Genomic DNA, 72,089 nt, shown 5'->3' with positions numbered 1-72,089 from the left:
CGTGGCTGTGATTACACTACGGCTTCTATCGTAATACGCAGTGCAGCGTATGTAGTCCGGAGACTCAGCTTTCGATTGATGCCTAGCTCGACTCTCCACACATGGCGTAACACTGTTCCCAAAAGCGTTTTTTGTAACACTGTCGTGAAAATTCATGTGGTATCTATAAAAAGATGTTCGTACCACTGCGCGAACCCTCGGAAGCCGTGGCCGAGCGGTAGAATTGCGCGCACCTTTAGTCACGCTTCGCGGCGGCCGCGGTTCGATTCTCGCTTCGGACTTTATTTTTAGCCGCATAGGACCTAGTTTTGTAGTTTCTCACTAGATGGCAGAAACACAAAACCCAGCATTTGCTTTCGGTTCTGGTTTTTCAGCGGCGCAGTTTTTTTTTATAGCCGCATAGGACTTAGTTTTATACTCTCCCACCAGATGGAAAAAACACAAAACTCATGATTTGCTTTCGGTTCTGGTTTTCCAGTCGTTCTCTTGAAATATTATCTTTTCTATTTTTCCTTCCTAAAACACAGCAATGCCGTGTTCATTTGTTAAGTCATCGCATTTATGAAGGTTTTATTCATTGGACATCATAACTAGAAGCTTGCGCAAAGCTTTGTGCTATGCAAAAAAAAAAAAAAAATCGTGCTTTGTAGCGTGGAATCTGGGAGAACAAAATGGCCATTCTTATTGCGTCCTTCTGGAAGGTGCGTTTTCTTCGACTTTCCCCTGTCCTTAATGGCACATACTCCGAGCGAATGAGGTCCACCTGGGCCACAATGCCACCCGGTGGCCAGTGCCATTCCTATGCTACATTCGTGCGGAACAAAGTGTCTGCTAAGCTGAGTCGCTGCCCGAACGTTAATTATTTCTAAAGATTCATCCAATTAAGAAATGCACCAAATAGGAGAAGATGTGCAGCGTGTGGATTAATAGCTACTGGTAATGTGTTCCCTTCAGCCAAGTGGTATGAATCCGTAGGTGTGGCCGTAAAAAAATAATTTGAATAAATGTCCCGTGCTGTGTCTGCCCCAGTCGCTCTACAGAGAAGCTAGCTTGGCTAGCCGTCAGTATTTAGGATCAACATATGGCGTCGCTCGTTCGGTGCAGTTGCTTTTAATGCGAAGCATTCTTTGGTGAGTGCCCCAGTGATCTGGTAGCAAAATCGTGCGAAATCGTGTCTGTAACGCCAAAAAACTTGACGCATTTCCCATATGAATACATAGGTCTTTATAAAAAAGGGGTGGGGTGGCCAACTTGAAATTGGAAGTGGCGTCACCATAAATTTGGCCATGATGCAGGGATTGGTCAAGTTGAATGTGGTAGTGATATGGGATTGGCCCAACATAAAGTTGGGGTGAAATGGTAGTGAGCCAAGCTGAATTTGAGGCTGATATGGGGGTGACTCAACCTAAATTTGAGGTGATATAGGGGTGGGTAAGCCTAAGTTTGGGGGAATATGGGGGGTGGGCGAACCTCGATTTGGGGATGATATGGGGGTGGGCCAACCTAAATTTGGGGCTGACATGGGGACAGGCTAACCTAACCATGGGGGTAATGCGCGGCTGGGCCAAGCTGAATTGGAGGGTGATATATGGGTGGACTAACCTTAGTTGGTGGGCGATTTGCGGTGGGCCATCCTAAATTTGAGGTGATCGAGGGGTGGGCCAGCGTTAGCTTGGGGCGGATATGGGGGTGGGCCAACCTCGAGTTGCAGGTGGTATTGGAGTGGGCCAACCTAAATTTGGTGGTGTTGTGGAGGCGGGCCAATCTGTATTTGGGGGTGATATGGGATTGGTCCTACCTAAATGTGGGAGCAATCTCGGGGTCGGCCAATCTGAATTTGGGGGCGATATGGGGGTGGGCCAACCTAAATTTTGGGGTGCGTCGGCTCGAAATTTGGAGGACGATTTATGGAAATTCGTCTGTGGACCAACTTGAAAATTAGGGGTGGCCCAATTGAAATTCGGGGTTGAGCCAACTTGAAGTTTAAGGCTGGGCAAAAAGAAAATCGGGCGTGGCCGACTTTAAACTTGAGGGTGGGCCAATTTAAATTTGAGGGTGTGCCAACTTGAAATTTGGGGATGGGCCTACTTAATGTTTGGGATGGGCCAATTGAAAGTTGGGGGCCTGTTTACGAATAGTTAGACAACACCAGTGGTGTTTCTGCATATTTTTCATCATCGCAAAGTACGTATATCAATAATTGTTACCTATATCCCTCAAGGTGAGCTACCACTCGAGCCTTCCCAGCCCACTGAGCTAATGATGTCACGGGAGTGCTCTCATCGTAACGACTGCGACGTTCAATGTGGAGATCCACAAAAACAAATCGCAGACCGAGCTAACCATTTTCACACCAATGACACCGCTAACACTACTCGCTCGTGCTAGACGCAACACAAGCTTACAACGATCATAATTCAACTTTCAATCACACCTAGTCGACACGTTCTCAGTGCAGAATTTCGTCAATCATCTGAATAGAAACCATGCTGGATGTCTTACTGTTATGTTGGGCCGTTTTTTCGAAAGCCTTCTCCCACAAAGACAATACATTTTTGAGATTGACGAGGCAAGCTAGTACATAACTCATACGAAGCAAACGTATAAAGGGTTGTAGTGATTTCTCAAAAAATATGTTAGGTAAATAAGATTTCCGATAGTATTATTTCGACCGGGCATGACAACGATTTCTTCCCGCCTGTCACAGCGCTTTCACCGAACACCTAATAATTTTGCTCAAACGTGTTGCCCCAATACTACATGTGCTGAATGTACAAAAGTGCGGTGCGTGGTCACAGCTTCAAAGCCAGTCTATTTTGTGTACTGTTGTTGTTATTGTAGTAATGTGGAGTTTTCCTCTTCATAAGAGCACAAAAAGAAAAAAAAAATATTACAGATAGTAGCTGAGCGCAAAGTACATCGGAAGATCTGAAACCAGCAATTATTTTTAATTTGCGGGTTGGTCTTCTCTGCTGGTAGATCGCTGTCCGATCACTTCAACAAATTTTGTTTGTGTGCAACAGCAGCAAAAACAAAGATACTACCATTTCATTGCTAGGACCTTTATGCCATTCACACGCACAGTAAGGACACAAGATAATTGACACTATCAGTTCATAAACTGATATTGTTTTGCTAATTTCAGTGTAGCGTGGTGTCTGCGAACGGAGTATTTTCTTAGTATCAGTCCAGTGTTAGCAGTGAGAAGCAGTTCGGTCTATCATCTCCGTGAGGCCATACTAGCCATTGTAGCGCTTTACTCTAGGCCAAGTGCTAAAAACTTGGTGTGCTTCGTCCTTACCGCAGGTCGTCCATCCATTCTGTTATGGTGGCCATCAACGTTGCGTCCGTCAGGCCTCACCATCGCGAGAGTGGGCAGAGAAAGGAAGCTTTCTTCGCAATCAGCCCCAGCGGGGTTCCACCACTCATAACTGCTGCAATTTGCATTAAGTGGCTGGGCATGCTAACTACATCCTTAGTTTCACAATGGCTAGCGCGCGCAGAAAAAGTAGAGCTGTGGTCGCTATCACTACCACGAACCCATGTCAATGCAGATGTAAGTACGTGGAGGGGCTGGGCATGCTAACTTCTGCGCTACGACCTGCCGCCGCCACCTCAGATTTTCTATGCATTCTGGTTTCTATCGCACACGCATGCAGGACAAACGCGGATAAGTAATTGGATTAGATTGGGAAAACGTTTATTGAGCCTGCAGTAAAGCGCGAAGGCGCGCTTCGGACGTGGCCTACGTCGTCATCGTGGCGGTGTTCGGAATGGCCGTACGGGGTGGCAACGTGCCAGCTTTCAGCCCGCAGCACGTGTTCCAATCCCACCAGACGGGGCGCACTTCAGAGAACTGCGGATGACCGGCAGCCACGTGGCGCGCGGTCAACTAAGGAATGTGGTACTCGGCTGCGCCACCCGAGACAAAGCAGAGTTCTACGAAGCCCTCTGACGTCGGCTCCGGACCCTTTTCCCCTGTGCATGTGTGCGGCACGTAATTGTGAGCCCTCCGCCAGAAGGGCTGGTCCACGGGGACATCGAACGGTGACGTCGAACGATGACGTCGAACTATGACGTCGAGCGGAGAGCTTATAAGCAGCGTTTACCGGCTGCTAGAGCGTGCTCGTCGTCGGGAGGTGAGTGCTCGTTGTCATGCTAGAAATGTACTAGTGAGCTGTGTGCTCGTAAGCTGTTTGCTGTATGATAGTCTTGCGGGCTCCATATGGGAGTCGCGCTAAACTGCCAATGTATCTTGCTTAAAATGGTAAATAAATCCTGCTCGCCTAGTCCTGTCGCCACAAGGTCCTCCCTACAGCTACGACTGCCAACTCTTACAGCGGGTGCTCTGCGAGGATCCCCGCTCGCCGTTGCCGGCTCGCCAGGCTCCTGCCTAGCCATCGCCTCGATGACCTGCTGGACGGCCTGTAGTTGTTTTTCTTGCTCTTCGCTCCACGTTGCTTCCTCAAGCTGCGGCGGTATATGTCCTGAGTTAGCTTGGCTTGGATGTTTGGAGCAATCCCATAGCATGCGCTCGAATGTGGCCTTCTCCCTGCAGCACGCTCTGCACTTGTCATGGGGGTGCGATTCTGGGTACATCCTATGCAATAGCGCCGGGCTTGGAAGTGTTCTCGTTTGTAGTTACCTGAACAGCACGGCCTGCGACCTGCTCAGCCCTTTGCAGGGCGGCGGGAGAAGTCTACGGGCCAGCCGAAAGCCTTGGTCAGTTCGTTATAGGTGGTCATCCGGTCTTTGGCGCTGAAACACAGCGGGCAGCCATTGCCTTGGGCGCGGTCGGTTAATCCTCGCGCTCGGGCGTGTGTCGTTTCGTTGCGATTGGCATGCTTCTCCGACGCTTGTCCTGCGTGCTCCGGGAACCACTTGATTCGAGTCCTCTTGTCGCGGTATGCCTGTCGGCGCAGGACGCGTGCCGACATGTGGGCAATTCATGTGGCATTCTCGGGCTACGATGGCCAGGGCGATGGCTATTTCTTCTGCTTCCTCCACTTGCTTGCTCGATGTGCTGGCAGTCGCCCGCACGGAGTCGACCACCACGATCGCGAAGCAGTTGCGGCCGGCATATTCGGCTGCATCCACGTATCTGGCACCGGTGTCTTCCGCGTGCAGGTCCGTCAGTGCCTTGGCTATAGCGCGTCTTCTGCCTTCGTTGAATTCCGGGTGCATGTTCTTCGGCAAGGGGTCAACCCGCACGTTTCATCGTACGTGGTCGGGGACGGGGCATTTTGGTCCCTGCTGTTCGTGATAACCGATGCCTAGACTGCACAGGATCTTTCTGTCGGCCTTTGTTGATGACAATCTTTCAAACTGAGCGGCTCTTTGCACTTCGACGATCTCGTCGAGCGTGTTGTGTATGCCCAGCTGGAGGAGACGTTTCGTGTTGGTAGTTTCAGGTAGACCGAGGGGTGTCTTGTAAGCCCTCCGGATTAGGATGTCTAGCTTGTTCTTTTCGCTTTTCACCCACTTGTGGAAGGCTGCCATGTACACTGGCAGACTACGAAGGAGTGTATAAACCTGATGAAGTTTTCCTCCTTCATGACTCCCTTCTTGGTGGTAACGCGCTTGAGCAGTCTGCTGGCATTGGACGCCTTACCCATGATGCGAGTGATGGTGTCTCCGTTCCTGAAGAGCGCTTCGATCGTCATGCCCAGGACTCGGATCTTGCTGACCGTCGGTATTGTGTTACCATCCCTGGTGCGGATCTTGATATTTTCGTGTTTCCTTTGCTTCTTGATTCTGTGCGTTTTGATCGGTTGGTAAAGCAGGAGCTCCAACTTACTTGGGGAGCAACGCAGTCCCGTACCTTCCAAGCTTTCTTCGACCGTGTCGACTGCCGTCTGTGGCGTCGATTTTGTGCGGGCATCACTGCCCCCGTCCACCCACAGTGTAATGTCGTCCGCGTATATCGTGTGCTTCAGTCCTTCAAGCTGGCATAGCCTTTTGGCAACTTCAATCATAACAAGATTAAATAGCATGGGTGAGATGACGGAGCCTTGGGAAATACCCTGGCTCCCTAATGTCTTCTCGTCCGTCTTCAGGTCGCCGGGTCTGAGCTCCGCCATCTGCCGGTGAGGAAGCCTTTGAAATATTCGTACGACCTATCGCCTAGGTTTAGATGCGATACCTGCGCGAGGATGGCAGAGTGTGTAACCTTGTCGAAGGCGCTTTCTAGGTGGAGCGCGAGGACGGCTTTGGTGTCCCTGGTTTCGCCGTCGATGACCTGATGTTTGTTAAGTAAAAAAGCTCAGTGCCCTCCCACTCTGTGAAGAAAGATGACCAGCAAAGCTGTGTATGTGGGCCCCTTAATGGCGAACTGCACCTCCGCCGTATGTCGGCACCGCGTTGCACTGTCTTCGGGATCGGCCCACGTATGGGGAGTGCTTAATGCCTGCTTCACCTCCACCGCTGGTCGGCCTGGCATGGCGTTACATTCGGGATCAGCCTACGTATGGGGAGAGCTGAACGCTTGCTGCACCTCTGCTGCGGGTGAGGCCGGTATTACGCTATCTTCGGGATTTTGCTCTATACGCGGACGCGATAGTGGGGAAAGTAGCCCTTAAGAGGAACCTTTAGCTCTGTTGGTCCTATATAAATACATGTAAAAGGAGAATTCGTTTTTCTCCACAACCACTGCATCAAATTTTAGAAGGTTTGTTGCACTTAGAAGAAATACTTAAAATCTAGTGACTGTTGGTTTAGAATGTTTTATTTAGGTCATCATTTGTTTATTCAAAATTGGCAAAAATCACAAATTTTCAGAAAATGAAACCAACTTTACAACTCTGTCTTTCGGCAATCAAAACTGATATCACAATTCTGTACATTGCATCTAACAGCACATCTAAAGCGGACAAAATCGATATATTACGCATGAATCTAAAAAAAATTAGTAATGTGGAAATACAGCTTTTCCACAACCCTTGTTCACAACGTAACGACTTCACGTAAGATATAAATCGGCATATTGGATTTGTCCGCTTTGAATTGTCTAAAGGATTCTGTTTACATAACCGCGATATCAGTTCTTGATGCGGAGTTATTAATTTGTAAACTTCGTGCTTCTGTATTTTTCGCACTTTCGAATTTTTGAAAATCTTTTACCAGAATTCAAGCCCTAAATAGAAATTCCGCTTCCAATAGTCACTAGAATTTACCTTTCTCTCCCGAATCCAGCAAAATTTATTAAAATCGGCCCAGGGGTTATCTCAGAAAATCGTTTCGGCGTTTTACATTTATGTGAATAGGCCACGTCGGAGTTGGGCCCGAGTTAAAGCATACTCTTAACGACTTCGTTGTAAAAAAAAAGCCGTCAATATCGCCGCCTCAGATTTTGTCATGATGGCACCGCCACCATCGGCACGGCTCCGTGAGCAGCTACCAAGCTGTTCACTTTCGTTATCTTCCTTCCCTCGGCGGCAGTGCACTGTCTTGATGCCGACGACACGCTAAATCTGCACCATCATTCCGTCATGCATCTCTTCTGCGAACAAGCAAGCTTTCGGCGGCACACGGTCACTGCCGTATTGACATTAAAACTTTAAAATGCTTGCCTTCGAGAAAGCAGCGTGAATAAAAATGGAACGCGACTATGTGACCATGGGGAACATGTTCACGGGGCCATACTATTGATGACAGCATCACAAAAGGCTAGATGTGGTCAGGTTGACTTTACAGGTTTGGAAGGAATGACTGACGGGCTAGTTGCTTCATTATCACATAAACAACAGCGCCTAATGTTAGCGCAGTTTGTGTGTGGTTCCCCCTGTTTGTGTCCCGTCGTGAAGTGCTGTTCTTTCTGTGACTTTACAGATGTTCTTTTTCTGCATCAGTTACGTCTTCCAAGAGTGTTTACTTGGAAAATTTTTGTTCGCATTGCTCTTACAGAAGCATATTTAGTCGAAATTTGTTCGCTTGGCTGCTTAATCTGGAGGACGGGCTCCAAACTGCTCATTTTCTTTAACCACGTAAAAACCATTACTGAAAATTTAATTAACGTAGCTTTGTTAATTACGCAAACAACTTCTTAACTTACTCCGCATCTAGAGGTTACCAATCTGAACACTTGAATGATAAAATGATGTTAACATTGTTTGCATCGTTCGAATAGTTTTGTTTCGTGCAGTTAAAAGCAGCCGGCATATTGATGGTGCTGTATATAGGCTTCTTATAAAGTAAGTGTGAAAGTTTGGACAGCTTATCTTGGCACAAATCAACTTCATGAGCTTAAGCACATGACCCAACCTTGCACGTCTGTCTTTACAACCGATTCTCATACATTATACAAGAAGCACCTCAGCGCTACGGTACATCCCACAAGGTGTGCGAGAACACTGTGCGCGCTCCCGATTAGGTTTCTGAGCGTTGGTGGCATCAGACTCGGTTTCCTGGCATCATAAGGAATAAAAACAGCTTCCTGGAGGGAAGCATTGGGTACATTTTCAGCACTTTGTAACATATGGATAAGCACGGATATGTATGTTAGAACGAAAAGTACTGAAATATTAAGGTGAGGGTTTCGCTGCATGTATTTTGGCTGTCTAATGTTAAGATCTAAAGAAAAAATTCTTTGATTTTGTGACAATTAATGTTGACATGAAATATGAGCTCCGACACAGTACCCGTGGTGGAACTGGCCTCTGGAATACAGGGCTACATTAAACCACGATATGCTGGTTTGATAAATACCAGTAATTGTAAAGTGGTTTCTCTCTTGAATTTCCTGTATGTCAATCGGCGCCGCTGTGCAGTGTTGGGGGCCCTTTTTATACCACCAGCACTATGTTTCAGCTAATATTGAAAGCAACTCTATTCTTTCTTCTAAGGGGGGGGGGGGGGGCTTTTTTTAGCGTTTAACCACAGTTCCAAAGTTATCAGTTAGCTCAAGATGCGCCTGCCTGTGTTTCTAATATCCAGTATGTTGGCACGAATTCAATAGCGAAAGAGCGCTATCTTATCAGATTGCGCGCGTGAAGCGAATACTGGCGTACATTCTCCATCACATTTGCCGACCCGAGATTGCGCTGCGATGTACGAGCATTCCAATCTGACGAACCGACGCCTTGATCCGTAGATCGGAATCACAGGAAGCACTTTGCGCGCAGCCATCGGTATCTTTGAGTGTTATTTTCTTTTCCAGCGCAAGCTCATCTTATAATGAGTAACATTCGTGGCTGACTCTTTTGGAAGTGTTTTGTTCTTGACATTTCTACAACGTGAGAGTATAGAGGTGCTCCATCTTTATTGAGAGAATACTGGGAAATGAACTAGGCCTTTTCTTGCGTCTGCGTTTACACATTTACCGCACCAATTTATTTTCCATAACTTACGTTTTAATTTAGGGGGCTGTAAAGCACAGCAACCTTTTACTAACAGGATGTTTTAATAACACAGAAAATTTAAATGCTTATTAGTCGGCTTTCACTTCATGGTAAGGAATTTCAATAAAGATCTACTTACGATAATTAAAAGCCGATCCGTTTGACAACGTTTCATCTGAGTTCCCCTTTGCAAGGTGATACAGACTTGCAGATTGTTGGTATTGGGCACCCTCGACATATGTCCAACCGCCAAACAAAGGGTTATTCCGAATGTTTCATTTCAGGAAGGCGTGTTACCCTCCTGTCTTTCATTCCCGTTCGCAAACACGCATAAGACGAAAGTGCTGCGTGAAGAGCGTCGTTAGTCCAAGCCAACTAGCTACCGTAACTCACCTCGCCTATATCGCTGTCATTTAGGCTTAGATAAGAAATATTATTATTTTAAACTGACGCATCACGAATCCAAAAAGAGCTGCGCGCGACCAGCCCAGCAAGGTTTCTTTCATTTCGTACATCGTCGTAGCGGCTAATAGTAGCTCACGAAGTAGAGCCCTGAGTGTGGATATGGCAGAGGTGTTCTATATAATGTCTCGTCACCCACCGAGAATTGCCCGCCGTGCTACTGGCCATTCCTAGAAAATTGTATATGTGACGCCCAGCCATTTGGAACACGGCAACTTTGTTTTGCGATGGGAGAGTCGAGGTGAGAGAAAGTGTGGTTATGGAGATAAAGACACGCTATTTTCTGCAGTAACTTAGGCATGCATGGATGAATGCCTTTATTTATTGAGAAAAAGGAGGAGCAAGCATCAGTGGAAGCACGTCTCAGCAGACTGGGAAAGAAGCGGGGGACAAAGAGGAAAAGCTGGGGCCTGGGTGGCAGGTGAAGTCGCAGCTTAGAGGCGAGAGAATATAAGCAAGAGTTGGCGAAACCAGTTGAATTCCAGTGTAGATGTGTGATGTGCCGAGTAAATGATTGGAGTCACCGCCCAGCATCCGTCCTTTGCGGCAGTCTAGGCTCCCACCGTTCTTGGTAACAAACCTTTACTGAAAACCAATCTTCGCAATTACTTATTCATCAGCCATGCCTAGCCACGTATTCCTTAGTGGCAGGGTCTGTGGATTACAACTACGCTGTCCCGACAAGTTACGACCATAACGTGGCGCTTGCGGTTACGGATGCCATACTCGTGACTCTTACTGTACTACTACTATACTGCGCGAATACTATAAACATGGGTTTACTGCACAAGTTAGTGAACAGACATTTTAGAACCGCGTTTTTCGCCTTACATACGCCCAACGCAAGCACCATTGTAGCATGTCACGGTGTGAGTCCCTTCAAGACAGAGACGCGAACGCAAACATAAGAACGTGTTAGAAGACAGGGTCTTGGGCCTCGTGCCAAACATATCCAAGCCAACAATATGATAACAATCATGCCGTCGTTTCTATGCAAAGAGGTTGTGTATTTAAACTTCTGGAGTGACAGTCCAATCCGCCACCTACGGGAGCGCGTGAAGCCGCCGGGGGCCACATTGTTAGAGGAAAAGGAGTGCGGCCACAGTACGTGGCTGCGGTATACGCGCGACGCAACCTGTGCTTGCGATTCTACGATGAAAAAATAAAATTAAACCCCTTTAGGAAGTATATCAGTCCGCCATTTTGTGTCGCAGTTGTCAAAAATAAAACGTCATGGTGGTGGGTGCCTTGTGTTCTGTGTACAATATTGTTACGAGGAGTTGCGAAGAAATGGTTTTATTTGCAGGAGAATTGGACGATGATGGTAGCGTGATCGTAGCGAAGCCCGGCCTCTCTAACTCCTCGTTTTCTTCGTCCTCTCTTTCTTCTCTTCTTGTCCGTGCCTTTCGTATCTGTTACATTTTCCCGCAAGCAGACGAAGCCCGTGGGGCGAGTCAGGATGTACAAGCAGGGTAGAAAGGCTTCAGGCGAGCAATATGAGTCAGCTGAGTTCTGCTTAATGGCCGACCATTGCACAGGAGGCGAGCTATGACGTAAGTGAGTTCGCTCAGGCGGTCCACAACTACAAATGGGCCTGAATATTGTGACAAGAACTTTTGGCACAATCCACGCTTGCGTTGCGGTGTCCAAAGGAGGAATAAGTCACCTTTTTGCAGCGATACTTGTACGTGACGGTCGTCTTATCGCTCTTTCGAACGACTTTGCGAGGCCAGAGTACGAAGACGAGCTATTCGACGCGCTTCTTCGGCGAGACACAAGGTCTTCGATACAGGATCATCACTGTGCAGAACGAAGGGTAAGAAAGTGTCCAGAGGGCTTCGCGGTAACCTTGCATACAGGAGATAAAATGGGCTATAGTTCGTGGTTTCGTGCTTCGCCGTGTTGTATGCAGAAGTGATGAAGGGGCAGCATGTCGTCCCAGTTCTTATGATTGGAGGAGGCGTACATCGCAAGCATGTTAGTCAGCGTTCTGTTTGTCCTTTTAACGAGGCCATTGGTCTGTGGATGATACGGCGTGGAATGACGGAACTGTGAAGTGCACAAACGAAGTAACTCTTCAATGGTATCAGCCGTGAACTGGCGACCACGGTCGCTGATGATGACACGTGGTGGGCCATGACGAAGGACCACGGAACGGAGCAGGAAGGCCGCCACGCAAGCAGCGGTGGAAGACGGTATGGCTGCAGTTCCTGCATACCGTGTAAGATGGTCTACGCAGACAATTACCCAGTGGTTCCTGTTGTTAGATAACGGGAATGGACCCAAAAGGTCAATGCCTACTTGCTCGAACGGCGTACTGGGCGGTGTCAATGGCTGAAGGGGACCCGGGGCTGCGGTGGTCGGTCGCTTGTGACGTTGGCACGTTTCACAACTAGCGACATAGCGCTTGGTTGTTTCGTACATCTTGGGCCAGTAAAAGCGCTCCTGCGTGCGGTGCAGCGTTCGTACGAAGCCGAAATGGCCGGATGTCACATCGTCATGCATGGCGCGTAGAACGTCGGAGGGGAGACTCTCGGGGACATGAAACAGAAAACGCGCTCCATGCCCGGAGTAATTAGTTTTGTACAGCAATTTATCACGGGCAGTAAAGCGACCGCTGCCTTTAGAAGTACGGGCGGCGACAAAAAGCGGATCAAGGGTAACATCATCCCGTTGTTCTCGCTGAAAGTCTGCCGTGTCAGGGAACGCAGGAGTAACAGCAGCGAGACAGTCGTCAAAATTCTCAGCATCGCAGTCGGTAGTCGCAAGAGGAATCCGAGAGAGGCAGTCTGCGCCAGCGTGACGACGGCCACTCTTGTACGATACCACAAAGTCGTATTCCTGGAGGCGCAGCGCCCAACGTGCGAGGCGACCAGAGGGATCACGCAAACCGACCAGCCAGCATAAAGAATGATGGTCATCGATAATCTTGAATGGTCTACCGTAAAGATAACATCGAAACTTTTGTACGGCAAAAACGGCTGCCAGGCATTCCTGTTCCGTAACCGTATATTTGCGTTCAGATTTGCTCAGACAACGGCTGGCATATGCGACAACATGTTCTGCGCCACTGTGACGTTGTACAAGCACCGCTCCTATCCCGATTCCACTCGCATCAGTGTGAACTTCAGTCGGGCAAGATGGATCGAAGTGACGCAAGAGGAGTGCTGACGTTAGTATAAACTTCAGTTGAGAGAATGATGCGTCACACTCTGGTGTCCAATTGAAGGATGCATTTTGTCGCAAAATACTTGTCAACGGGTAAACGATGTCGGCAAACCGGGAAAGAAAACGACGAAAATACGAACATAGGCCAATGAATGAGCGGAGTTCTCGTGCTGACTGCGGTGGCTTGAAGGAGCTCACTGCTTCAATCTTACGAGGATCGGGTCTGACGCCATCCTTGTCGACTAAGTGTCCCAGGACCAGTGTTTGACGTTCGCCGAACCGACACTTTTTTGAGTTTAGGACCAGTCCAGCTTTCTCAATGCAGTCGAGAACGAGGCTGAGGTGTTCGTTATATTCTTCAAACGTGCGGCCAAAGATTACAACATCACCGAGGTAACACATGCATATCTCCCACTTTAGACCACGTAGTACTGTGTCCATGAATCTTTCAAAGGTGGCAGGAGCATTACAAAGGCCAAAAGGCATAACATTAAATTCGAATAGGCCATCTGGAGTCACGAAAGCAATCTTTTCCTTGTCGGCAGGGTCCATAGGTATTTGCCAGTACCCCGATCGCAAATCAAGTGCTGAGAAGTAAGAAGCAGCGTGTAAGCAATTAATGACGTCATCGATTCGCGGTAGTGGATAGACATCCTTCTTCGTCACTGCGTTTAGATGTCTGTAATCCACGCAGAATCTCCAGGAGCCATCTTTTTTTCGGACCAGGATTACTGGGGCTGCCCATGGACTAGATGACTCTTGAACGACACCTTTGTTCATCATCTCCTTGACTTGCTCGGCAATAACTTTGCGCTCGGACGATGACACTCGGTAGGGCTTCTGGCGGATGGGGTGTGCTGAGCCGGTATCTATTCTGTGACGAGCGCGGGACGACGGTAAATGAAGGGGTGAATCTCCATGCGTGAAGTCGAATGCGGCTTCATGCCTGGCAAGGACTTGTACCAGTGCTTGCCGTTCCGATGTACCGAGAGCCTTGCTGATCATGCCAAGCATTAGCTCTTCAGAATGGCGATTATCGCAAGGAAAGCAAGCTGTAGAGACGTCCGTAGTTAGTGCCGCTATTGAACTACATGCGGCTTCATCGAAAAGAGCGATTTTCATACCGCGAGGAAGGACAACCGGCGTGGCGGAACAGTTCAGCGCCCACAATGTGGCGACTCCTTTCGTCATTCACACGACAGAGCAGGGCACAAGTATATTTTTTTAGCACAGTTTATGCGGAGAGGCCTAACTACAAGGTCAACACAATCAGCATCAACAGTAGTTGTAGAAACACGAACGGGCGTCAGGCACCACGATGGTACAATCACTTCATCAAGAACACTGAGTGTGTCTGTGTCCCCGTCTTCACCACCCAAGCTTTGTTCGGAATGTGCTGATATAAATAACTTGTTCAATGAGATTTCGCCACAACCACAGTCCACGGAAGCGCCGCACTGTTCGAGAAAATCGATACCAAGAATAACGTCGTGCGAACAACGAGAAAGAACAAGGAATTCCGACACAAACACTTTCCCAGCCAACAAAACACTCACAGCACAAACACCAAGGGGATGAAGCCACTCGCCGCCTACTCCACGAAAGGTAATACCGTCGTTCCAAGAAAACATAACTTTGTGGCCTAGCCGGTTTTTGAAATCGAGGCTCATCACAGACACAGTCGCCCCAGTATCAACTAACGCCATGGTCGGTATTCCGTTAATCGAGACATTCACTGTGTTTTTGAACATCACAACAGGCAGAGGTATTTCTTGCAAAGACTGTCCGGCGACCACACATCCACTGGCCGCGGATGCTAGTTTCCCGGGGGCGGTGAGGAAGAACGGCGCTGAGGGGACGGAGAGCGACGGGGACGGCTATTTGGTGGCGTCAAACTCCGCTCAGATGCTGGCGAATCACTGCGTCTGGTCTCGTGTGAGAAGTGATCCCTTGGAAGCAAATCGGTCGTCCGCAGGTCATATGAAGTACGGGTTCTGAGTGGCGAGAACATCGATGGTGTCCTACGTGATTGACGGGCTTGGCGACAATACCGAGCTATATGGCCTGTGGAACCGCAGTTGCAGCACACGGGAGGGTCGCGGTTCACAGCGTCTTCCTCGAAACGAATGGTAGACGGCTGCGGGCGGCGAGAAAGTTGTTGGCCATGTGGATAATGTGTCTCTGCTGCTTGCTGAAATCCGTTATATCTTTCATAAGTCGCGTCGTGGTAGTAGGGTCGGTGCTGTTCTTGTCGTGGCCTGACAGAAGTCGCAGGGCCTCGGGGGTAAAAACGCAGCTGCTCTCGTTGTGGCCGAGCATCATAAGTAGGGCCTCTGTCGTAGAGACGTGACTGCTGTCGGGGCGTGAGTTCATAATCCTCAGTGCCCCTTGCCGCAGGATACGGGGAGAAGGATGCCACGTTTGGCTCAAAATCTAGGGGTAGGCGGAAGCTATGAGTGCCTGGATGTGTCACTTGCGCGTGCAGGCTGAGTTCTTCCCGAACTATTTGTCGGATCGTTGATTCAAGATCGAGGGGCTGGTTGCTGTCCACGCTTGCAACTGTCGTTACATTGGCTAGCCTGCCAAACTTCGGCGTTATGCGCCTCGTCTTTAGTTGCTCGAAAGTGCGACAGTGCCGAATGATGTCAGCGACGGAAGCCAGGCTGTCTTTTGCAATGAGGAAATTGTAGACATCCTTGGCAATTCCTTTTAGGATGTGCCCGACTTTGCCTTCCTCGGACATTCCAGAGTCCACCATCCTACCCAGTTTTATTACTGCCTCAATGTAGGTCGTGCAGGTTTCGCCTGGTACTTGCACACGTTGCAGTAGCGTCTGTTCTGCCCTTTTCCTTTTCGTCGCGGAGTCGCCGAATCGCTCTTTGATTTCCGAAACAAATCTTCCCCATGTTGTGAATGTTTCCTCGTGGTTGTCGAACCACACCAACGCAGTATCCGTTAGAAAGAACACGACGTTCGAAAGCTGAGAAGCGCTGTTCCACCTGTTGGCGGCACTCACCCGGTGATAATGGATGAGCCATTCCTCGACGTCTTCGTCCGATCTTCAGGCGAAGGGACGCGCATCTCTCAGTTGCAGAACAGAACTTGTCGGGGCAGCAGTTGCAATGGGCCGTTGTTCTTCTGCGTCGTGGAACATGTTCAGCTCCGGTGAATTCGGTGGGAGTCCAGCAAGGCGACGGCTCCGTCGAAGAACTTGTGGTTCAGCCTCCGTCTTCGGGTGTCGATTACGCAGCACCTTCCACCACAACTGTTACGAGGAGTTGCGAAGAAATGGTTCTATTTACAGGAGAATTGGATGATGATGGTAGCGTGATCGTAGCGCAGCCCGGCCACTCTAACTCCTCGTTTTCTTCGTCCTCTCTTTCTTCTCTTCTTGTCCGTGCCTTTCGTATCTGTTACAATATGTTGCGAGAACTGAAAAACAGTCGCTTCCTGTTTTCTTCATTGAGTAACCTGCCACGTGCATCGGCACTGTGAAGCCCTTTCGTCGATACGTGGTGCCGGCCCGTATTGACACAATGACATGACCTCGAAATGTAGTATCCTTATGCCACTTCTTAAAAAGATCGCTATTTGTGTAAATCAGCGTTTTTGTTTGAAACCAAGAAAACAAGAAAAAAATATTCAACGGTAGGTATCATTTTTTCCGGCATTTGAGTTCTAGCTGAAAAGAGTCGGTGAAAGCAAATTTACAATAGAGCTAAGGCGACCCACAATCTGCACACAGCCGCAAGCCTACATGCGCTCCAATGAGAATAACCTGCCAAAGTTAAGGTCATGTGTCAGCTGGCCGCTCAAGCAATCTTTACTTTTTTTTCGTTTCTGCATCCATTCTGCCTGCGTCTGCGGCAAAAACGTGAAGTGGGATGGTGGTGGTGGTGGTGGTGGTGGTGAATTGTAGCAGCAGGCGGGTTTAGCCTGGCGAACAAGTCCGGCAATTGCTCCAGGAAGATAGATAAACAGAAATTGGTGGAGGCAGGTGGTAGCGTAATGGTTAGCGTGCCCATTTCCCAATGCAAGATGGAGCATTTGGGAGATGGGCTCGAATCTCGGTGGTTTGTTTGTGAAGACAGCTTTCTGTGCTTTCTGGTGACTGCGAAGCTCAGAATGAGGGGGCATCCTGACGACAACGGTCGCCGTCAACGTAACAGAATAAGCGGGCGTGCAAGGTGACGCCTAAAGCCGAAAGCACATTCAGAGGAAATACACTATACTCTTGCCGACAAAAAAAAAAAAGAAACGTGATGAGTAACGAGCGGTGTTGTTGAGAGAGGCTGTAGACGGATAATGTCACCATAGACAGGACAACGCTCCAATCCCGGTGCTCAGCGGAAATATACGCCGACAGTGTGTCAACTAGCGTGTAATTGATACTTCATTAAGGTTGTTGCGTGTTTGTGTTGTGTCTAGCAGGAGCGAGTAGCGTAAGATATGACACTGGAGAGAAGGCGGTGAGCGAAGTCCGCGAAAAGTAATTGAGGATAGCCATATTGAACGTCGACGCCATGTTGAATAAAGCCTGCGACTTCAGTTGCTCAGCCGCCAGAAAGGCTTGTGTCGTAGCATACCGCTGGGCGTATTTGGTAACCACCGCGATAAACACACATTTTGCGGAAGTAAACAGAGGTAAGGGACGTAGTGAGTTGGCCGCCCTTTTCGAGCTCTGGCATAGTTTGAAAAATGAATGTGGCGAAGTATGACGCACAAAATAGTATATGTCAACCCAAACGAATCAGCGTGGTTATACTTGCGCGACACGCCATGGTGGCCTGCCACCAATACATCATGAACTTGCAGCGATGAGAGTTTTCATTGCGTACTTGAGAATAAAAACGAGCACATCAGAGACGTCCGAGGGACATTTCTAGGGTACAAGAGCATAACGCCCCCCCCCCCCCCCCCAAAAAAAAAAAAAATCACGAATATAAGCTTACGAATGTGGGCGTCGTAAGATCGAGCACTACAGCGCTTGTTGATCTTGTTTAGGATCACGTCAGCATTTCATTCAGCGTTTATTTCTGAGAAAAAGAGTTGAAGCAGCCCGTTTATTTGCATCACAATGGCAGGCGTAATCAGGCAAACATTGACAGCATTTCATTAGAGAGTGCCTGTCTACTCTTTGGAGATTACGCATGACAATGACAACAAACGCAGAAAGCTTTGCTTACATCGATTCGCACATACATAGGATTCGCATAATTTTTTCACTCATTGAACACAGTGCATTCTATGGTGTCATTCTTCGACAGATGGTACCGATTCTCGCGCAATGAGGATGGGTACAAATTGTTTCACGTGCCGGCTGTCACCTTCCTCCTACTGCCAACATTCCTTCCCCTCTATAGTTGCTTAGCTTTTATTGGGTTCGGCTGCTAATCACGAGGTCTCGAGTCGAATCCCAACCATGGCAGCGGTATTTCAATGGGTGTGAAATGCGAAAACCCGCGTACTTAGGGTTAGGCACACGTTAAAAAATCCCAAGTAGTCTAAATTATTCTCGAATCCTCCACTACGGCGTGCCTCATAATGAAATCGTGGTTTTGGCAAGTAAAACCTCATAATGTGTTATGTAACATTCGTTAAGGATATCCTGGGCAGTCACACAACTCTTGAATACAATTAAGCGACAGGAGTTGTGCGCGAGGTCTTTGAGTATGTGGATAGCCTTTATGGCGTTCGATAGCTGCTAGTCTACATTGCGGCTATATAATAAAGGCGGAACGGCAACATGGTAGAGAATGTGGAGAACACACAAATCCCGCATATATTACTGCACAATAATTTTAAATATCGTTCTTGCTTCACGCACGTGGACAACCGCCATAGGAGACGACTTTGGAAACTAACTGCAAGTACTGTATGTGTCGTACCCAATGGTGTACCTGGCCTGGTGGCCAGTAAATGGAGACGTAGTAGTGCGAACAGCTTCGGCTATAGCATGCTAACGGACGACGACACAAACTGAAGTGACTAGTGCAAGAGTGGACAGGGAACACTAAAGACGCTACAAGGACAAGCGCCCAGTTGGATTTTTGCGCTTATCCTTGTCGCCTCTAGTGTCCCGTGTCCACTCTTGCGCTACTCACTTTAGCATGGAATACCAACTAGCCCGGTCTCACACCCTGCGACGACACAGGAACAGTTTGCTCAACTCTTGTATCGTGACTTTTGTGTTAAGGTGAAAAACCAACTTATCCATGTATATGTCTTAATGCTTAAGCACATCTAGATTTGCAGCTGCGGCGGTAGCCCATGAGTGCGCATTGCAGTGTCGCTAGTGAAATAATTGTGTGCACCTTAACGAATTCGATAGTGGAAAATCAAAATCCGTCCACGACGGCGTCTCTAGTAGACGCTGTGCGATGTTCGGACGTTAACAATGTGTGCCGACTGAAGAAAGGCTGCCCCGAAGTACTTCTGACGATTAGGCTAGCTTCTTTACTCCGTAGAATGGAAAAAAAAAGAAAAAGAAAAGGAAAAGAAAATAAGAAAAAAAAAGAACCGCATCAAAAGCCCAGGATCAACCATTGCTCGTCGCGACTAAACGCTCTTAGGATGACGAGTAATTTCTAGGCGACGAGCGAATACGCTTGATCAAGACCACTGATAACACCGGCGGGACAAGCATTGTGGCGAAGTTCAATGCACAGGGATAGCTTTTTTTTTTTTTATTTTGTTTGGTTGGCGTCATCACGCGTCACCGCGGGAAGTTTGAAAAGTTTAAGGTTAGTACGCCACGTGGTGGCACTCACGCGAACTAAACCCTCATGTCCAGAAAAGCTGGATACGTTTCTTATCCCTTAATGTTACACCTATCATTCTTCTTTCCATAGCTCGTTGCGTCGTCCTCAATTTCAGTAGAACCCTTTTCGTAAGCCTCCAGGTTTCTGCCTCGTACGTGAGTACTGGTAAGACACAGCTGTTATAAACTTTTCTCTTGAGGGATAATGGCAACCTGCTGTTCATGATCTCAGAATGCCTGCCAAACGCACCCCAGCCAATTCTTATTCTTCTGATTATTTCACTCTCATGATCCTGATCAGCAGTCACTACCTGTCCTGATAATCAGGGCAGCTGATAATCGTATCGTTAATTTGGGACGTAAAACCCCGGGATTCTAGTTGATGCTTTGACACGTAAAACCGCACAATTTATTGTTTTTTATAATGGTTTCGCGCATTTACGTGTGTTTCTCTGCTGCCACTGCAGTGACGTATTAAAGTAAAACGCAGGCAGCCAACGTCCGCTCTTAGTGCCACTACCGGGGTACGGCAATCGCCACACCGGAAAATGTTTGCAAAGCGTTGGTGCCACACTTGCACACGTCACGACCGCCAGCTACGCGCCACTGCTGCCTCCAATAGTGGCAGGCAGTTGCGATACTTCCACATATACGTGTTTCCGTATTTGCCATCTGTGTGCGTGTTTGTGTGCGCTGTGTTTTCCACCTACGAGGGTTGCATGAATGTCCGCACGAACAATCGAGCGTTTGTGAATTCCTCAGAAACATTTTAACGCGGCAACGTTAAGGGGCCTGCGTCGCAGAAAATCATCCAGAACCACGCTGGCTCTCCACGTCACGCAGGGGCATTATTGAACTAATTGAACTTCTCAAAGTGGGATATGTCAGAAAATTCGTAAGATGCGACTTAACAGAACCTTCAGGTATGATAGCGTCGGATTGTAATTTGAATATACGAGTAAACATAATTCCTTAACGCGGAAACTCAAAGACAAACCCCTTTTTCAGCTTCCGTTTGAGGTCTGCCTTAGTAGGAACGGCGCAGCCCGCTCAGTTTCTTGCAACACTATAAAAAAAACTAACAAAAAATTTCTGTTCCTTAAGTTGCGTGAACCTAATATCGATACTAATATCTTGCGCTAGATTAAATGCTTCCTTTCTAACCGCTTCCAATATGTATCGGCTAACGGACATGACTCTTTCATCACTTTTGTGCGGTCTGCTCTACCTCAGGGGTCTGTTTTCGGTCCACTACTATTTCTCACTTTTATTAATGACCTCCCCAAGTTCGTTACTTCTTCAGTAAAACTTTTCGCCGATGTCTGCGTAGTTTACCGCGTCATCACTAACGCCTCTGATCATGCTGCCCCGCAATCCGACCTTACCGCCTTATTTTCTTGGTGCTCCAATTCTTTAATGACCCTTAATATCATTCACTGTAAAAGCATGCGTGTCTTACGGAGTTCCTCTTGCCCTGTTTCTCTCAACTATGCCCTCAATAACACACCATTAGCCTCTGTAGTAACTAACAAATATATTGGTAGAAATATCACTGGTAATATCTCTCGTGTAACGTACATCTCCAATACATATTTAATAACGCTAACCGCATGCTCGGTTTTATACGTCGCAATTTTTCTACCGCGACTGTACATGTTAAGGTACATCTTTATAAAACATTGCTACGTCGAAAACTCGAATATGCCTGCTCCATTTGGGACCCTGGTCAAGCTAATCTAACAAGTCTTCTTGAATCACTTCGGAACACGGTCGCCCGGTTCATTCGATCAATTTCATTCTATCACGCAAGCGTATCATCAATGATGCTGACGCTTGGTCTGCCCAACCTTGCAGTACTTTGTAAGTTTACGCGCGTAAGCCTCTTTCGCAATATTGAAATTGAAATTACGAAGTTTTACGGGCCATAACCACTCTGATTATGAGGCACGCCGTTGAGGAAGACTCCGGAAATTTGGACCACCTGGGGTTCGTTAACGTGCAGCTAAATCTAAGTACGCGGGTGTTTTCGCACTTCGCCCCCACCGAAACGCGGTCGCCGTGGTCGGGATTACTTTCACAAGATTTACTACACTAATCTCCTTTTTAAAACGACTTGTTCCTTCACCTACACATGGCATTTTCCTTCACATGTTCACATGTTCCTTCACCTACATTTCACATGGCATCGATCGCGAAATGAAAGTGAGGGTACCACCATGTTACCCCAACTCTCTTTCAATCATTTACACCACGTACTGCCGACTACTTCACTGCCGACAAGGTGGTGCCGACACCACCTTCCAGCCTCCATCGCTGCCATCTGCGACACGATTAATTTCAAGATTTCCAACGACTGCATATGTACTCGCCACTCCTCTCTGTAATGTCCTCGGACCTTGAGAGTGTGTAAATAAATAAATAAATAAATAAATAAATAAATAAATAAATAAATAAAGCTCGCCTTCGTACATACCGTTCACCGCCAGAGTTTCTAGGAAAACGTTATGGTTGCATAAGCTGCAGTTGCCGGGAAGTGGGAGAAGCAGTCAGGGATCTTCAAACGCTATCGCGTTCCACTCTTAAAGTTGAATCTGAAGCGTCCTGCTAAATTTTTGTTTTGGTTACGTGTATGTGAACTTTAGAACTGCTGTCGGTATAGCTTTTCCTTATCTATATTTTTTGCTTTAACCTTTTTCTGGCGTATTTGTGAATTAAAAGAAGTGGTATAGCCGCGCTATTCCTCTTGTGGCAACTCCTTTCGTGTCTAACAGGCACCAACATCTAATTTATTACTGCTAATGTAAAATAAACGCAATCGAAAACTAATAAACCTGTCAGCGTTATCACATGCATGGAATTCTTGACGAATATTCTTTGACCCGCCGTGGTTGCTTAGTGGCTGTGTTGTTGGGCTGCTACTAGGCACGAGGTCGCGGAATCGAATCCCGGCCACGGCGACCGCATGTCGATGGAGGCGAAATGCGAGAGTACCCGTGTACTTAGATTGAGGTTCAAATTTCCGGAGTACCCCACTACTGCGTGCCTCATAATCAGATTGTGGTTTGGGCGCGTAAAACCTATGAAATTAATATTTACTATTCCTTTACGACAAAGCCCATGACGATGTCTGAACCTACTTGTTTCAGATTAGGCACTGTTTTACTGTGATATTTATGTTTTTAATCCATAAGAACACAATGGCGTCTTGACGTCAAGTTTAATAATCACTCGTTTAACGATGAAGCGTAAATGTCTGCTCGCCAGGTGAACATCTGGTAAATTATTCAATTCCAAGTTTGTGTTCCAATTCCTGCTCAATTTCCAAGTAGGCGCTGCTGTGCCTTTCAGCGTGTTGTCGCCTAGCTGGTTAATGTTGGAATCTCAGCGCTGACACCCGTTGTTGCAAATGGGTCGCAAGCCCCAAGGGTAGCGTTGGCCTGGCGGCCTGGGGCACAACTGGAAGCATCCGAAGGTCCTGGCAAAGCATGAGTCGACTGCTAACAGAACAACTTGTTTATTCTAGCATCGCAAAAGAGCGGCCGGTCAGGTCGACCGAAGTGGAGAGATGGGAGAGCACGTTACTCAACAGAAGAAATCGGAGCCTCTCTTGGCGTCCGGGAGCAGCTGCTTTTATACTCTCGGAGTCGAGGGGAAGAAGGAACGCCTCGTCAGAGGCGCACGTGATGCGGGGCACGGACAGGCTGAGAGACACGTTGAGACGAGTGTAGTGACGCATCCGCCGGGCCGGCGCCGGTCAGACCTCCTCGCTTCACACTTGGGGAGCTCCTCTCCCCGGCTGCCGCGCTTTGACAAGCGTGGGCACCAACATGCACACACACACACGCACACACGAATACTCGTGGCATTGAAACATGCCTGGACGCGCTTGGCGGGGAGGCGTATCGGCGGCGCTGAACGGGCCAAAATGTCCGCCGCTTTGAACGAAGCCCCGGCGTCCGTTGCATCCGCGCCGGCTATACCGCGCGTCGTAGGCGAAACGTAACAGTACACATTCAAGTCACTCGCCAGCTTTATTATTCTGCGGCATGCTAAAGGCAGTAAAATGCTTTGCCGAAGGTTCAGGAAAGTGCATAATGCCAGCCGGCAACCGACTAACACTGCAGATAAGTGAAAGCATCGAGAAAGGCGAGACGTTGGGCAGAAAGTCTTAGGAGTAGCGTTGACGACACCCCCATGTCAGACAACGTCACTGGGCAAAAGCGCGGCGCTGAATATTTGTGAAGATGTCGATTCACAAGGTTACGGTGAAAAATCAAAAATAACTAAAGTATAGCAATTCTTCCAGCCAGCTACTTCTGAAAGGAAGCGTTAGCTCGGGCAACCCCGATTACGCTGTTCAAATACAATTGAAACGTAGAAAATGTTAAAAAGAAGTCAGGCGCTGCACCGATTCAAATGAAATTGCTTTGATTTCAGAGAGAAATGTAAATTTTAATGAATCTAGGAAGACATATTTTCATGGAAGGCCCTGAATCTTTACAAGAAATTTCTGAATATGGGCAACTTCAAAAAACAAAGAGAAATGACGCTCGAAGTACACAAATCTGTTCCTTTGCCCGACAAACAGATATCGCAGTTTCATAAATTGCACCTCTTACAGCATTTAAAGCGGACACATTTGTTGCACAACATCGGAGGGGGCGTGGTGCAGCGTGTGTGATAACTTTGTTCAGGTGTCGCGCAGTTGGGCACTCATGACGGAAACGTGTTCACCATTGTCAATGAGTGTTGGGATACTGACGCCATCGACTAAAACGTCCAGCAAGTTCTGTTTGGTTGGCAAAGTGATCAGAGGCTTTTGCGGTCGAGTCGTCAATGCTTCGATCGAGTTTTCCGGAGACAGGCATCGGGGCTGCATTGGTTACGGTGGGTGACATGCCTGCGGCGATAGGGACGATGATCGACGAGCTGGTGGCGAATGGGACTGGTGACGTCGGAATGACGACGAGGGACTGTTCCAAGGAGCACAAGCGTCATTTTTTGGCTCTTGCGGTGCCAATAGAGGGCGGTAACGACGCTCGCTCTGTTCGAGGCGATAATAATTGGCGGTCGCAGAAGGGAGGAGACAGTAAAGTTGTTACAATGGCGAGCAACGTGACCAATACGCCGGCAGGCAAAACAGATTGGCCGATTGTCTGCGTGCAGGATATCGTGGACCAGTCGATGAACGTGGAGCATGAGACAGCTTCGAAGCGGCAAGGGCACATACAGAATGAACTCCATGATTAGCAAGTTCTTCCCGGACTACTGCCTGCCCATATGGCGCTGTACCCAAGTTTTTCGGTTCACTGGGACAGTAAAAATGGGCCGCAGGAGCCACGGCTTGAAGTCCTCGCCGCACTATCCGTGCTAGGTCACCTGATGATGATGATGGTAACTGCACTCCTAGCCGGTCGTCCAGGATGATGTCGTGGCTGTGTTCTGCCGACGTGCGAACGGCGTTGCAATGCGGCGGCTCTTGTCCTGCTCAAAGCATTGACACTCTTTTATGACCTCCAATAACGTTTCAGAATTTTTGCACATCAGCAGGTTGAAAACATCGTCAGCGATCCCCTTCACCCTTCAGTACATGTTCAACCTCGTTTGACTCAGCCATAACACTGTCGGCGTTACGGCACAGAGCCACCACGTCGCACATGTAAGAGACGTATGATTTTGTGGACGTCTGGACGTCGCAAGTTCTTTCTTAACGATGCTCTTGCGCCCGGAGGGATGGCCAAAGAAGTTCCTCAGCTTCTGTATGCACGCGTCCCGGTCATTAAGATCTTCCTCGTGGTTGTCATACCACACATTCGCCGTGCCTTGTAAGTAGAAGACCAAGTTAGCCAACATTATCCTCCGGACAGGCCGCCATTGGAATCTGAACCTGGCAACGTTTAACGTTAGAACGCTATCTAGTGAGGCGAGTCTAGCAGTGTCATTGGAGGAATTAGAGGGCAGTAAATGGGATATAATAGGGCTCAGTGAGGTTAGGAGGACAAAAGAAGCATATACAGTGCTAAAAAGCGGGCATGTACTGTGTTACCGGGGCTTAGCGGAGAGACGAGAACTAGGAGTCGGATTCCTGATTAATAAGGAAACAGCTGGTAACATACAGGAATTCTATAGCATTAACGAGAGGGTGGCATGTCTTGTTGTGAAACTTAATAAGAGGTACAAAATGAAGGTTGTACAGGTCTACGCTCCTACATCTAGTCATGATGAACAGGAAGTCGAAAGCTTTTATGAAGACGTAGAATCGGCGATGAGTAAAGTCAAAACAAAATACACTATACTGATGGGCGACTTCAATGCCAGGGTAGGCAAGAAGCAGGCTGGAGACAAGTCAGTGGGGGAATATGGCATAGGCTCTAGGAATAGCAGAGGAGAATTATTAGTAGAGTTTGCAGAACAGAATAATATGCGGATAATGAATACCTTTTTCCGCAAGCGGGTTAGCCGAAAGTGGACGTGGAGGAGCCCGAATGGTGAGACTAGAAATGAAATCGACTTCATACTCTGCGCGAACCCTGGCATCATTCAAGATGTAGACGTGCTCGGCAAGGTACGTTGCAGTGACCACAGGATGGTAAGAACTCGAATTAGCCTAGACTTGAGGAGGGAACGAAAGAAACTGGTACACAAGAAGCCAATCAATGAGTTAGCGGTAAGAGGGAAACTAGAGGAATTCCGGATCAAACTACAGAACAGGTATTCGGCTTTAACTCAGGAAGAGGACCTTAGTGTTGAAGCAATGAACGACAACCTCATGGGCATCATTAAGGAGTGCGCAATAGAAGTTGGTGGTAACGCCGTTAGACAGGAAACCAGTAAGCTATCGCAGGAGACGAAAGATCTGATCAAGAAACGCCAATGTATGAAAGCCTCTAATCCTACAGCTGGAATAGAACTGGCAGAACTTTCTAAGTTAATCAACAAGCGTAAGACAGCGGACATCAGGAACTATAATATGGATAAAATTGAACAGGCTCTCAGGAACGGAGGAAGCCTAAAAACAGTGAAGAAGAAACTTGGAATAGGCAAGAATCAGATGTGCGCGTTAAGAGACAAAGCCGGCAATATCGTTACTAATATGCATGAGATAGTTCAAGTGGCTGAGGAGTTCTATAGAGATTTATACAGTACCAGTGGCACCCACGACGATAGTGGAAGAGAGAATAGCCTAGAGGAATTCGAAATCCCACAGGTAACGCCAGAAGAAGTAAAGAAAGCCTTAGGAGCTATGCAAAGGGGGAAGGCAGCTGGGGAGGATCAGGTAACAGCAGATTTGTTGAAGGATGGTGGTCAGATTGTTCTAGAGAAACTGGCCACCCTGTATACGCAATGCCTCATAACCTCGAGCGTACCGGAATCTTGGAAGAACGCTAACATAATCCTAATCCATAAGAAAGCGGACGCCAAAGACTTGAAAAATTATAGACCGATCAGCTTACTGTCCGTTGCCTACAAAGTATTTACTAAGGTAATCGCAAATAGAATCAGGAACACCTTAGACTTCTGTCAACCAAAGGACCAGGCAGGATTCCGTAAAGGCTACTCAACAATAGACCATATTCACACTATCAATCAAGTGATAGAGAAATGTGCAGAATATAACCAACCCTTATATATAGCTTTCATTTATTACGAGAAAGCGTTTGATTCAGTCGAAACCTCAGCAGTCATGGAGGCATTACGGAATCAGGGTGTAGAGGAGCCATATGTAAAAATACTGGAAGATATCTATAGCGGCTCCACAGCCACCGTAGTCCTCCACAAAGAAAACAACAAAATCCCTATAAAGAAAGGCGTCAGACAGGGAGATACGATATCTCCAATGCTATTCACAGCATGTTTACAGGAGGTATTCAGAGGCCTGGAGTGGGAAGAATTGGGGATAAAAGTTGATGGAGAATACCTTAGCAACTTGCGATTCGCTGATGATATTGCCTTGCTTAGTAACTCAGGAGACCAATTGCAATGCATGCTCACTGACCTGGAGAGGCAAAGCAGAAGGGTGGGTCTGAAAATTAATCTGCAGAAAACTAAAGTACTGTTTAACAGTCTCGGAAGAGAACAGCAGTTTACGATAGGTAGCGAAACACTGGAAGTGGTAAGGGAATACATCTACTTAGGGCAGGTAGTGAGCACGGATCCGGATCATGAGACTGAAATAACCAGAAGAATAAGAATGGGTTGGGGTGCGTTTGGCAGGCATTCTCAAATCATGAACAGTAGGTTGCCACTATCCCTCAAAAGGAAAGTGTACAACAGCTGTGTGTTACCAGTACTCACATATGGGGCAGAAACCTGGAGGCTTACGAAAAGGGTTCTGCTGAAATTGAGGACGACGCAACGAGCTATGGAAAGAAGAATGATGGGTGTAACGCTAAGGGATAAGAAAAGAGCAGATTGGGTGAGGCAACAAACGCGGGTAAACGACATCTTAGTTGAAATCAAGAAAAAGAAATGGGCATGGGCCGGACATGTAATGAGGAGGGAAGATAACCGATGGTCACTAAGAGCTACGGACTGGATTCCAAGGGAAGGGAAGCGTAGCAGGGGGCGGCAGAAAGTTAGGTGGGCAGATGACATTAAGACGTTTGCAGGGACAACATGGCCACAATTAGTACATGACCGGGGTAGTTGGAGAAGTATGGGAGAGGCCTTTGCCCTGCAGTGGGCGTAACTAGGCTGATGATGATGATGATGATCCTCGGATCCCACTTATTGTGGGCACTTACACGCTCATACGTGGCGATCCAGTCTTCCACGTCGAGGTGGTCGGTGTCGCAGAACATTCCTGAATGCCGCGGCTGAGCCAGCACAACCGTCGGGCTTGTGGGCGTTGACGTGGGCCGCGCCATGTCGGGTCACGTTTCGTTCGTCATGTTGTCCAGTCCGAGATAACGACCATCGCGGAGCTCCGTTCTTGTTTCTCTGCGCTACCCCGCACCTCCACCAATTTGTTACGTTCTAGAAGTCGCGTATAAAGATGTATTATAATACTTGCAAAAAACACAACGATGCATAAAGAATATGGCTGCCGAGACCGATTCCAACTGTAAAGGTCAAATCGCCTTCTTTTGACTGACGCCACGCTTGGTTGCGCCGTAACAATATTCACAAAAATATCAGGCTAGATAGCGACCGACACAACAGCGAGGGAGCCACCTTAAACCCGGGTCAGCAGGACAAGAAAACTTCACTTTAAAGAAGGAGGGCACTTGAGCATCATATTTTTGTTGATGGTTACTCGATACGCACAGTATAAATACGTGCAAGTCTCAATTAATGCGGCTACCCATACAAAAAAAATTATTCAGAAGGCATTGAAATATCGTTGGTCAATGTTGAGCTTTTATTGAGGAATTATTGAGACTTTGTTGGGGAATTGTTGGGTAGAGGGTTCTTGAATATTGGCCACTGAAATTCAATTGAAACAACATTGGGTATCTCAACATGAATAATTGTTAAGTTACCATTGAAAGTCCCTTGCGCTTAAACGGCCCATTGTGTTCGTTTTATTGAATGGTTGTTGTGTTCCCATTGATTCTGCGTTGAACTGACGTTGTGGTAGGTCTGTTGAGCTGCTGTTGAGTTATTATTGCCACAGCACAGAAAAGTACATTGTGGCCCAGTTGAAATGCCATTGAAATATGATTGACGTTTCGTTGGGCTAATGGATTTTTATTCATATATTGAAATTGCTTTGTTGTTCACACTTGCATGCCCCAGTGCCTGCTCATAACTTTCCAAACACAAACAAAAGCAAAGGAGAGACTGATCAATTTGAAGTACCTTTATTTACACTAAAGATGCGTGCGCATGACACATTATTACAGTACATAAGGCACCATTACATCGAACCTGGATACATAGGCTAGTGCCTACAGCACTCCAGCAGCGTAAATACATCTGAAAAAACCTATACATATGAATTAAATCAACACGATCATTGTTGTCTTCACTTTCGACTTAAGTTTATGACCAGAAGGCAAACCGACTCAAAAGAGAGTGCTTAAGCATACCGTTGTAACAACCAACTTTGAACACATGAACACTTGAAGCTGCTTGCGTGTGAATACACAAAAGACATCTGAATATGTGACATTAAAATGTTTCGCACACTAACACATCACAGTAAGAGCTACGGCTGACGGTGAGAAGGCAAAATAAGACTTGAAACAAATGGCTTCACGTAAATATATACAAGCTTTAGCCCATGTCTTTCACCGCGATTAAAATTTAATGAAGTACCGAAGTAGACTTGCCTGAGCTTTTTGTCTTCGAGATGAATATATTTTCATGTTGCCCAATTATTTTATAAAATAACATCACTCAACTTAGCTATTAATTGACGAGGCATCATTTAGAAAGTTTCGGGCATGGTGAACAGCTGAATCATGTTTCTGACAAGCCAGGTCTGCTTTCTTCAGAAATAAACTTGTAAAACTTTTGTGTAATGAATGCAGGTTATCTCCATCAGTTTTCCGGACTGGGCCACCTCACCCACATACATTTCACACGGCGTACGATCAAGGTTAAAACTTGTTTGCCAAATACAAAATACCGAAGTGGCTGTATAATACAATCACAAATATAGGCAACAGCAAGTTTTATGAGTCTGTACAAAATAAAAAATTACAGCTGTTTCAAATCACACCCGCATTTAGAGAAGTTAGCGTGTGAAAGTGAAATGATGCCAGTGAGGGGGGCTAGGTGAAGATTTTAGTATGATTGAGAGCCGCAGATTTTGAGTGGAGGCGAGTCTGAGCGGCAGGTGAGGGCGAATCCCGAAAACAGAGCATAGATGAGTGAATGTTAGTGAGTGTCCAACAATTCTGGTGACCCCTGCCCCGACTGAAACAAATAACCGAGAGTTGTGACTCCTCCAAATTGAGCTCGGAGTGTTCAGTCGTCTTAACAATTCTCACACGAATTGGTTGAACATTTCACTGTCACCGAGGTTCACTACCAGCAGCTACTATCGGCAAACAACCTAAACGGCTTTGTTGTTCCAGTCGCACACCATTGAAGCCTTTTACTTCGTCTATTACGCCACATTGTAAACGGTTCAAAGATAAACGTTGTAGAAGAAGAGACGACAGGACGCATGCGCCGATTATTAACTAGAGCAACGTACAAAAATATCATAACGAAATAACGCGCGCGCTTCCTGTTAACACGCCGTATAGGCACGAATACAGAAGAAAAACCGCTAGGGAGGAGCCGCTAAAGTAATGGAATTTATTGCTGCGCCCACGTAATCGTTTAAAACCATTGACCTGCCTGTCCCATGTAGTCACTGCAAGTGTACGCCACAGTGGGCGGAAACGAAAATTATTTGCCGTAATCAGCGGGAGTACCAGGGCTTTCGGGAAAGCAAAAATAAAGAGCTGCTTTCAGGTCAGCCACGTCCCCGTAGCGATCGCTCGTAAAAGTTTGAAGCCTATTAGGCTCATGGCGACTTGATAGCGCTGGGTTTTCTTTTTCATACATTTACTTTCGCTTCTTTAAAATGTACTATGTATAGCATACAGTGTATTCCATATATCACTATGGTGTCTAGTGTACTATCTTAAGGTGGCGGCGCACTGTATTGTGACAGTCTGCGAGATGTTTTTGCAGATTTCTGTCAATTAGAAGTTTGCCATTCAACTATCTCGTCGAGTGGCTTGAAACAAGTTCGTCGTGTGTCTGGCTTCACTTACAGAAATCGCAGAAAATGGAGCGATAAAGCAATATTTCAATAGACAACATCGCGGTATCACTGGTAATTAAAGAAATGACACGCTTGCTTTTCAAGGTGGCCAGCATTTCTGAGCGCCGCTAGATAACCAGCCCCTTAAAGGGACAATCCGTCGCTACATTGCTTCGCTCTGGAAAGCGCCGCAACATTCCTGTGCTCGAAAGGGTCTTGCCGCGCAGAAGCCATCCTATTATACAGGTTAAGGAAAGCCGCCGCTTATATTTGAGCATGGGCATTTAAGGTAGGCTGTAATGCTCCTCTATTTTGAGCCAAGTATATACGAATATGGGAGATGTACAGCACTTTATCTTGTTTTGTGGCTCTTTCTATTCTCGCGGGAAGAAGCTTCTGAAAGCATGATAATCAGATGGTATTATCCTGATGCGCGTGCCGAACAGTTAGTTTTCCCGGAAATACCGCGGATACATATCCAGCTATACAGGGTGCAATGTAGTGTCGCTTTTTCTACTAAAACTTCTGCGAGATTCAGTTTGATTGAATTGCAGTCACAATTATTCGTGACACGGGCAGAGAAGATTCAGCTAGGCGTCCAGTCGAGACAGGTTTCTTTTCTGCGCTGATCCTCGCTGCGGCAGAAGCATTGCGGAAAATGTTCATGGTTGAGCTGTGCAGATTCGGAGGGGCTGAAGAAAAAAAAAACGAGAGTGTAGTGGTTATACCACAAGAAAAACGGGAGAAAGTAACGGTTATAGCGTATCTCCGCCGAATTTCACACAATCCCAAGAAGATAGGTACGAAAGCAAATGCCCATGTGGTATTTGTCGCCACCCAACTTTTGCAGAAATCTGATTTCAAGCGGCATCAGTCGCCTCATACGCAGGAAACCATATTATGAGCTTGCCCAGCGCGTATAAGCTGGGGCGAAAGACCTTGGATAATTCCCTAATAGGTGTTGGCAATCGAAGACTGTCAGAGGACGCTATTCTCAGTCCACGACCTGTCACTGCTACTTGAATGCGGACAACTAAAGCGCTGTTGAAGTTCCTGCATCACACGAAATAGACGAGTAGCTGCAGAAGCACCACCGTCTAATGTAGTACACAAACACTCACCACTTCGTCATCCTTCCCAAAACTCCCCTTCCCTCTTTCTCAGTGCAGTGTATAGCGGACTAGACCGCGCAAGCTCAGGTCGATCTCTCTGTCCTTCCTCTCTGGCGATAGAACCTATCTCTTTCTTGCAAGCATGCTGCTGAGTATCAGAAGTGCTTAATGAAATAAGATTACTGATATCATGTGTCTAAACCACGACGTGATTATGAAGCACGCCGTGCTGGGGGACTCTGGATTCATTTAGACCACCTGCGGTTCTGTAACGTGCCCTTAAATTGAAGTTAACGAGCGTTTTTAAGTTTCGCGCCCATCGAAATGCAGCCGCCGTGGCTGGAATTGGGACCTTGAGCTTAGCATGGCGACGCCATAGGCAATAAAGCTACCACGGTTTCTATGGTAAGCGTTTTTCTGCGCTGCATTCGGAACGCTGTGTATTTTTTGTTTCGTTCTCCTGCGGTAAGTCCTACGAGGAAAAAGCGGGCCATTGCGTAAATGAGAAGCTCAAGGTGGATAACTACAACGTTACCGAGACAGGGTCTCAGCAATTTAGGTATCTTTTATTGCCATTGTAGATGCGTTCCGCTCTTCTCAAAGAGACTGCTGTGTTATGCAGATCTGTAGATCAGGGGCCCTATAATGTAAAACTATTCCAATATGTTTTTATTCCAATCTCCTGACGTCATATTTGCGTAACCGCCGACGCAAGCATCGGGCGGTCACCCGCAGGGTTATCTGAACAGACCAATCAAAAGCTCTCCACGTTCATAGGAGGTCACTTTTATTTGCTTGGAAAACGGATAACATTTCCTACACGGAGCGGCTTGTCTTATCTAATTGGCTGACATAAGGCGAGGAGCACGCTCAAGTGGAGAGGGATTCGATGGGGCCGAGCCACTGCACTGAAAATCGATAACCGGATCAAGAGGGTGGTGCCGGCGTCTACGATTGGTCGGTTTTCCCTTACTTAGCTTGCGGTGGCTGGTCGAAAATCGCGGCGGCATGCAACAGAAGCTCAAGAATGACGCTAAAACGGACCCTCAGCAAAAATGAGTTGGCAGAATGAGGGGGTAAGCGTGCCGAAAGTGCTCGAAAACGTTACACGGCCACGCAAGAAGTTTTATTATACGCAATTAAACCCATGCTCTCCGTCAGGTGCGAGTCGCCAGTGCCTGAGCGATCGGCGGCAGCCATCTTTTATTCCTTTCGGAACGGGGCAGCCTGCGGCTATTCCGAAGAAAATTCAGTTTTGTTCAGCAGATTAATGCACCTTTAATGCGTACACGTCACTTCGACGCGGTGAGCTTTTGCGGTTTCGTGACGTCGCGTGACAGGCAGGTGAAGTGGGTGCAACCCCAAAACTTTTGACCAATAGCCGAGGGCTAATGGCGAAAAGGGGTCGAATCAGAAGGAAATATTTTTCTTTTGTTCGATCAAATCATGCATAATCAGTGTGTACACGTCGTATCAGATGGGGACCTATCACGGTTTTCGTGACGTCGCGTGACCGACAGGTTAAGTGGGGTGGTCCAAAAAAGTTTTTGACCAATCAGGGAGGGCTGATTCCAGAGTTGGAATAGAAAAGTTTGGAATAGTTTTACGTTATAGCGCCCCAGATTACAGGCGAAATAACGGACCCACACTTTAATGAAATACCCGAACGATGCATGCGTCAGCATAGCTTCCATAGCGCTAACAATATAGAGCTAAAAAATTTCACTTTATTTTCTAACACGAAATCGCAGCTGTGACTATCTGGTGACCTAATCTGTGTCACAGTTCTTGTGTCTTCTTCCCGTTGCTCTATTCTGTTATATCCGACGTACTGTACATTGTGTGCTTGCGAAAAGAAAATCTAGTTGAAAGCTAAGCGCTCGTGGGCTCGTGCTATGCAGATCTGTAGATTGGTTTACAGACGAAATTACGGACTGACGTCTAATTGAAAACACGAAGGATGCATGCGAGAGCATAGCTTTTACGAGGCTAACAAAAAAGGAGTTCAGCTTTTTCACTTCCTTTCCTCACGCGAAATCGCAACGGTGATTATTTGGTGACCTAATGTTTATGATAGTTCTTGAGTCTGTTTTCGTTTTTCTTATATCTCACCTTCTGTACATTGCATACTTGAGAGAAAAAAAAAATAGTTAGAATTTAAGCGCTCGTGACTGTCACATTCCCGTCTCGTCACCTAAGTATTTTTACTTTGAAATACGTCAAAAAGGACTCTGGTATTTCACCTTCCCTTGTCCTCTTCATTTATCGAGCCATCAAACCTTCTGCTGCGTCACAGGAACCCATTATGTTGACGTGCGTATCTTATTATGTCCCGGGGACATTTATAGCTTACTGAAGTTCTCCTCGGCGAAATCCTTCTAACGCAGGTCACTGAAAACCCGCACGCTATGTGCAATGTCCACTTGAAAGTGGCTGTGCTTATCGCGTAGACCTCCGATCGGGTGTTGAGCGTCAGCCGATAAAGGTGACAAGATAGGGCTCGATATCGTCCTTCACTAAACAGTAGCCGAACGAGGAATTCAGTGCGAAAGAATGTGACTGGTTTCTTATCAGCCGCTAGCCCTTACAGAATTCCCAATATACCGAGCGTGAAGGCTATGTTGTTGCTCAGTTCGAGGTAAAACATATTATCTATGCAATTATGTCGTCTTTTGTAGCGTATAGATAGCGTTGGTGCGATGTTAATGCTGGCTGTGTGCTTGTGATATAGCACGCTCGTACAGTGATTCACTACTCTATCCATCGTTTCACATAATATGCGGCTCGATGTAAAGAAGAATATCGTACATTAACATTGTCAAATTATACGGAAGGGATTTAGGCGTCATTAGCGTTAGTGTTGTGTCACAGAAAAATGATTACGGTAGAGCTTATGTGTGAACATGTGGCTTGCCAAAATATGAGCTCATTCCAGAAACGAGAGGACTGAAGGTTTTTTTTTTTTTCGAGTTTTGCTGCGAACGATTTAAGGGAAGCTTTAGTTGGGCAGCTTCTATCTAGACACATGGGAATGGAGATAAATTGTTTTGCTGGGCAACCACTGCACCTATATTGATGGTGTTGCATTTAAAAGTAAAGTAAAAGAATGTTTAGTGACTGTAGGTAGGGAATTCTCTATTGAGGTCGTCATGTTATTTTACAAAAATTGTTGGACATTGTAAACCTGAAAGAGAAAAAAAAAGAGCCCAAGTACCGAGTTTTCAATCTATGCCTCAAAAGTAAGGAATGATATCACATTTCCGTAAACTCCATCTATAAAAGCGTGTAAAGCGAAAAGAGTTAAAGGGTCACTAAAGGAAAACATTAAGTTGAGTGATATTGTTAGATTATTCGTCTAGAAGTCTACCACTGTTCTTTGTATCTCCATCTATTAAGGCGTGTAAAGCGAAAAAAGTTAAAGGGTCACTAAAGGAAAACATTAAGTTGAGTGATATTGTTAGATTATTCGTCTAGAAGTCTACCACTGTTCTTTGTATCTCCATCTATTAAGGCGTGTAAAGCGAAAAATGTTAAAGGGTCACTAAAGGAAAACATTAAGTTGAGTGATATTGTTAGATTATTCGTCTAGAAGTCTACCACTGTTCTTTGTATCTCCATCTATTAAGGCGTGTAAAGCGAAAAAAGTTAAAGGGTCACTAAAGGAAAACATTAAGTTGAGTGATATTGTTAGATTATTCGTCTAGAAGTCTACCACTGTTCTTTGTATGCCAACATGTCACTTTGTTGCGCAGAAAATAGCCAGCACCAATCCTGCGCCCCACTTTGAGCCGTCCGCGCTAGATCAGACGAGCTGGCGTACTTAAAGCGAGCTCGCTTTAATGAAATATCCACAAGGCCTTCTTTTATGCAGCTCTGTTCGATTTAAGCAGTGCTGACGTCACACGAGAGGTAGCACAGCCGACAACAGGCGGCGCCACTCTGATTTTACATGTTTGTCACTTCTCACTGATAAATGGTTTGTTCTCGCTACGAGTGAAGAACGTTATTACAGATGCCTAATATTTCGATCTACCTCGACGTAAGGTTTTCCTCCAGGTTCCATTTAACGTGTAGTTACAGCCGTGAAATATACCAGTAACTTGCGAGTAAGACTCTTGCTAAATTCTCGCTAAGTTTGCAAACACTATTAGGTAGGCTGTAAATTTGTGCAACAAATTTGTCCGCTTTAAATGCTGTGACAGATGCAGTTTATGAAACTGCGATATCTGTTTTTGGTGCACAGTAACAGATTTCTGTACTTCGAGCTTAATTTCTTTTTTTTTTAACTTGACAATATCCAGAAATTCCTGCTAAAAATTCCAGACCTCCAAATAAAATATTACTTCCTAGATTCATTAAAGTTTACATTTCTCTCTGAAATGAAATGAATTTCACTTGAATCGGTGCAGCGCTTGACTCTTTAGGCATTTTCTACGTTTCACATGTATTTGAATGAGGTAATCGGAGATGGCCCCCGAGCTAACGCCTCCTTTCAGAAATAGCTGGCTGGAAGAATTGCTATACTTTAGCTATTTTTTCATTTTTCGCCGTAAGCTCGGGAATCGACGTCTTCACAAATATTCCGCGTCGCGCTTTTGCCCGGTGACGTTGTCTCACATGAGGTTGTCGTCAACGCTACTCGTAAGACTTTCTGCCAACGTCTCGCCCGTTCTCAAATCTTTCACTTATGTTCAGTGCTAGTCGGTTGCTGGCTTGCAGTATGCACTTTCCCGAACCTTCGGCAAAGCATTTCACTGCCTTTAGCATGCCGCAGAATAATAAAGCTGGCGAGCAAACTTACTGTGTACCCAGCTGGGCGACAAGACGCTGAAAGACATAGCAGCGCCTACTTGGAAATTGATCAGGAATTGGAACAGGAACTTGGAATTGAATAAGTTAACAGTTGTTCACCTCGCGAGCTGGCGATTACGCTTCATCGTAAAACGCGTGATGATTAAACTTCACGTAAACACATCATTGTGTTCTTATGCATTAAAACTATAAAGATCACCGTAAAACAGTGCCTAATCAGAAACAAGCAGGTTCAGACATCGTCACGGGCTTTGTCATAAAAGAGTATTGAATATTAATTTCATGGGTTTTACGTGCGGAAACCGCAATCTGATTATGAGGCACGCAGTAGTGGGGGTCTCCGGAAATTTTGACCTAACTCTAAGTACACGGGCGTTCTCGCATTTCGCCCCCATCGAAATGCGGCCGCCGTGGCCGGGATTCGATGTCGCGATCTCGTGCCAAGCAGCCCAACAACACAGCCACTAAGCAACCATGGCTGGTCAAGGAATATTCGTCAGGAATTCCATGCATGTCATAACGCTGACAGGTTTATTAGTTTCCGATTGCGTTTGTTTATTGTTAGCTGCAATAAATTAGATGTTGGTGCCTGTTAGACACGAAAAGAGTAGCCGCAAGAGGAGTAGCGTGGCTATAATTTGATAGAATGAAACGGGAGGTCGTGATCTGAAGTGATTCAAGAAGACTTGTTAGATTAGCTTGGCCAGGGTCCCAAATGGAGCAGGCATATTCGAGTTTTCGACGTACCAATGTTTTATAAAGTTGTGACTTAACGTGAACATTCGCAGTGGAAAAAATGTTACGTATAAAACCGAGCATGTGGTTAGCGTTATTGAATATGTATTGGAGATGTATGTTCCACGAGAGATTACTAGTGAGATGTACATTGCTATATTTGTAAGATACTACAGCATCTAATGATGTGTTATAGAGGGCATACTTAAGGGAAACAGGTCAAGAGGAACTCCGTGAGACACGCATGCTTTTACATTTACGAATATTAAGGGTCGTTAAAGAATCAGTATGGCGGTAAGGTCGGATTGCAGGGTAGCATGATCAGAGGCGGTAGCCATGACGCGGTAAACTACGCAGGCATCGGCGCAAGGTTTAATTGAAAAAGTAACGAACTTGGGAAGGTCATTAATACCAATTAGAAAGAGTAGCGAATCCAAAACATACCCCTGAGGTACACCACACTGCACAAAAGAGATGAAAGAGTCATGTCCGTTAGCCGATACATATTGGAAGCGGTTAGAAAGGAAGCATTTAATCCAGCGCAAGATATTAGTATCGATCTTAGGTTCACGCAACTTAAGGAACAGAAAATTCTTGTTCGTTTTTTTTATAGTGTTGCAAGAAACTGAGCGGGCTGCGCCGTTCCTACTAAGGCAGACCTCAAACGTAAGCTGGAAAAGGGGTTTGTCTTTGAGTTTCCGCGTTAAGGAATTATGTGTACTCGTATATTCAAATTACAATCCGACATTACCATGCCTGAAGGTTCTGTTAAGCCGCATCCTACGAATTTTCTGACATATTTTACTTTGACAAGTTCAATTAGTTCATTAATGCCCCTGCGTCACGTGGAGGGCCTGCGCGGTTCTGGATTATCTCTGCGACGCAGGCCCCTTAACGTTGCCGCGTTAACATGTTTCGGAGGAATTCACAAGCGCTCGATTGTTCGTGCGGACGTTCATGCAACCCTCGTAGGTGGAAAACACAGCGCACACAAAGACGCACACAGAGGGCAAATACGGAGACACGTATATGTGGAAGTATCGCAACTGCCTGCCACTATTGGATGCAGCAGTTGCGCGTAGCTGGCGGTCGTGATGTGTGCAAGTGTGGCACCAACGCTTTGCAAACATTTTCCGGTTTGGTCATTGCCGTACCCCGGTAGTGACACCAAGAGTGGACGTTGGCTGCCTGCGTTTTACTTTTACTACGTCACTGCAGTGGCAGCAGAGCAACACACGCAAATGCGCCAAATCATCATAAATAACAATAAATTGTGCCGTTTTACGTGTCAAAGCAACAACTAGAATTCCGGGGTCCTACGTCCCAAATCCACGATACGATTTTGAGCTGCACCGTTGTGGGGGGACTCCGGATTAATATTAACCCCCCGAGGTTCTTTAACGTGCACCCAACTAAAGGTATACGGCTGTTTTGCGCACTTTGCCCACTATGAAATGCGGCCACCACGGCCGCGATTGGATGCCATGCCCTCGGGCGCAGCACGGCTACGTTATAGCCACTGGGTGCGTCCCCAAAGCATCCTGGGCGCATATTACGCACTGTGAATGCGGAAAAAGAGCCCAGTGCCGTGGCACGGGGGACATTATTGTGCGATGTGCGTGCCGCTCATGAGAGAAGCGGCGAGTATCGTATGCAGATTGTCATTGTAAACAGCACAGCGGAAAGGAATATATAATGCGTATAATATGCGCCGCACCGTGGGCACGTGGTAAGCGCTTTTATTGCAATAGCGATTCTATGGACACTCCAGGCGCATTTCTGCCATCGCCGTGATCTGCGGTGTAATCTCCAAAGGCGATAACGTCGTCGCCGCCTGCCGTATGCTGTACTTGCGAGTGAAAGCTTGCGAGAGTGAGCCGACGATGGAGGCTAAATTAGGCGCGCGAGGGAAGAATGCAGGGAGGAAGCGCGGCATCTTCCGTCGCAGGCAAGGCACCGGGGTGAGGGAGAGCGCAGGCGTCCTACTCTGACGGCGGTTGCAAATCGCGCGGCCGAGTGGGTCCTATCTTGAAAGCGATCTGCAAGGGGGACAGAGTGCGCCGACTGCTGATAGCTTAGTTTGTGCGGTGTTTTCGCCGCTTAGTTCGCACTGAAGCGAGAGGCAGGCCGAAGGTCCATTCGCTTTATGCTGCAGACGCGTTTCCTCACCATAGCCTTCTTGCAGCGCGTTTCCGCGGTCGTCGAGTGAGGTGTCTTCATGATTGTTCGTACGCGCGTGACACCATGCTCGTTAATTTCTTAGAAAGCGAATCTTTACAAATTTCTACGGCCGATAACACTGCTATCCTTATTTTGTATTGCTGTCTAATGATTTGCTATTGCAGTCGATGTTCCGCCTGTCGCGTGAAACTTTTAATGTTTTACTTCTTTTCGCGGATTGAGACATAACCACCGCTGAGACGTCCACAAAAAGAGAACACGAAGGGAAACAAGCTGGACAACGGGGACGGCATAATGCAGGTTTCTTCATGCGCGTCCTCTTACAGGCAATTATGCCTCACAGCAAGTACCAACCATGACGGATAAAAGAATTCGGGTAGGCGTTAGTAGGGACGCAGCCGGATAGGCTACGTGAAACGTCTTACGCTTGCCGAAGGCAGTACATGAGTACTAGGGTAGAGAAATCACATAACCAAATATACAACTGACATTTATTCGCGCAGTTCAAAGCTTGGGGTAGATCTCTAGTTTATGTTACAGTTAGCGGGCACCTTATGGTGCAATTTAGCACTGCTCCTCGCTCCCTCTTCATAGTGGGGCTGTTTACGTTGCTGTGAGTGTAGGAGCCCTAGACTACAGAAATTGCGCCCTTACTGGTGGCGCTCCGGTTTGTTCTGCGCCTCTGGAGCCTGAAGTATTCGTGGGTGCTTGCGGCTCCGGCACTTTTCTCAATCTCCTGCGCTCCTCAATTCCGCATCGGTCTGGAACCACCTGCCTACCTCCACTGTCGCCATTATGAATCCACAAAAAGGTTAAAACCGAACCTCCCGATCACCTTTCTGCAAACTCGCACGTCGTTATCTTTACATTGCTTAATTTTTAGACGCACTGCCTCTATTCCGCTTGACCGACGCTGAGAGTAAATATATGAAATGAAATGTGAAAGATAAAGAAATTTCCAGTTTTACAGCTGCTGCTTGTTCAAGTAATAATTTATTGCTTCAACCATTGGTAATAGAGTCCCTGCCACGTCTTATCGCGAAATCAGAGAAACTTGGGGTTGAAAGGCTCCAGTTTCTGGCCGGCTACCGTAATCGGGCCCTCGGTGAGAACGTGGCGGATCTTGATGGGCGAGTAGCCGCCCTCCGAGTAGGTGGAGCCCACGAAGTCGAGGAAGCGCTGGGCCGAGCAGCCGCTGGCGCCGTGCTTCCCGCACATGTACGACATCAGCTTGGTCCAGAAGATGATGGTGCGGACGCCCTTGCAGGAATCGTACACTTTTTCGGCGAACGTCTTGTGCACTGCGTAGACCGATTCCGTGGCCGAGGGTTGGTCGCTTCCCTCGCTGCTGGTGCCATTGATGGCGACGAATTCGGACTGCTTGGGCGAGCAGAACGCCTGGCAGACGAGGTTCTGGAAGTTGCGGAAGCACGGGCCTGTTTTCTTAACACCGAGGTTTAGGAGGCTCTTCAACTCAGACTTGAACGCCGCCGCCTGCTTCGCGTCGCAGCAGGCAGGCACGGACTTGCCCGAAGAATCGATCAGCGCGGGACACGCGTCCTTGAGGATGCTACTCTCGATGGGGACCGGATCACGCTTGACCGCGCATGGCAGCGGCTTGCCGGAGTCCTCGTCCTTGCCGCAGTAGCCGTACGTCACGCACTGAGACAGTGCCGACGACACCAGCGTGACGCTTACAGCGACGGTGAAAAGCCAGCTGCTGGACATCGTGATGGGTGCTTGTCACGGAGGCCTCAACGGTGCGTCAGTGGAGCTCGCGTCTGCTTCTTTTATACCACGCGAAGCCATCGATTTGTTTTCGCAACGTTTGCACTTTGTCCGCAGTCTCCCCCGCGAGTTAGATAAAGCGGATCACATGAATAGCCGATAACTGGTGCCGGTCATCGTACGCCGTTAATTAGGCAGATATGCGCCGCAGAAGCGACCCAATTATCTGATAGAGGGGCAGCCAAATGCTGCGTTGCAGCCAAGCGTTTAGCTACAAGGCGAATCTAATATGTTGCACTGAGTATTGTGTTGAAGGAAAGCTCAGGCAGAAGGCAGAAGGCAGGCATCATTAAGGCAGAAGCATCATTGATAAAAATCTCTAACCCATTGAGTCCATAAAAGTGTTTTATGTCACAATCAGTCACACCTCTACGCAGCCTCACTAAAGCCACCGCAATCTTTATTGGTCCAGCACGTTTATGAAGGGCATGATTCCTTACTGCATCATCTTCTGCAGCAAAGCACTTCCGAATGGTTCGCACCAATTGCGGCGAAATTTTGTCATTCAATAACAATTGTATTGAACCTGGTGTGAGCACGCGTTGATGTTGCATCGCGGTGCTTTCATGTCGAAACCGTTCCCAGCGCCTTGTCGACTCGTAGCTTTCTTGTCAGGAAAGTAGCAGCGCACAGCTCCAATGAAAGGAAATGCACAAACAGCTAGTGGCTTGCTTAGTCCTATCACAAAATTGGGCGCAGAACACTATCCAATTTTTAAATTATGGATGTATCTCAGGTATTATTTCGAACCTGCAGCTTCCCCACATGAACGAAATAGGCTTTTAACGTTTCCTGGACTTGCAAAAAACGAACTTATAAACTTATGTGGGTCTATTAACTCCGCAAACAAAGATACATAGTGATATACGCCGTAACGCCATAACAAACATATGACGTAAGAACAATTGCTACACTTCACGACAAGCTGAGCACCCCTATTGCGTACAGTTCAACGTACGTAATAACTGAATAACAAAGAGCAGGCAAGGAACAACTCGCACAAGGAAACCCCGCCTTTCGGGACGTCATCAGGGCTGTCCTGTTGGCAGCTACAGACGCAAATCGCAGCGGGACGACGATGAACGGCCACGTGGTTTGCACAGCATCACAGCCCTATGTAAACATCTGCGATATTCACTCATGCATATTCATGTATGCGCATTGGTTAACTGCATTCTCTCTCTTTGTGTGTTCTGTTGAGCACAATGTAGGCTAGATGTAAGTTTAGAGTATTAAAAAGACATGATTTGGCCCAAATCCGACAGTATTACTGTCAATGATTTTTTTTTTTTTACTGGAATAAGCCTTATTTCAGGCTAATGCTCTTCAACTATGAAAAATATACTCAACTCTTCATTTTAAGAGTGTAAATTACCTTACACTGCAAAGTGTGGTTAGTGGTGACGCATTGCATTAAATGGGTGCAAGTGTCCTTTTCCGCGGAATGTTTATCATCCTAATACAACTTCAGAGCTACCCAACCCATTGCGCAGAACTACGATGGGGACACAGCACAGTGCCTCAATGTGCTAAAGTAAGGTTTCCATCTATAAAACACAAATAATTAGCAATTAATTTGGCAAAAAACAGGTTTGTATATTTTTTGCTCATCCACTTTCGTATTCATGTCCTAGAATCCCGGTCCTCGGCTACTGCAATGAAGCCAACCTCGGGGCGAAGCAATCGGCGTAACTTAATGGCAAGCATTAAAAAAAAAAACGATTGTTATGAAATGCCTCGTCTTTCTCAAACTGCAAGCAGCACTCAATCCCGACAACTCTGTCGCGCTATAATGTCTCGTCTAGTGGGATTCCGCTGGATGAATTTTTTTCCCTGGGAATCCGTTTCAAATGCATGGTGGTATTAGAAAGCTTTAGAATAGCTTTGGAACCCCAAAGAAATAACGTCGAAGCCACTGCGCATATGCGAGACGCAAACTGCGTTTGGGTTGCGTTGGCAACGCTATTTCACCGATTTAGCGGCAGCCCAAATAGCGGCTCCAAAAGCTTTGCGTCAGCAAACATGGTGGCATGCACCCATCGAAACGACGGCTCTAACCTGGGGCGCTATAACGTAAAACTATTCCAAACTTTTCTATTCCAATTCTGCTATCAGCCCTCCACGATTGGTCAAAAGCTTCTTTCGACCACCCCCACTTCACCTGTCTGTCACGCGACGTCACGAAAACCGCGATACCTCCCCATCTGATATGATGTATACACACTGATTATGCACGATTTGACAGAAAAAAGGAAAACAGTTATTTCTGATTCGACCCCTTTTCGCCATTAGCCCTCGGCTATTGGTAAAACGCTTTCGGGCTGCACCCACTTCACCTGCCTGTCACGCGACGTCACAAAACCGCAAGAACTCACCGCGTCAAAGTGACGTGTATGCGATAAAGATGCATAAAGATGCACGATTCGTTTTAACGCGGGACGTTCGCAAGCTAGGAGAAGTGACTGTGGTTACCGCTTTCCCTCAACTAGCCTGTGGTATGAAGATTGATTCATTAGACGCCGCGGATTCCGAATTCGATTGTGTATTTTCTGGCTCGTAGGCCTAACACGGCTAAGCTTGGCTGGTGTGAGCAAACAACGTAAAGTTGGTTTGCTCAATACTAAGCGAAGCTAATTATTTTCCGCTTACAGAATAACCTCTAAATTGTAATTAAACACAAATGCACGCAAGTCAAAATTACTATTCCTATCATAAAATGCTATAGTTTATTTATTATTTTAGATAGCTTTTCTGTGACGCCGTAGTGGCGCTGTCAGCGCAAGACGCTATCCGGAAAAACTCAAAGCGAAATAGGATCTGCGAATCAGACGCGTTTGCTATTAAACATGGCTAAATGAACCTTCCAGCGTGATCGCTTGCGCTCGTGTAAGTTCTAGAATGTACACCAGTAATCCCGTCGCGCACGGAAGTTGTTTACACGATGCTCAGCGACAACACAGACAACGGGTAGAACCATCAATAACATTCCAGAAGCTTCCGATAAAGAAAGGCGCGTCTTGGACTGAGCGATAACGTTTAACTCTTGTTAGCCGGTGAAATGCGGTCACCGGGTAATGACAAACAAGTGTGCATATCAATATGAACAATTAACAAAGTATCGACACAATAGAACTAAATAATGTAACTGTAGTCACTAGTGATCACTAGTTACTATAATAATATGCCAAGATCTCTGTTTTGGACACCATAATGTCATCAATATCAAATGAAATGTCATAAAGCCAGTGCAACCACACCTACTAGGAACTGGTATCATGAAATCAACAGTGATACTGTATCGTTTATGCTACTAGTACATGGGTAGTTTTCATTCGTGCACGTCCTCAATGGTGTCTTTTCTGCTGTAATTAAATGAACATTTTCGTGACCATATGTAACTGCGAACAGCGGGTCATGCTTTCATACAGCATGGCGCTATAGACATCAAATCAAAAGTAATATAAACGGTGACTTAATTATGAAAATTATGGCGCACGGCTGTGCAAGGTAGCCCCGGTGCGCGGCACCCCGTCATGCTTAGAGATGCTGCAGATGGATTTATCGCGCGGCGATGAGGGTCAGCGTATGTAGTGCTTCAGTGCAGACAATAGACGTGACGCTCAAAGAGCGTGCCAGCGACCGCTAACTGCTTACGTCAAGAGACCGCGGCTTCGGTCGAAGCGGCCGAATGTGCTTGATGAGCATGTGCTACTGCTGCCACGGTGGGAACGCCCATTTGTTGCTGGTGATCTCGCAAGATATGCCGGCGTTGTCTCCGCAAGGTTGTCATCTCTGTATCGAGTGTAACGATTGATATCACCCGTGAATGACCGACGAGGTGACGTGGCGTGGCGAGCGGCGCGAGGAAACGATGAACGTCTGCTACCAGCGATAGTATACAGCGTGTTTCACGTAACTTGAACAAAGGATTTAAAAAAGACGTGGTTAGCCGCAGCTCAATGACACCAAGGACATACGGTCTGCCGTCATGTGACGCCCTTTAGAGTATTTTTTTTTTTACATTCCGCCTAATTAGTTGACTAAGAATAATTATACACGATCTTTAATATTGCCTTTACGGCCAAGTGAGTTTTCGTGCGTTGTAGAGGGGGTTCAGAAACAACCAATCCAATCTTTTGTGGCAACACACATGCTGTGTGGCGATTTTTTTCGTCGTTTAAAGGAAGCCCGCGAAATATGAAATAAAACCACATGACCGTGCTCGTGCGCAATTGTATTGCAGCGCTCTCAACTGTGCGTCGAGCCTATCGCTTATCAGGGACACAATAATAATAATTATGGGGTTTTACGTGCCAAAACCACTTTCTGATTATGAGGCACGCCGTAGTCGAGGACTCCGGAAATTTAGACCACCTAGGTTTTTTTAACATGCACCTAAATCTAAGTACACGGGTGCTTTCGCATTTTGCCCCCATCAAAATGCGCCCGCCGTGGCCGGGATTTGATCCCGCGACCTCGTGCTCAGCAGCCCAGCACCATAGCCACTGAGCAACCACGGCGGGTTCAGGGACACAATCGACACAATTCCACCATACAGGCCGCATACATATGAATGTGCGCCCATTTCTGTCACGGCAAGACATGCTGAAGAGTGCCGCGGTCCTCCTGGGGACTTCACCTCCAATGTCCAAGAGCGCGAGAAGATCAGTCGTGGTGACACCACTTCTGCGCCCACCTTCCTTCCTGGAGCGCTTGTGTGGCTCGCGGTTCCCTCCACTGCATCTGGTCTCTCTTCAAAACTACTCCTCAATGTACGAAGGGCCCTACTGTGTCGTTGGACGCGCATCCCTCGTCAATTACGGGATCGAACTTGTTAAACCGTCTAGGGACATGTGCCGTCGTCGACGAGACATTGTCGCCGTCGAGCGCCTCAAGCTTCACTATGATCCACTCATAGTGAGGAGATGTAGGCCTCGGGACGGCTCCTTTTTCGTTACCGGGGATAATTGTAAAGAAGAGGGACGCTGCAGTAGGCCATCCTCTCCACTGCTTTCTAGTGGCTCAGCCTCTCCAGCGTTTTTGCACTACGAAACGTCGCTCCTGCTGGGAGTGCGTGACTCTGATCTAACGGTCAGGTCCCAAACGCCGGTGAGTAATAAACGCCTTTGCACACTGAACGTATCACCGTAGCAATCTGTAAAAATGGGTTGAATTGTTTAAAGTTTTAAGCGTGAAATATAAATATACAAATGACATCGTCGTATTAACATGGCCTAAACGTTACGTGTGTGTGATTGCACAGCACCTAAACACATATAAAGTCAAAATACGAGTTTCCTTTGGTGACGCCTGTCTAGCGTCTGGCAAACACGCCGAATGACCCAGTTGTCGGCTGTCGTCAGACGGACGCTCGCGTCACGCACATGAATGTGCACCCAACACAAACAAGTTGGTCCAAGAGGTAACGCTTTGAGAAACCGATAAGTATGCTGCATAGACGCCTACCGACAAAATAGTTGGCCTAACACCGACTCCCTCATAGCGCGGTATAGGCTTAAGTTTGGCCGCGGCGTCCGTGTGTAGCATGCACACGCAAGGCCTAGCGCGCGGCAGCAGAATGCCATAGTCACAAAACCCTTACAGCAGGTCGCAAACGCAGAGTACACAATTTCAAAAGGATAGACAAGGAGACTCGCATCGCCAGCCTTCAGCAGTTTGTTTCTTGAACGTGAGTCCTAGAACATTATGGAAAATATCCAGCACATGCTCAATACATTCCCACGTCATACCTTCAAAAATGCTTTCAAGTAGAAAAAGAGTTAGGCAGAACCATCCTTACGATGACCTTCGATGTTATTCCTGTTACCATTGAAGCCATCGAGTGGAGAACTGTATTGGTGAACACACCTTTATTGGGGAAATGTAGTGGGCCAAATGACCTAAGAACCTTAGCCACATTATTACACGCAAACACCGCAGTGCCACCATAGACCAGAGCGTGCACACATTCGGACGCTAAAAGAAAGCTTAATTAAACACGTCTTCACGATCGCATCAACTTTTGTAGCACTGGTCTCCAGAGACCACACAGGCTACACCTTGAAAGGCTACATGGAAGCGCTACAAATTACGCTTTCCCTCGCGGGAATTTTTGGTGAAGCGCGCTACAGCGTGCTGTTGCAGTGCTTGACGCAGCCATGTTAGGCGGGTCCCATTCCGCAGAGCACCGGAAATGAAAGATTCGGTTTGACTTGAAGGTCGAGGCAAACGGTAAGACAGGCACGGACACGCCGACCGAAAAGGTGGTGAAGTATCCTAAGAAGTTCAAGTACACTACGTGCTTACTTTTGTCTTCGTTTAGTCTGGATTCGCACGGAGGACCGAATCAGTGAATGCGATTGCAAATGGATGGGACGTGTCCCTCCGACAGCGAGTCATGCCGCTCCACAAAGCGACGCAGACCAGCCGCTGGTGTTGCGATGCGGAGCGATGCCACGTTCGCCTGTGCACTGAAACAGCGATGTTAAGTGTTGTCTTAATGTACCTTTATTCAGCATTTTGTTGATTCGCAATTTTCAAAGACTATGGCATTTGTGCAGTCACGATATGTTAGCGGGGGCTTAGCGCAGGTTAGAATATTTGTTTCGGTCATTACAGAACTTTCTACTTGCTGATTTAGTTGTCTTTTCTATGTGCCTCAGTATGCTATGATCGGGATTAAGCATAAGCTCCTTGACCGGCGGACAAGGAATACTAAGGCACTAATTGGACTTGATGTGAAAAAAGCTTGCGATAAAATTCGATATTCTTTTCATTATACGGGTGCTATCGGGTTTCAATATGGGGCAGCGGCTTTTCCATTTTGTCAAGGCTTTCCTTATGGATTGAAGGACATGTCTCAGGTTTGGGCAGATAAAGTCAGACGTCTTTAAATTGGGTTGCTGTGGTGCTGCACAGGGATCTGTACTCTCGACTATGTTATTCAATCTGGCGATGTCGAAGTTGGCTAGTAAACTGGACACCGTCCAGGGTATTGGCTATTCTATCTGCGCGGATGACGTTACTATATGGAGTGTCGGTGCTAGTGATGGAGAGCTTGAGGCTAGGCTGCAGAAGGTGGCAACGCTTACGGAAGGGTATTTGGGTCTTCTGGGGCTCAAGTGCTCGACTAAAAAGTCGGAGTTGTTGATCTTCAAATCTCAGAAGATAGGTTGTAGGCCGAAGGGTTGGTACCGAAAGTTGAGCCTTGCATTAGAATCTATACTAGGGAAGGGTCCTTGATACGCAAAGTTGAAGCAATCAGGGTCCTGGGTTTTGCACTTGAACCGAATGGATCGAATATTAGAACCGTTCAGCGTATTACCAAGAAGACGGAGGAGGCCATAAGACTAATAAGAAGGATCTCTAATAGACATAGGGGTTTAGGAGAAGAAGGTGCGATGCGGTTCACGCATTTATTATGAGTCATTTCTCGTATGTGGCAGGTATGCTAAATTGGAATAGGAGGGAGAAAATAAATTGCAAGCTTTAATCTGAAAAGCCGTCAAGGCTGCGTTTGGTCTGCCTGTGACTACATCAAATTATATGTTGTTACGACTGGGTTTGCATAATACTTTAGATGAAATTGCCGAGGCTCAGCGTACGGCACAGAGGGAGCGGATGTTAAGTACACCAGCGGGTTGGTATATTTTAGAGTCAGTTGAAGAATCGGTGGCTGAGTCGCACGATGGGGCGCCCCTACTCGAGTTGAACGTGAACTTAGGGCAAATATCATGGTCCGTCCGTTTCCGCGGAATGTGCACCCCGTGCACAATGTAGGGAGGCGGGTCGCGATAGCTAGGGCTTTGTTGCGAGAGGCAAATGATCAGGAGGAGGAGTCTGCGTTTGTTGACGCCGCATGGTTTAATGGGAAAGATGCTTATTTGGTGGTGGTGGTGGTGGTAGATGGAAAATGGAGCGTTAGAAATGCCGCTTCCATTTATACCAAACATACGGGGGTCGCCGAGCAGGTGGCTATTCCTCTAGCACTAATTGTTCCAAGAAGAGTTCGGTGTTTAGTGACTCGCGATCTGCGACTAAAGCCTTCCCGAGAGGACATGTTGCGCAACCGGTTAACAGACTGGTAGGTAGGGATATCCCTTCGCATACAGTTACTTGGTTCCCGGCGCACATGGGGACAGTGGAGGGTGCCCTGCGTGACCTCAAGGAGGTGGGGCCCAGGGAGGCAAGAGGATTAGTGTGGCGTGTACTCCCTGAAGGGGATGGATCTCTCGCTCCTGAGTTCAGGGACCAACTGTTAACCTATAACGAGATCACCAAGCACTATTACTTAGGGCGCAGGGCATTCCTCCTGCCACATTCTAAATTAAATAGGCCACAGGCGGTTACATTAAGGCTTCTGCAGACACGAACGTACCCTAACCCGGTCATCATGAATAAAATTGATCCGAACGGCGGGGTTTCAGTCTATTGTATTAAGTGTGGGAGTTTGCTCGATTTAGAAGACACGTTTTGGCGCTGCTTGGCGTTGGCTCTTGATGGTTCTCGAGGTGAACAGTGGTGGCAGTGGATGCTGCACAGTGAAGTGTTGGCGGTCCATCTCAGGGCTGTACAGAGGGCCCGTGTGACGGCAGAGGGGCTCGGCCTCTCTGTCCCGACGTGGGAGCGGCTCGCATCAGTCCCAGACTGATCCCTCAGGACTAAATAAAGTTCTTCATACCATATGTGCCACCTACTACGTATAGCCCTGTGAAACGGTCTTACGCATGAACAAATTTCAGAGGAAAGCAGGTCACATCGCTAATGAGCTCATTTACGCTCATTTACTCACGCTCATTTCAGCGTCATCAATTTGAGTATGAGTGAGTGACTAAGGACGTGAGTATATGAATGTGAGTGAGTACCGGTGAGTGTGACTGGAAGAAGGTATGAGCGTGAGTATGAACAAATTTCCCCATTAAATTAAGTTAAGCAGATACAACAGACATGTTGAAATGTGTGTGAAGCGAAGCTTTGGTGATTGGTAATACCCATTTGATGGTTTACAAATACTAATTTTGTTTTGTTTGCGTTGGTGCGATTTACGTAGCGAATCGTCGTTGGACACGCCCGTTCTGGAGGAATGGCCAAGAGCAGGCACACATCTAGTGCAACATACTGAGTGCATAAAACAAAGACATAATGTAAATGAAGAATTTGTTTATTGGGAGTTACCGTTCTATTGTTGGATTGGTGTTCTTTAGAGGTGCCGGTAAGCCGATATTAAATGTATTGCTTTTAAATAAAATTATTTTTTTTGCGCAGAACAAAGGTGGTCATACTTAATGTACGTTTTGCCTTTTCTCTTTTGCGCTCAGATCGTATTGGCGACCACACCAAGCGGCTACCTCACTAAATTTCATAGAACTTTTGTGTTTCTATTGTTTCGTTGACGAAGTCTTATGTAAAGGTGTATCGCGAATATTTACAAGAGAGACAACGATGCATAAGCAAGATGGTTGTCGAGGCTGCCTACATCTTCACACGCCAAATCATTTTTTTTCTGATTGGCGCCACTCTTAGTTGCGCCATAGCATAACCCCCGCCTGTAGAGGCCCCGTCTCGGCTCTAACTATAACGGATGCGAACTACCGGCAATGTGAGGCTTCTGCCGGCAAACACGCATAACGTCCGTGGGGACACGCGAGTCCAGCGGAGTGATCTCGTAGTTGACATTGCGAAGCGGACGCAGTATCGTCTAGGGCTCTGTCTAGTGCGGCAACAGCTTTTCGGACAAGCTGCCGCGGGACATGGTGTCCATAGAGGGAGAACGCAGCTAGGAGGAAATCGAACGTCCCGATGTCGGCTGTCGTATCAGATGTTCTGCGCGGCCTGAGACACAATAAGCCGGGAGCCGGCATTGTGACGGGCCGTGCGAGCACGGTCGAAGCAGCCTTGAGCATATTCTGGGGGTGTGTTCGTGGAGTAAAGAAGTGCGTTAAAGGGCAAAGAAGGGTGGCGACCGAACAGAAGGTAAAAGGGTGAAATGCCAGTGGTCTCGTGACGGGACAAATTATACGCAAATGCCACGAACGGCAACGTGCTGTCCCAATCTCAGTGGTCATCGGAAACGTACATTGACAGCATTTCTGTCCGCAAGCGATTGAGCCGCTCCGTCAGTCCATTTGTCTGCGCGTGGTCGGCGGTGGAAAGCTTGTGCTCAGCAGAACAGGAGCGAAGTAGGTGTTTAACTACGCGGCACAAGAAGGTGCGGCCGCGATCAGTGAGGAGCTGTCGGGGTGCGCCGTCATGGAGCATGACGTCATGTAAAAGAGAATCTGCCACCTCAGTTGCACAGCTTGTGCGCAAAGCTCGCGTGATCGCGTATCGGGTCGCGTAATCAATAGCGACAACGACCCACTTATTTTAGATTTTGAAGTCGGAAAAGGGCCGACAAGATCGAAACCGACGTGAAAGAATGGTTCTGAGGGCACATCGATGGGGTGAAGGCATCCAACGGACAACACAGCAGAAGAACACAGCAACACAGCGGCGCTGTCAGAGCGCACAGAGCGGTGCAGGTCTGGCCAGTAGAAGTGGCGCTGTACGCGGTCGTAAGCATTCGAAACGCCGAGGTGGCCTGCAGCAGGGGCGTCATGCAACTGCTCAAGAACTGATGTCCGGAGATGGCGTGGCACAACGAGTAAAAATTCTACACCTTCAAGGCGTACGCTGCGACGGTATAGAATGCCGTTGCGGAGTACGAGCATGCACAGCGTGTGCTCAGAATGTGCAGAATTGAGACGGTCGATGAGAACACGTAAGCATTCATCACGCCCTTGTTCAGTGCGGATGTCGAGCAAACTAGAAATGGCCAGGATGCAAATCTCGGTGTCATGCGCATCATGATCAGGGCGGTCGAAAAGATGATGAGAGAGGCATTCGGCGTCCTTGTGCAAACAGCGTGACTTGTATAAAGCAGCAAATTAATATTCTTGGATCCGTAGCACCCATCTACCCAATCGTCCAAGTGGGATCTTTAAGTGAGCAAAGCCAGCACAAGGTGTCGTGATCGGTAACCACGGAAAATATGCGGCCGTATCAGTAGGGGCAGAATGTGGCAACTGCCCAAACTAACGCGAAGCACTCACGTTCGGCAATTGAGAAATTCATTTCGGAGGGTGACAGGAGGCGGCTGGCGTATGCAATTACGGGTTCTACGTTGCGCTGCCATTGAATAAGTACAGCCCCAATTGCATGGCCACTGGCATCCGCGTGAAGTTCTGTGGCGGAAGATGGATCATAATGAGTTAGCAATGGGTGAGCCGTGAGCAAACGTACGCGGGCGGAGAAGGCTTCGGTATGAGCAAGACCCCACGGAAAGCGACGCACTTCCTAAGTAAGTCGGTGAGTGAGCGAGCTGTTTCAGCGAAACTATCGATAAAATGACGGAAATACGAGCATAGGCCAACAAAGCTTTTTACGTCTGCGGCGGAAAACGGCACTGGAAAGTTCTGGAAAGCGCGAATCCTGTCAGGGTTGGGCTGAACGCCGGAGACACTGAAGTTCTGTTTGGTCGGTAATTCGACGATGTCAAAATTGGCACTTGGATAAGTTCAATTGAAGGCCGACGAGCGGAAAACAGCACGAATAGCAGATAGACACCTTGAATGACTGATGAAAGTTGGTGAAAAGGCTATGACATCGTCTACACTCTTAGGCAAAGTTACACCCTTTGGGGTGTATCTCTGCCACACAACAATAATCGTCATCTGCCTTGCTGGCGTTTCCTTTGAAAACGCCACGCCCGCTACTTTTCTGTCGGGAATGCTATGTCATGCTGATAACGCGCATGCCGTTCGTTACTGGAAAGTACCGGGCTCGTCGCGTTAGAGAAAGGAATTGCGGACAAGACAGATGACGACAGTTGTGTGGCAAAAGGGTGTAGTTTTGCTTAAGAGTGTAGATAACACAGACATTGGTACCATCTATAACCGCGAAGTAAGGAATCCATCACACTCTCGCAGCTTGCTGGGCCATTAAAAAGGCTGAACGGCCTAAAGTTGAATTGGTAGGGGCCGTCAGGTGTTACGAAGAAAGTTTTTTCACGGTCCATGTCATCTACTGAGTTGTGCCAATAGCTTGATCGGAGGTCTATCAATGAAAGGTACTTGGCTCCGTGCAATCAGTCCACAGCGTCACCAATACGCGGCAAGGGGTAGACATGCTTACATGTAATTTTGTTGAGACGTCTGTAATCCACAAGAAAGCGCCAACTGCCATCCTTCTTCTTGACAAGGACAACAAGGGACGCCCACTGACAGCAAGATTGCTCGATAACATCTTTAGTCAACGTCTCATGGGTTTCTCGTTGTATTACTTGTCGCTCAGCATGTGAAACACGGTACGGCCGGCGGCGTATCGGATTGGCGTGTCTGGTGTAAATGCGATGGGTGATCACCGATGTCGGGGCTAAAGGGTGGCCGTCCATGTGACAAATGACGCGTTAAGTTTTGATGAGACGGCGGAGGTCAGCAGCTTGTTCCGGAAGATCAAGTGCAATCATCTTGCTAAGTTTGTCTCTGAGAGTCGGTGAATTGGAGATTCCTGTAGAGGACGATGGAATGTCGACGTCAAGAGCCGATATCTCGCAATTGTTCACAGGTGAGATGTCACCCAAAGACATGCCTCTGGGAAGAATTTGATTGTAGCAGTTAAAACTAAGGAGAGGGAGCGAAGTCTGATTGCCTGTAAAGGTGAGCACGGCATGGGGAACGGCCAAATTTCCTTCAAGCAGTGTGTCCGTGGTGGCACATAGTACATAGACGCCGGCAGGGACAGATGGGAACGACAATAGTGACACGTGTACTTATCTTTATCGGGCGACCACGTTTCGCCCCCTAACAAATGTAATCGCACAGCGCGGGACGCGCCTGCATGTATCCGAAGTTTCTGGAAAGTTATCGATACTTCTACTCGGCTGTCTGTTGTCGCCGAACCTTGTGTTATCTGATTTCATCGCGTGACACGAATGGTGTAGAACTTTGTGGAAGGCACGCGGGTCCTAACGATTGGTCTGGAACATTCGACGACTGCTCTATAAAAGCCGACGCGCTTGACCCGCTGATCAGATTTTCGACGATCGCCGACTGTGTTCGCCGCTATCGTTGTGCTTTAAGTGTAGCCTGTTTTGTGGGCACAGGTTCGCCCAATAAAAGCTAGTTTTGTCCTTCACAGTACTGCTACTGTGTTCTTTAACGTCACTACCACGTGACATCTGGTGGAGGTGCTTTCGTTCATGTACCGGACGCCCCCGACAAGCCGTGATCCAAGCCCGGACCGCAAAGTGAACACCAACGTAGTCCCGGAGCATCGAGCAAGCCGCTGTCTTCAACAGCTGCCCCCGGAGCACGGACTTCTACCTGAGAAGACCAAGAAGACTGTGGACAAGGCAACCCCAATGGCAGCCCCAGCGTCCCCCATCGTGCTGCAGCAGCCCAGGGAACCTCCGACGTTCCGCGGATCAACATTCGAGGACCCGGAAACCTGGCTCGAGACGTATGAGAGGGTCGCTACGTTTAACAGTTGGGACAGCGACGACAAGCTGCGGCATGTCTATTTCGCACTGGAAGACGCCGCCAGGACCTGGTTCGAGAATCGAGAAGCCACCATAACGACGTGGGACCTGTTCCGAAGCAGCTTCTTGCAAACGTTTACAAGCGTCGTGCGAAAAGAGCGAGCCCAAGCACTACTAGAAACCAGAGTGCAGCTGCCAAACGAGACGATCGCGATCTTCACGGAGGAGATGGCCCGTCTTTTCCGGCACGCCGACCCGGAAATGTCAGAGGAGAAAAAAGTCCGCTTCCTAATGCGGGGCGTCAAGCAAGAACTTTTCGCAGGACTCATTCGTAACCCGCCGAAGACCGTAGCTGAGTTTTCTGCAGAGGCATCGACGATCGAGAAAACTCTGGAGATGCGCACCCGGCAATATAACCGCCAGGGGCTCACGCCGCAGCACGCCATCCAAGGACTCGATTCCGGCGACCTTCAGGAGACCATCAGGGCCATTGTGCGCGAAGAACTGCGCAAGGTCCTGCTTTCGTCGCAGCCTCAAGTGGCTTCGATCGCCGACATCGTGAAAGAAGAGGTGCATCGATCGCTTGGAGTTCCCGAGCTGCAACCACAATTACCGCAGCCCCAGCCAGAAGCGATGACATACGCCGCCGTCGCACGCCGTCAAGGTCCCCCTCCGCGACCACGCCAGGGCCCTGCAACGACGCAATTCCGTCGTCCGCCGCCGCCGCCAGCACGCCCACCCGTCGCCCAGCGCACCTACGCGAGGAAGACGGACATTTGGCGAGCCCCCGACCACCGCCCGCTCTGCTATCACTGCGGAGAAGCCGGCCATGTGTATCGCCGATGCCCATACCGGGAGATGGGACTGCGAGGTTTCGCCGTCAACGCTCCGCGCCCGCAGCAAGGTGAACGCCCTCGCGATATCGCGGACTACCTCGCCGCTACTCAGTGGAGCTCTCGACGACCGTCGCGTTCACCATCACCAGGCCGCTACCTGTCGCCGCAGCGCCGACCATACACTGGCCCAGCCCGGGGCCGGTCAGCGAGCCCATATCCGGAAAACTAAAAGCAGCAACCGATGGAGGTGCGGTTGCTGTTCGTCGAACTGACGAAGATCCTCCGCCGCCGACGAAGACACCGACGAAACTACCTCGACGACATAACGACACGCCGCCGTCCCGACGAAATCAAGAAGCGGGGACTACACCGATGAAAGACGACTTGACGACGCGACGTTCCAACTTCAGTTCAACACGACGCAGCCGTGATCCGACGCCAAGACCTAACTGTAACGCAAGACAGAGAACCACCGACCTCGACGTGCTTCTCGACGGCCACGCAGTCACCGCTTTAGTAGACACAGGAGCCGATTACTCCGTCATGAGTGGACCCATCGCCGCCCAGTTGAGGAAAGTTAAGACTGCATGGGAAGGCCCTCAAATTCGGACCGCTGGAGGACACCTGATTACTCCGACTGGGATCTGCACGGCAAGAATTACCGTTCATGACCGGACTTACCCTGCCACCTTCGTTGTCCTCCAACAGTGTTCACGAGACGTCATTCTCGGCATGGACTTCCTGAATCAACATGGCGCAGTCATCGACCTGAAGTCGAAATCGATAACGCTGTCGCAAGATCAAGCGATACCGCCGGAGAGCTGTCGTAGTCACCACGCCTTGAGTGTGCTCGAAGATCAAGTGAGCATCCCGCCGCGCTCCAGCATTATTATTTCCGTCGGCACTGAAACACCCGCTGACGTAGAAGGCGTCATCGAGGGCGACCAACATCTACTGCTCGACCGTGAAATTTGCGTCGCAAGAGGGATCGCTCGACTCCACGGAGGGCAAGTGGAAGTTATGCTAACCAACTTCAGCCAAGAGTTCAAGCACATCAACAAGGGCACGACAATCGCATACATCGAGGAAATCGTGGAAACCAGCAATGCCTTTGTCCCCTCGGATTCAGCCGCATCTACCCCGATGAGCATTGTCCCCGAACCAGACTTCGACGTGAATCCAAGTCTTCCTCTGAGTAAGCAGCAACAGATCAGAAGTCTTCTCCGGCGATACAAAGACTGCTTTTCGACGTCATCGAGGATTCGACAAACACCAGTTGCAAAGCATCGCATAATAACCGAAGAGAGCGCTCGACCACTCCGCCAGAGCCCTTACCGAGTTTCGACGCGAGAACGTGAAGCTATTAGGCAACAAGTCGACGAAATGCTGCGCGACGACATCATCCAGCCGTCGAAAAGCCCGTGGGCCTCTCCTGTAGTCCTGGTAAAGAAAAAGGACGGGACCCTACGCTTCTGCGTCGATTATCGTCGACTAAACAAGATCACGAAGAAGGATGTGTACCCCCTTCCACGGATAGACGACGCATTGGATCGGCTCTGCAACGCTAAATACTTCTCGTCGATGGACCTCAAGTCTGGCTACTGGCAAATAGAAGTCGACGAGAGAGGCCGCGAAAAGACTGCCTTCATCACGCCAGACGGCCTCTACGAGTTCAAGGTCATGCCATTCGGATTGTGCTCGGCGCCTGCAACGTTTCAGCGCGTCATGGACACGGTGTTAGCCGGACTGAAGTGGCAGACGTGCCTTGTTTACCTGGATGACGTCGTTGTCTTCGCCGGAAATTTCGACGATCACCTTAGGCGGCTTGCGACAGTGTTAGAAGCCATCAAGTCATCAGGGCTCACTCTAAAGCCGGAAAAGTGCCGTTTCGCTTACGATGAGCTTTTGTTCCTAGGCCACCTGATCAGCAAATCAGGAGTACGCCCCGACCCACAGAAGACAGCTGCCATCACAAAGTTCCCGCAGCCAACCGACAAGAAGGCAGTGCGCAGATTCCTTGGCATGTGTGCCTACTATAGGCGCTTTGTCAAGGACTTTTCACGCATCGCGGAGCCGCTAACACATCTAACCAAATGTGATGTCGCGTTCAAGTGGGATACGCCGCAGGCCAAGGCATTTCAAGAACTCAAACGACGCATGCAGTCGCCGCCGGTACTTGCACACTTCGACGAGGACGCCGATACCGAAATCCACACTGACGCCAGTAGCCTAGGCCTCGGTGCCGTCCTAGTCCAGAGGAAAGAAGGACTTGAAAGAGTGATATCGTATGCTAGCCGGTCGCTGTCAAAAGCGGAAACCAACTATTCTACGACTGAAAAGGAATGCCTCGCCATCATTTGGGCTACAGCTAAATTCCGTCCTTACCTCTATGGCAGGCCATTCAAAGTCGTCAGTGACCATCACGCATTGTGTTGGCTAGCTAACCTAAAGGACCCTTCAGGACGGCTGGCGCGGTGGAGCCTCAGACTACAAGAATATGACGTCACGGTAATATACAAGTCCGGAAGAAAACACTCCGACGCCGACTGCTTATCGCGCGCCCCCATTGATCCCCCGCCGCAAGACGACGAGGACGACGACGCCTTCCTTGGGATAGTAAGCGCGGAAGACTTCACTAAACAGCAATGAGCCGACCCGGAGCTAAAAGGTCTCGTCGAGTATTTGGAAGGGAACACCGACGTTGTCCCTAGGGCATTTAGGCGCGGGTTGTCTTCGTTCACGCTACAAAACAACCTGCTCGTGAAGAAGAACTTCTCACCAGTCCGCGCCAGCTACCTTCTTGTTGTACCGTCAGCACTGCGTCCAGAAATATTGCACGCCCTACACGACGATCCAACCGCTGGGCACCTCGGATTCTCCCGGACGCTGTCGAGAATACAGGAGAGGTATTATTGGCCGCGTCTGACCGCCGACGTCGCCCGTTACGTCAAGACATGCCGAGACTGTCAACGACGCAAGACACCACCGACAAGGCCAGCAGGATTACTACAGCCGATCGAACCTCCTCGCCGACCATTCCAGCAGATTGGGATGGATTTGTTGGGGCCGTTTCCGATATCAACATCCGGGAATAAGTGGATCGTCGTGGCGACGGACTATCTCACCCGTTTTGCTGAAACTAAAGCTCTACCGAAAGGCAGCGCAGCCGAAGTGGCGAGATTTTTCGTCGAGAACATCCTGCTGCGACATGGTGCCCCAGAAGTCCTCATCACCGACAGAGGAACGGCTTTTACAGCAGAGCTCACCCAATCCATTCTGCAGTACAGCCAGACAAGCCACAGGAGGACAACTGCCTACCATCCGCAGACGAATGGTCTCACGGAGCGCCTGAACAAGACCCTCGCCGACATGCTAGCAATGTACGTCGACGTCGAACACAAGACGTGGGACGCGGTCCTGCCGTACGTAACCTTTGCGTACAACACGGCGGTGCAAGAAACAACACAGATCACGCCGTTTAAGCTGGTTTACGGCAGGAACCCGACGACGACGCTTGACGCCATGCTGCCGCACGTAACTGACGAAGAGAATGTTGACGTCGCCAGCTATCTCCAGCGCGCCGAAGAAGCCCGACAGCTCGCCCGCCTGCGAATCAAGAGCCAGCAGAGGACCGACAGCCGACACTACAACCTCCGACGACGCTTCGTCGAGTACCAGCCTGGCGACCGTGTTTGGGTCTGGACCCCGATACGCCGACGAGGACTCAGTGAGAAACTACTCCGACGCTATTTCGGACCCTACAAGGTCATCCGACGTATTGGCGCTCTGGACTATGAGGTCGTGCCAGACGGCATTTCGCATTCACAGCGGCGCCGCGCACGATCTGAAGTGGTCCACGTGGTGCGCCTTAAACCCTTTTACGGACGCTAACGAACTTCGTCATTTTTGTTCTTTTCTTTGCTACGAGTGCTTTGTTTATTACCTTCGTTTGTTTGCAGCATCGGGTCGATGCTTTTTAAGAGGGGGGTATTGACACGTGTACTTATCTTTATCGGGCGACCACGTTTCGCCCCCTAACAAATGTAATCGCACAGCGCGGGACGCGCCTGCATGTATCCGAAGTTTCTGGAAAGTTATCGATACTTCTACTCGGCTGTCTGTTGTCGCCGAACCTTGTGTTATCTGATTTCATCGCGTGACACGAATGGTGTAGAACTTTGTGGAAGGCACGCGGGTCCTAACGATTGGTCTGGAACATTCGACGACTGCTCTATAAAAGCCGACGCGCTTGACCCGCTGATCAGATTTTCGACGATCGCCGACTGTGTTCGCCGCTATCGTTGTGCTTTAAGTGTAGCCTGTTTTGTGGGCACAGGTTCGCCCAATAAAAGCTAGTTTTTTCCTTCACAGTACTGCTACTGTGTTCTTTAACGTCACTACCACGTGACAATAGTGTGACGTACGTAGTGGCTTGAGGCGGCTGGCGGATTTCTTCGGGAGAGCAGAACCGTGCTTGTGTGACTGGTGGACTATAGCAGTCGTGGGGCCGTTCAAGCTGAATGACACTAGACGCGCAATCCCAGAGGGCTGAATGGGATGACAAAAAGTCCAAGTCGAGTATAACGTCGCAAGGACATTGCTCCAAAACGGCAAACAATACAGTTGTTAGGCGCCCCGTGATGCCAATGCGGCGGGTGCACATACCAAGCACGGTAGGCGTTTCTCTGTCGGCGACGTGGAGGGCGCGGGGTGCAGCGGTTGTGAGAACTTTGTTTAGGCGTCGGCGCAGTTAAGCCCTCATCACGGATACGTGTTTTTCAGTGTCAATCAGTGTTGAGATACTGACGCCATCGACTAAACCGTCCATCAAGTTTTGTTTGGTCGGCAAAGTGATCAGACGGTTTTGCGGTCGAGTCGTCAATGCGTCGATCGAGTTTTCCGGAGGCAGGCGTCGGGGCTGCATCGGTGACGGTGGGCGACGTGTCTCATTATCGTGGGGACGATGATCGACGAGCTTGTGGCGAACGGGACTGGTGACGTCGGAATGACGACGAGGGACTGTTCCAAGGAGGACGAGCGTCATTATTTGGCTGTTGCGGTGCTAATGGAGGGCGGTAACGACGCTCGCTCTCTTTGGGGCGATAATAACTGGCGGTCGCAGAAAGGAGGAGACAGTGTGCTTGTTACAATGGCGACAAACCTGACCAATACTCCGGCAGGCAAAACAGATTGGCCGATTCTCTGCGGTTCGCCACTCTGCTGGATTTGAGAAGCGTGCAGGATATCGCGTACCAGTCGACGGACAGGGAGGATGAGAAACCTGCGAAGCGGCAAGGGTATTCACAAAATGAATGCCATGATTATCAAGTCTTCCCGGACTACTGCCTGCCGATATGGTGCTGTAGGCAAGTTTTTCGGTTCACTGGGGCAGTAAAAATGGATCGCTGGAGCTATGGCTTGAAGTCCTCGCTGCACTATCTGTGCTAAATCACGTGATGATTATGCTCTCTGCACTCCTAGCCGGTCGTCCAAGAGGATGTCATGAATGTGTTCTGCCGACGTGCGCACGGCGTTGCAATGCGGCGTCTCTTGGCCTGCTCAAAGCGTTGACACTCTTTTACAATGTCCTGTACTGTTTCAGAATTTTTGCACATGAGCAGGTTGAAAACATTGTCAGCGATCCCCTTCGGTACATATGCAACCTCATTTGACTCAGCCATATCACTGTCGGCCTTACGGCTCAGAGCCACCCCGTCCCTGATGTAAGAGACGTGTGATTCTTTGGACGTCTGGGCGTGGGTCGCTAGTTCATTCTTAACGATGCTCTTCCGCCCAGAGGGACGGCCAAAGAACTTCTTCAGCTTCTGTCTGCACGTGTCCTTGTCGCTAAGCTCTTCCTCGTGGTTTTCATACCACACCTTCACGGTGCCTCGTAGGTAGAAGAATAAGTTATGCAACATAATCTTCGGATCCCACTGGTTGTGGGCACTTACACGCTCATACGGGGGGATCCAGATTTCCATGTAGAGGTGGTCGGTGCCGCAGAAGGTTCCTGTATGCGTCGGCTGAGCCAGCAGTCGGGCTTGTAGTCGTTGACGTGGGCCGAACGTTGTCGGGTCCTGTTTCGTCCGTCGTGTTGTCTAGTCTGAAGTAAAGACCACTGCGGAGCTCCGTTGTTGTTTCTCGTGGGTACCCCGCACCTACACCGATCTGTTACGTTGCTGGAATCACGTATCAAGATGTATTTACAATACTTACTAGAAACACAACGATGCATAAAGAAGATGGCTGTCGAGACCAATTCCAACTCTAAAGGTCAAATCGTCTTCTTCTGACTGACGCCACGCTTGGTGGCGCCGTAACAATATTCCCAGAAATATCTGGTTCGATAGTGACCGACCCAAAAGCCAGGAGGCCACCTTAAACCCGGGTAAGCAGGCCAAGAAAGCTTGACTTAAAAAAAGGAGGGCACTTGAGCATGACATCTTTTTGTTCATGTTTACTCGATACGCACAGTATAAGAACATGCAAGTCTCAATTTATGCTGCTAAAGGCATCAGTTTGCCTGATTTGGCCATCTCACCCACATACATTTCACACTGCGTACGGTCAAGGTTAAAACCTGTCTGCAAAATGCAAAATACAGAGGTGACTATATAATACAAATTGAAATATAGGCAACAGGAAGGTTGATAAGTGTGTACAAAATAAAAATTACAGCTGTTTCGAATCTCGCCGGCATTTTAGAGAAGTTAGCGTATGAAAGCGAAATAATGCTAGTGAGGGGGGCTAAGTGAAGATTTTAGTATAGTTGAGTGGCGCATATTGCCAGTGGAGGCAAGTCTGAGCGGCAGGTGAGGATGAATCCCGAAAACAGAGCATAGATGAGTGAATGTGAGTGAGTGTCCAACAATTCTGGTAACCCGTGCCCCGACTGAAAAAAATGATCGAGAGTTGTTACTCCTCCAAATTGAGCTCGGAGTTTTTCAGTCATCTCAACAATTCTCACTGCAAATAGATTATAAACATTTCGCTGTCACCGAGGTTCACTACCAGCAGCTACTACCTGCAAACAACCTAAACGGCTTTCTTGTTCCGGTATGCACACCACTGAAGACCTTTACTTCGTCGATTACATCACATTGTAAACGGATAAAAAATAAACGGTGTAGAAGAAGCGACGACAGGACGAATGCATCGATTATCAAATAGGGAAACATGCAAAAACATCATGAAGAAATAAAGCTCGTGCTTCCTGTCGACAACCCGTGTAGGCACCAAAACAGAAAAAAAAATACGCAAGGGCGGAGCCGCTGAAATAATGGAATTTATTGCTGTGCCCACATAAGTCACTGCAAGTGTACCCCACAGGGGGCGGAAATGAAAATTATCTGCCGTAATCAGCGAGAGTACAAGGGCTTTCGACAAAGCAATAATAAAGAGCTGCTTTCAGGTCAGCCGCGTCCCCGTAGCGATTCCTCGTAAAAGTTTGAATCCTATTAGACTCATGTTGACTTGATAGGGCTGTGTTTTTCTATACATTTACTTTCGCTTCTCTAAAGTATACTATGTATAGAATACAGTGTATTCTATATATGGCTATGGTGGATACTGTACAACCATAGGGTGGCGGCGCACTGTTTTGTGGCACAGTTTGTGAGATGTCTTTCTGAATGGTTTCGATCAATTAGAAGTTTGTGATTCAACCATCTCACAGAGTGCCCTGAAACAAGTCCGTTGTTAGTGGCTGGCTCCATTTAAAGAAATCTCAAAGGAAGCAGTAAATAAAGCAATGTTTCAGTAGATAAGATCGCATTATCACTTGTAATTGAAGAAATTACAAGCTTGCCGAAGAAGCGCTTTTCAAGGTGGACAGCATTGAGGGCGCCGCTAAATAACCAGCTCCTTAAAGAGACAATCCGTCACTACTTTGGTTCGCTTTGGAAAGCGCCGCGTCATCCCTGTGCTATAAAGGGTGTTGCCCCACAGAAGTAATCCTGTTACACAGGTTAGGCACAGCCGCGGCTTACATTACAGCAAGGCGTTTAAGATAGGCTGTGCTGCTCCTCTATGTTGAACCGAATAAGTATGAAAGTGGGAGATATACAGCACTTTACCTAGTTTGTCGGTTGTTTCGCTCTGACAGGAAGAGGCTTCTCCAAACCACGAGAACCAGATAGCATGTTATCATGATGCTCGGGCCGAACAGTTAGTTTTCCTGAAAACACCGCGGATGGTGCGCGAGGTAGTGTCACTCTTTCTGCTAAGCTTGCTCCGAGAGTCTGGTTTGATTGATTCGCGGTGATGATCATTCGTGACACTGGCAGAGGAGATTAAGCTAAGCGTCCAGTGGAGACAGGTTCCTTTTCTCCGCTGATCCTCGCTGCGACGGAAGCTGTGTGGAAAATGTTCATGGTTGGGCAGTGCAGATCCGGAGCGGCCGAGAAATCGTAGAATGTAGCGGTTATAGCGCATGATAAACTGAAGAAAGTAACGGTTACACTATATCTGCACTGAATTCCACACAATCTCAAGAATATAGGTACGAACGTACGATGCCGGTGTGGTATTTTTCGCTCCCGAACCTTTGCAGAAACCTGATTACGAGCGGTATCAGACGCCTGAAACGCTGAAAACATATTATGGACTTGCCCAGCACGTATAAGCTGGGCCGAAGGACCTTGAATAATTTCCTAACCTGCGTTGGCAATCGAAGGCTGTCGGAGGACGCTATAGTCGGTCCACGACCTGACACTGCTACTTCAATGCGGACAACTAAAGCGCTGCTGCATCACACGAAACTAGATGAGTAGCTGCAGAAGGACTACCGTATAATGTAGGACACAAGCACTGATCACTTCTTATCGTCATACTTCCCAGTACTCCCCTTCCCTCTTTCCCAGTGCAGTGTAGCGGACTAGACCACCCCAGCTCAGGTCGATCTCTCTGTCCTTCGTTTCTGGCAATAGAACCTATCTCTTTCTTGCAAGCATGCTGCTGAGTATCGGAAGTTCTCTAATGAAATAAGTTTATTGGTATCATGTGCCTAAAGCACGATGTGATTCTGAAGCACGCCGTGGTGGGGGACTCTGGATTAATTTATACCATCTGGGGTTCTGTGTGCCCTTAAATTTAAGTTAACGAGCGTTTTTAAGTTTCGCGCCCATCGAGATGCAGCCGCCGTGGCTGGAATTGGGACCTTGAGCTTAGCATCGCGACGCCATGGACAATAAAGCTACCACGGCTTCTGTGGTAAGCGTTTTTCTGCACTGCATTCGGAACGCAGGGTATTTTTTTTTCCTTTCTCCTGCGGTAAGTCCTACAAGGAACAAGCGGGCCATTGCGTAAATGAAAGGCTCAAGGTGGATAACTACAATGTTACCGAGACAAGGTCTAGCAATTTAGGCATCTTTTATTGCAATTGTAGATGCGTTCCGCTTTTCTCAAAGAAACTGCTGTGTTATGCAGATCTGTAAATCAAATTACAGGCGCAATAACGGACTCACGTCTAATTGAAGAAGCCGAACGAAGCATTCGTCAGTATAGCCTCCATAGCGCTAACAATAAAGAGCTAAAAAATTCACTTTGTTTTCTAACACGAAGTCGCTGCTGTGATGATCTGGTGACCTAATCTGTGCGATAGTTGTTGTGTCTTCTTCCCGTTGCTTTATTTTGTTATATCCGACGTACTGTAGAATGTGTGCTCGTGAAAAGAAAATATAGTTGAAAGCTGAGCACTCATGCGCTCGTGGGCCCGTGTTATGCAGATCTGTAGATCGGTTCACAGACGAAATTATGGACTGACGTCTAATTGAAAACACGAAGGATGCATGCGAGAGCATAGCTTTTACGAGGCTAACAAAAAAGGAGTTCAGCTTTTTCACTTCCTTTCCTCACGCGAAATCGCAACGGTGATTATTTGGTAACCTAATGTTTATGATAGTTCTTGTGTCTGTTTTCGTTTTTCTTATATCTCACCTTCTGTACATTGCATACTTGAGAGAAAAAAAAATAGAATTTAAGCGCTCGTGAATGTCACATTCCCGTCTCGTCACCTAAGTCTTTTTACTTTGAAATACGTCATAAAAGACTCTGGTATTTCATCTTCCCTTGTCCTCTTCATTTATCGAGCCATCAAACCTTCTGCTGCGTTACAGGAACCCATTATGTTGACCCATTATCTTATTATGTCCCGGGGACATTTATAGCTTGCTGAATTTCTCCTCGGCGAAATCCATCTAACGCAGGTCACTGATAACCCGCACGCTATGTGCAATGTCCACTTGAAGGTGGATGTGCTGGTTATCGCGTAGACCTCCGATATGGTGTTGAGGGTCAGCCGATAATGGTGATAATGTAGGGCTCAATATCGTCCTTTACGAAACAGTGGCCGAACGAGGAATTCAGTGCGAAAGTGTGTGACTGGTTTCTTATCAGCCGCTAGCCCTTACACAATTCCCAATATGCCGAGCGTGAAGGCTGCATTGTTGCTCAGTTCGAGGTAAAACATATTATCTCTGCAATCATGTCGTCTTTTTTAGCGTATAGATAGCGTTGGTGCGATGTTAATGCTGGCTGTGTGCTTGTGATATAGCCCGCTCTTACAGTGATTCACTACTCTATCCATCGTTTCACATGATATGCGGCTCATTATAAAGAAGAAGAATATTGTAGATTAACATTGTCATATCATAGGGAAGAGATTTAAGCTTCATTAGCGTTAATGTTGTGTCACAGGATGATTATGGTAGAGCTTACGTGTGAACATGTGGCTTGCCAAAATATGAGCTCATTCCCGAAACGAGAAGATCGAACTTTTTTTTTTCGAGTTTTGCAGCGAACGACTTAAGGGAAGCCTTAGTTCGGCAGCTTCTATCTAGACACATGGGAACGGAGAAATCGTTTTGCTCGGCAACCACTGCACCTATTTTGATGATGTTGCATTTAAAAGCAAAGTAAAAAAATGTATCGTGACTGTAGGTAGGGAATTCTCTATTTAGGTTATCATGTTATTTTACAAAAATTGTTGGACATTGTAAACCTGAGAGAGAAAAAAAAAGGCCCAGGGCTGCTATGCAGGATGCGCCGAGTTTGGCGAAACTCGGTATCTTCACAAGCTCTGGCGACACTACAAGATGAAAGCACAAATGATACTGAGACACAGTTTATCTTTCGACAAGCTTCCAGTTCCATTGGTTTATCTAGATTCACTTTGGGTGGCTATCATTCCTTGGGCGTTGCCTTCTGGGCGATCGACAAACTGAGGCTCACGTGATCATACCGTCGGTGCATTGTCGTGCCTTCTTTTACTTGTTTGTCGTTCCACCGAGTGAATTACATGCAGAAGCAAGTTATAAAACAAATGCATTTAGTACAATATTATTAGTTACTTTAACTTGGTTTAGAAGCATTTTAAAGCTTACAAGATGTACACTGAATGCATATTAGACTAATCTGTAATTTAGTACGCTTCGCATTATAACGCGAGGGAACGCTGTGGTGGCGTCATCACATCCATTCACAGGGCGAGCATGGCGGCTAAGCATCGGAGAGGCCCAGTGTAAAAAAACTCGTACAACGAGATTGCAGGGCGCGACGTAGTGATCAGGCTCGACGATGACCACTATTTCTTGGATAGTTCTGTTCCTCCGTGAGCAATTTTTCCGTGCACCCCACACCTACTGTTCACGGCGTAATGCAGAAGAAACAACTTGTCCGTTGCTGCTTCTGTGAGTGCGCTGAGTTCCTCCACTCTGCGTGACTGCGAGCGTCACGAACATTACATAGTGTATGCATAAGGAAGACAGCCTTTATAGCTACGATGCGACAAGGAGGTGGTGCTGACGATGGATCTCACAACCAACACAGTGAAGGAGACATCGACAAACTGCAGATAAGTATGTTTCGTCTGTTTTATATTTAGCATAATAATAGTACACGGATTAAGTCACTTTCGTAGTAACGAACTGAATGTCCAGCAGTTTAAAAAAGGCATTGAGAAACAATGAGTGTTCGTGCTTTTCCATGCACGTGGACCCGCGAAAATATGGAAAAGATAAAGGTAACCTTCACTAACTTGGTGAGATAACAGAAATTCATGAGTGACATTCAGCCCGTAGAATCTATGGAAAAGTATCTTTATCCAGGTGAAATATCAATAGCAGGTACTGATATAAAGCAAGAAACTTATACAAAAATTTCATGGTTTGAACAACCCATGGAAGGCATTACCGAATCGTGACCGCCACGTTACCGATAGCCTTGAAAAAAGTTTAGAATCATTGCATTCTACAAGTTATGTAATATGGGACACAAACCTGGAGGTTAACAAGGAAACCTGAGAAGTCGAGGACTGTGCAGAAAGCGAAGTAACAAAAATTGTTGGAGATAGCATGAAGGCAGGAAGATAGTGGCGCAGTAAACCGTGGCAATTGATATGCTCGTTGAGATTAAGAAAAAAAAATGGAATCGGCAAACAGGCCATGCACGTCTTCAATCACTTGTTGCCAGTTCATAACAGGTGATTACATAATCGTGACAGAATTGATGTCAAGGAGACAGAACTGCAGCCATGTATGGTAGAAAATTGTGTAATGGGACAAAAATATGATGTTTGTAGGTCAATCAGCTCGCATAAGACGGGATTGTAGAGAGAGACATTTGTTTAGCAGTGAACACAAATAGGTTTGTGGTGCCGACAGTAGGGATTCGTGAAGGTGCGGGGACACCTCAGCTGCTGGCGCACTATTGAACATGACAATTGGCCCTGAAAAAGACAACCCCAGTTATGAAAAATAAGGCAACGTTAGCCCGACAGTTTTATTATGCATACGACACTAAAGGCTCCACAGATAAGGGCACTTAGTACCAATAGTGCAACGGGCATTTTTCTTTGTAAATAATTGTTTATATGCGGTTGATTCATTCCGACAATCCCTTTTTTTTTTTTTTTTTTTGCAGCGACACATTCTGCTGCTGGAGGCACTCAACCACCTGGTGGCAGTAGGCGAGCGCCAGGCACGTGCTCTTGAGAGTGTCACAGAGGTCCAGAGGGCTGCTCTACAACAGTAGTATCGGTGCCCTCACTGCTCTCCAGTCTAGCCCCCAGAAGACACCTTATAAAGGAGCTTTCAGTTTATTATTTTGTTTATTATTCAAGAGCATGAATAAAATTTTTGCAGTAAACATTGTGCTCTGCATATTAGGACACTTGTAACGTGCACTTGGTGTCTCTTCAATATAGGCAAGAACGTAAGACAACCTGTGCCACTCTTGGACCATGTAAATGAAAAATACACTAATGGAGCATACACGTCATTGTGCTGTTTGTTCTTTCTATGTGCAAGAATTGTTGATCAGCCACAAGATGAACGGTGTGTGTATTTCACTATGAAAAGACAGGAAACAGCAGGAGCTTAATAGTTCTATCACCTATAGCCTGTTCATATGAATGCAACACTTTTCGGTTCAAACGTGCCATTACATGCATGTTCAATACCACATATTCTTTAACAATGTCATATATTTGCATGTACTAATTTTCACATAGCTTAAGCCCTTGCACAGCTCACTTGTGATGTATCGATTTCATAGGCCAAATTGTACATTTTGTCCTTTTGTGTTCTATCAAAAGCGGCATCCTCTACAGTCGGATACAACTTCAGAAGACAGGAAAGGCCCCGCCCAGATTACCAAAGCGCAGCAGCCGATTGCCTCCACGTCTAAAGAAATAGTCCCTCTCCAACGAGCGGGTATTAGTGCATCTGGCGGCACGACGTCAGTCTAGGGTGCGTGCCCATTGGTGCAGGCTTGTGTACACCTGCCTTTGAAGTGCAGATTTCTCGGCCTCCTAAAGTTATATCCGACTATAGAATCACGTAATGCCTTGCACCGGTTGCATAGACTTTAGCAACTTGGTAGCACACAATTATCAGGAACAGAGGTCTATAAATGCATCCAAGCAAAGCTGGCTGGCCACACTTCCAATACGAGGAGCTGTAAGAAGGTCTCGCCAAATATTCCCATGACGTCCTTGAACAAGAGGTGGTGTTTGGCACTTCTTTAGAATGAAAAACAGATCACAGTGAATGTTGTGTACGACGTCAAAACAAACTGAGCTTGGTTATCTGCACAGCATGTAATGGTCGCTTATGCTTCACAAAGGAAACAAACTGCTCTGTCCAATGCAATTGTTGAGTCCGGTGTGGCACTTATGTCAACAGTGTCAATATACAAATGACACTTTTCAAAGGCCATTCAGTTTACCATTATTTTTGTATGACGATTCTTTCAATCAGTACTTGTATTACATGAGCAGGTGGATTTGAAAGCAAAGCTTTGCAAACCTTCAGACTTCCATAATTGTGTGGCAAGGCATTGGTATGTTGTCGAATAGCTCATACTTCCTCGGTCCTGCACCTAAGAAGCCTGATGCTCTATTTGAAGTTGGATCGCGTAACGATTCGACGGCACACAAAGAACAGTAATGCACACAGGAGAGCGTTCTGCTATGTGTACTTCTCTTCTTTGTTTCCCGTCGAATTGTTGTGCAATTCAACTTCAAGCGTCTATACCAATACACCCAGTCTTCAACATCACCAATGCTTTAGTTATTAGGCCACAATAGTGCACATATTTGAAATGTCCCAACACAAATTAGCTCTCCAAAAAATCACCAGAAGCGCTAAATTTTGCTGCACAGGTGTATGCACGTGCCATATTCTTTACCACTAAGCTCACAGGAATCAAAGCGGCAAGCATTAACCAGCCTTACTGCTGCCGTTACCATCATCATGACACCAACGGAAAGACAATGCCGCGTTTCAGTAAAGGGAGTGCCAGAGGGAAAGGCGTCACAGCGAGGCTCACAATAAAAATAGCCGTTACGAGACATGTTCAATGCCAAAATATGCTGCATGTCACTCACCCTACTTTGGCATCGCGACAAGCTTTACACGTTTGAGCATATCACGTTTTGTGTAATCATTGTTCTAAAGCTGTACAAAAGGTCTATTCGCTCTGCAATTTTTATTTTTATCATGGCGGGTTAAAGACCCACTTTTCATTGGCATCTGCACCACATTTCTCCCGATATGTAATTTCGCCTTGGTGGTTCATGACATCTTCACGCACACAGAGTTCTGCAGAGCATTGGATCTGCATTGTTCTACTGCTTAAAAATTAGAGCCCCATTATGAGACGAAAATATATGTTTTGTCCAACCAGAATAACGCTGCCCCCCCCCCCCCCCCTAAAATATACACTGAACCTCTGGCACATGCATTAACAGTGAATAGAGCAAACACTCTGAAGTATTTTCTTCATGCAAGCCAGCACACTAAGATTCTCAATGCATTTTCATTTCGCCACAAATGCATAGGCACAACCGGCTTGGCGCAACATCCGCATCTCGCGCTGCAACGAATTGTGCAATGCCTCGCTGTTTCATAATGCGGCCGATAGATGACGCATGACCGAAATTCAGCATTGTACGTACTAAGTAATTTCAACCATGAAGAACCACAAGTTCTTTATGAGATTAGCTTTCATAGGGTACTTCACACAACTTGTAATACCCATTTATCTGTTTATACTTAATTAACCTATTTCCCAAGAAAGTGAGCCATTTGGAAGGCACCCTGACAGACAAGTAGAACTATCGGCAAGAAGTCAGCAACCAGCGAAAAAGTCAGTATTAGGCAGCCGCATGTGAGATGTCG

The 72,089-nt window shown here is 47.6% G+C and overlaps 1 protein-coding gene across 1 annotated transcript; it reads right to left on the bottom strand.

The window, feature by feature from the left end:
* Positions 1-41,243: 41,243 nt before the first annotated feature.
* On the bottom strand, positions 41,244-42,045 carry LOC126533992 (NPC1-like intracellular cholesterol transporter 1). The gene has a single exon (XM_050181213.3). It carries the CDS (start codon positions 41,995-41,997, stop codon positions 41,314-41,316), a length of 684 nt encoding a protein of 227 aa, XP_050037170.1. The 5' UTR covers positions 41,998-42,045; the 3' UTR covers positions 41,244-41,313.
* Between the last annotated feature and the right edge of the window lie 30,044 nt (positions 42,046-72,089).

Source organism: Dermacentor andersoni, chromosome 7 (assembly GCF_023375885.2).
Source record: "Dermacentor andersoni chromosome 7, qqDerAnde1_hic_scaffold, whole genome shotgun sequence".
NCBI classification, from domain to species: Eukaryota; Metazoa; Arthropoda; class Arachnida; order Ixodida; family Ixodidae; genus Dermacentor; species Dermacentor andersoni.
The sequence above is the reverse complement of the archived record's forward strand: the minus strand, read 5'-3'. Positions and strand labels throughout refer to the sequence as shown.

Bases quoted from the DNA above. Each gene is read 5' to 3' on its own strand.
- LOC126533992 (XM_050181213.3), bottom strand. From the start codon at position 41,997: ATGTCCAGCAGCTGGCTTTTCACCGTCGCTGTAAGCGTCACGCTGGTG.